This window comes from Schistocerca serialis, chromosome 7 (assembly GCF_023864345.2).
Source record: "Schistocerca serialis cubense isolate TAMUIC-IGC-003099 chromosome 7, iqSchSeri2.2, whole genome shotgun sequence".
Lineage (NCBI taxonomy): Eukaryota > Metazoa > Arthropoda > Insecta > Orthoptera > Acrididae > Schistocerca > Schistocerca serialis.
In genome coordinates this window covers 77,199,437-77,271,525 of record NC_064644.1, presented here as the reverse complement: position 1 = coordinate 77,271,525, position 72,089 = coordinate 77,199,437, and the positions used below count along the sequence as shown (strand labels likewise).

General features: G+C 44.3%; 1 pseudogene; it reads left to right on the top strand.

The window, feature by feature from the left end:
- Nucleotides 1-40,254: 40,254 nt before the first annotated feature.
- LOC126413569 (5S ribosomal RNA) lies at nucleotides 40,255-40,372 on the top strand (annotated as a pseudogene).
- The last annotated feature ends 31,717 nt before the right edge of the window (nucleotides 40,373-72,089 follow it).

Sequence of the window (72,089 nt, the reverse complement as noted above, 5' to 3'; positions counted from 1 at the left end):
ATACTGCAATATTAACTCGCTTTCGATTCTGGTGTGTCGCGGAGGGTACTTTGTTTTTCGGTTTGTCTGTCTGTCCATTCAGTACAAATTTGCAATTGATTTTGAACTAATTTTCCGATAAGTTCGCTACTTGAAACTTCCAAATTAGCTCCGAACTGGATGACGATGCAACATTAACTCGCTTTCTTTCCTGGTGTGTGAAGGGGAGTAGTTACTTGGCGTACCGCTGCTGTTTCCCTGTTTTCTTGCTCCAGTCGCGAATGTATCGCAGTAAAGAATAATTGACACTAAGCTTCCCTGTGAGCTAAATTCTCTCTCATTTACACCCTGCACGAAATAACAACAGAAATAAGTGTCTGACGTACAAAGAAACACAGAAGTGTCGCAAGCAAAGGACGACATGCACATAAGAAATCTCTTCAGTATATACAATTCCTAAGTCGCTCGTCGTGAAGTGCCTAATCTTGATGCTGCCGTAGAAGTGGGCCGCGACCAGTCCTCTTCGCACAGAGGCCGCTGCCGTCCCGTTGTAGTCATGGAGAGGGGTCTGCCAGCGTGCAGTTGGCTGACATCTTCTCCAGAGCCCTCTCTACTCTCTCGTTTTCGACCGGTGTGTCGCCGCTCCACCTTCCGTCGTAATTATATCGATTGGACGCTAGACACTGAAAAACCGTGGCGTGCTCGGAGGAATGTGGTTTCTGTTGGCAAGAGCTGATGGTAGGGTTAAAGCGTAGCGCAGATCCGACGAAGCCATGGATCCAAGTTGTCAACAAGACATTGTGCAAGCTTATGGTGGCTCCATAATGGTGTCGGCTGTATTTACATGCAATGGACTTGGCCTCTGCTCCATCTGAACCGATCATTGTCTAGAAATGGTCATGTTCGGCTACTTGGAGACAATCTGCAGCCATTCATGGGCTTCATATTCCAATGGCAATGGTCTATGTCACCGGGCCACAGTGGTTCGCGATTGGTTTGAAGAACATTCTGGACAGTTTCAGCGACTGATTTTGCCACCCAGACAACCCTACATGAAACCAATCGAATAATTATGGGAGATAATGGAGAGGTCATCTCGTGCAGAAAGTCCTGCACCAGCAACACTTTCGCAATTATGGACGGCTCCAGAGACAGTATGGCTCGGTATTTTTCAAAGGGCTCCCAGCGACTTGTTGAGTCCATGCCACGTCAAGTTGCTGCACTTCGTCCGGCAAAAGGAGGTCAGACACGATATTAGGAGGTATTCCTTACTTTTGTCTGCAATGTACTACACAGCAGCAGGGCTGTCTATGTGTGTAGGCTACCTAGCTCTTGTTTCAGTAAAATATAGAGACGTAATTAATTTGTATGGGTCTAGTCGACTGAACCTTTAGAGGGACATACGATACGAAGTAAATCAGCATTCACTTCTGATATCCCTTGCTCTCTCGTGTTAAATTCGTAGTGGCACCAGGTCAAACGTGTAACACTTCAATAGGAAAAATCGCCAAGTCTTAAAAAAAAAAACAGGTATGAAATTTTTGACGATTTGAGACGATTTCCATCTCTCAGGAAGCTAATTTCTTCCAAACCACATTTCATGTGACCAAGACCCATAAAAAGCGATTACTTCCTGTCGCCAGATGAGGACTGTTGAACTATTGAAGGTGGGAGAAACGCCAACATTAGATTTTCTGCGTGAATTATCATCTTTTCCACGTCGACCCTGTACTTTGTCGTTATTGGAATAGTTTTGTTACATACGTTCTGAGGGGGTTTCAAATGAGATCAGGGGCGATCGTAATGTCACTTAAAGACACAAGATTGTAGATAGTACACTACTGGCCATTAAAATTGCTACACCAAGAAGAAATGCAGATGATAAACGGGGATTCATTGGACAAATATATTATACTAGGACTGACATGTGATTACATTTTCACGCAATTTGGGTGCATAGATCCTGAGAAATCAGTACCCAGAACAACCACCTCTGGCCGTAATAACGGCCTTGATACTCCTGGGCATTGAGTCAAACAGAGCTTGGATGGCGTGTACAGGTACAGCTGCCCATGCAACTTCAATACGATAGCACAGTTCATCAAGAGTAGTGACTGGCGTATTGTGACGAGCCAGTTGCTCAGCCACCATTGACCAGACGTTTTAAATTGGTGAGAGATGTGGAGAATGTGCTGGCCAGGGCAGCAGTTTAACATTTTCTTATCCAGAAATGCCCGTACAGGACCTACAACATGCGGTCGTGCATTAACCTGCTGAAATTTAGGGTTTTGCAGGGATCGAATGAAGGGTAGAACCACGGCTCGTAACACATCTGAAATGTATCGTCAACTGTTCAAAGTGCCGTCAATGCGAACAAGAGGTGACCGAGACATGTACCCAGTGGCACCCCATACCATCACGCCGGGTTATACGCCAGTATGGCGATGACGAATACACGCTTCCAATGTGCGTTCACCGCGATATCGCCAAACAGGCTTGCGACCACCATGACGCTGTAAACAGACGCTGGATTCATCCGAAAAAATGACGTTTTGCCTTTCGTGCACCCAGATTCGTAGTTGAGTACACCATCGCAGGCGCTCCTGTCTGTGATGCAGCGTCAAGTGTAACCGCAGCCATGGTCTCCGAGCTGATAGTCCATGCTGCTGCAAACGTCGTCGAACTGTTCGTGCAGATCGTTGTTGTCTTGCAAACGTCCCTATATGTTGACTCAGGGATCGACGCGTGGCTGCACGATCCGTTACAGCCGTTGGGATCCAGCACAGCGTTCCGTATTACCCTCCTGAACCCACCGATTCCATATTCTGCTAACAGTCATTGGATCTCTACCAACGTGAGCAGCAATGTCGCGATACCATAAACCGCAATCGCGATAGGCTACAATCCGACCTTTATCAAAGTCGGAAATGTGATGGTACGCATTTCTCCTCCTTACACGAGGCATCACAGCAACGTTTCACCAGGCAACGCCGGTCAACTCCTGTAGGTGTCGCCACCGGCGCCCACCTTGTGTGAATGCTCTCAAAAGCTAATCATCCTGTCTGTTAAATTTCGAGTATGTAGCACGTCATCTTAGTGGTGTAGCAATTTTAATGGCCAGTAGTGTATTTGCTATGACGCAAAAAGCTTACATTTAGATGACAACAATGTTAAATTTGATTTCATAGAGGAGTGACAATATCGCTTACTGCATTTGAATGTTAATCTACGCTATAGTTTATTAAGTCTGATTAGAGTCAATTCATCATATGCAACCGACGTTAACAATTGTCAACATTTTACTATTTGGTTCGATGTAAATATCTTAACGAAACATCGAACGACTATTGGTCATCAGTAAATCATCTGTTCACTTACTCTTTATATAACAAAAAATGGTTCAAATGGCTCTGAGCACTATGGGAATTAACTTCTGAGGTCATCAGTTCCCTAGAACTTAAAACTACTTACACCTAACTAACCTAAGGACAACACACACATCCATGCCCGAGGCAGGATTCAAACCTGCGATCGTAGCGGTCGCGCGTTTCCAGACTGTAGAGCCCAGAACCGCTCGGCCACTCCGACCGGCGTTTATATAACAATTACACAAAGTATAAGTGAGTTACTTGTCCACATATCTGCCGTCAAACCAAACAGTGAAATATCAGTGGTACTCTACACCCGTATTGATTCTTTTGTAAGGATGAATGCGAGTGCGTGAGTATGTTAACACATCTTATTCAGTTTTGAGAGGAAAGATAGCCATGAGACAACTGCAGAGACCTATTCAGTTAGATTTCAGGTACCTTGTGTAACGTCGAAACTGTCAATGAGGCGTTGTACTTAGAGATGATTTCGGTCGGTAAGATGTAGTTGGGGCCCTGTTGTTCGTTAATGTGCTGAGTATTTGTTACAGTGTAGCGAACTCTTGTTATCAGAGCCTTACAGATAGTGAGGTGCACATGTCAAATACACACATACTTGTCTGGTGTTATCATAGATTACGTCAACGATTTACAAGCTTAACTAACTTACGTAAAACGTTCTGTTACTAATTACGTAGCTGCAGTTCAAGGATCAGTCTGTCACAGAAAGTAGAAGTAGTTGTAGCGTTTTAGTAGCAGCTCTATTACTTTCAGTATCTGAGATTCTACGTTATTAAGTTTTCATAAATATGCATTTTCGGCTCATCCGAGCGTACAAAACATTGTAGAAAGGGAGAAACTTACATAACATTGTAGAACGAAAGAAACTTTTGAACATAGCTTTCAGGAATCGTTAATCACAACCATTTATCTGCATTGTCCTAAAAACCACTGACAATGTTTGACATAGACATTCGAGATTACCAGTGAAGCGTTAATCACTATTTTAATTTCACTGGAAATAAGATTTCCTAACCGAATACTGAGTCATTCTCCGGTAGTATATGCCGTACTTTTCATTACACTTAGAATATAGGTTAATACATTATTCTATGATAATAATCACTCTTCGCTTTAGTTAACTTAAGTCGTCGTAATATTTTTGCACCATGATGTGTGCTGCATCTTTGATAAATTTCAAATAAATCAACTTTTCGTCAGAATAGTCATGCAACTATTATTCCTCCTTTAAAACTTGTCTTTTTTCAATCCTGGGAAAAATGCCTTTCATAATTCAGTTTACCAGTTTTTAACAAAACACGTGAACACTATTTAATCATTGCGCTTTGTACACTCACATCTACATCTTCATTAATACTCGGAAAGCCACTTGACAGTGTGCGGCGGAGGGTAATTCTGGTACCACAAAGTCGTCCCTCTTCCCTGGAGTGTAGGAAGAATTATTCCCCATTCTTTCGGCTAGAAAACCCTGTTTTTCAACATAATTTTCGTACAGTGCAACAGCCTTACACCACCTTACTCGGAGCGCATGCGTGCTCGCATGATACTACTCTACGTGTCGATGTCAGAGCGAGCGTCTTGTTGCGTCAATAACCCGTCCATCATCCACGTACTTCTTTCGCACGGGGTACATTCTTCATTGGGCCAAAGCAATGGGTGTCGAGAGTTGCGAGATCCCGGCGCGGGGGTGGATGAAGTTTTGTGACCTCCTCTCGAGTGCCCAGAAATGGGTGAGGTCTTATTTTGTCGTGCAAAAGAAGTTAGTTTGCATTTTTGTCGCGACGAATACGCTGAAATCGTTTATTCGATTTTCTGAGGGTAGCACAAAACACATCAGAACTGATCGTTGCACCACGAGGGATGACGTCAAACGGAATAGCCCCTTCAGAGTCCCAGAAGGCCTTCGCCATGACCCTTCCAGCTGACCCATCGACTTCGAACTTTTTCTTCGGAGGAAGAGTGGTGTGGCGCTGCTCCATTGGTTGCCGTTTTGTTTCTGGTTCGAAGTGGTGAATCCATGTTTCATCTCCTGTGATGAGGTTCGACAAGAAAATAATAACGATCAGCCTCGTAACGCGCAAGCAATTCCAATGGATGGTTCTTCGCTGCTGTTCATGGTTTTGTTAGGCTGCGAGCTACCCGGAGGGCACACACATTTGAATACTCGGAGTCATGGACGAGCGTGTCAGTACTACCCAGCAGAGACGTCGAACTGAGCCGCGAGTTGTTTGTGATCCGTCCATCACCTCGAATGAGAGTGTCCGCATGTTCCATCACCGCAGGAGACACGGCTGTGTGCGGGTGGCCGGCACATGGGAGATCGGCAATGTTTTTCGTGACATAGCGATGATTACAGACACCTCACCCAACGACTCACCTCGCTTTTGTTTACTGCCAGGTCTCCGTAGACATTCCGAAAGCGCCTATGAGTATCTACAATGCTCTGGTTTCCCCCCCAAAAGAACTCAGTGGCAGTTCTCTGCTTGGAACGCGACTCTACATCTACATACATACTCCGCAATCCACCATACGGTGTGTGGCGGAGGGTACCTCGTACCACAACTAGCATCTTCTCTCTCTGTTCCACTCCCAATCAGAACGAGGGAAAAATGACTGTCTATACGCCTCTGGACGAGCTCTAATCTCTCTGACCTTATCTTTGTGGTCTTTCCGCGAAATGTAAGTCGGCGGCAGTAAAATTGTACTGCAGTCAGCCTCAAATGCTGGTTCTCTAAATTTCCTCAGTAGCGATTCACGAAAAGAACGCCTCCTTTCCTCTAGAGACTCCCACCCGAGTTCCTGAAGTACACTCCTGGAAATTGAAATAAGAACACCGTGAATTCATTCTCCCAGGAAGGGGAAACTTTATTGACACATTCCTGGGGTCATATACTTCACATGATCACACTGACAGAACCACAGGCACATAGACACAGGCAACAGAGCATGCACAATGTCGGCACTAGTACAGTGTATATCCACCTTTCGCAGCAATGCAGGCTGCTATTCTCCCATGGAGACGATCGTAGAGATGCTGGATGTAGTCCTGTGGAACGGCTTGCCATGCCATTTCCACCTGGCGCCTCAGTTGGACCAGCGTTCGTGCTGGACGTGCAGACCGCGTGAGATGACGCTTCATCCAGTCCCAAACATGCTCAATGGGGGACAGATCCGAAGATCTTGCTGGCCAGGGTAGTTGACTTACACCTTCTAGAGCACGTTGGGTGGCACGGGATACATGCGGACGTGCATTGTCCTGTTGGAACAGCAAGTTCCCTTGCCGGTCTAGGAATGGTAGAACGATGGGTTCGATGACGGTTTGGATGTACCGTGCACTATTCAGCGTCCCTCGACGATCACCAGTGGTGTACGGCCAGTGTAGGAGATCGCTCCCCACACCATGATGCCGGGTGTTGGGCCTGTGTGCCTCGGTCGTATGCAGTCCTGATTGTGGCGCTCACCTGCACGGCGCCAAACACGCATACGACCATCATTGGCACCAACGCAGAAGCGACTCTCATCGCTGAAGACGACACGTCTCCATTCGTCCCTCCATTCACGCCTGTCGCGACACCACTGGAGGCGGGCTGCACGATGTTGGGGCGTGAGCGGAAGACGGCCTAACGGTGTGCGGGACCGTAGCCCTGCTTCATGGAGACGGTTGCGAATGGTCCTCGCCGATACCCCAGGAGCAACAGTGTCCCTAATTTGCTGGGAAGTGGTGGTGCGGTCCCCTACGGCACAGCGTAGGATCCTACGGTCTTGGCGTGCATCCGTGCGTCGCTGCGGTCCGGTCCCAGGTCGACGGGCACGTGCACCTTCCGCCGACCACTGGCGACAACATCGATGTACTGTGGAGACCTCACGCCCCACGTGTTGAGCAATTCGGCGGTACGTCCACCCCTGCCTCCCGCATGCCCACTATACGCCCTCGCTCAAAATCCGTCAACTGCACATACGGTTCACGTCCACGCTGTCGCGGCATTAAAGACTGCGATGGAGCTCCGTATGCCACGGCAAACTGGCTGACACTGACGGCGGCGGTGCACAAATGCTGCGCAGCTAGCGCCATTCGACGGCCAACACCGCGGTTCCTGGTGTGTCCGCTGTGCCGTGCGTGTGATCATTGCTTGTACAGCCCTCTCGCAGTGTCGGGAGCAAGTATGGTGGGTCTGACACACCGGTGTCAATGTGTTCTTTTTTCCATTTCCAGGAGTGTATTTCCGTAACACTCGCGTGATGATCAAACCTACCAGTAACAAATATAGCAGCCCGCCTCTGAATTGTTTCTATGTCCTCCCTCAATCCGACCTGATCGGGATCCCAAACGCTCGAGCAGTACTCAAGAATACGTCGTATTAGTGTTTTATAAGCGGTCTCCTTTACAGATGAACCACATATTCCCAAAATTCTACCAATGAACCGAAGACGACTATCCGGCTTCCCCACAACTTCCATTACATGCTTGTCCCACTTCATATCGCTTTGCAATGTTACGCCCAAATATTTAATCGACGTGACTGTGTCAAGAGCTGCACTACTAATGGAGTATTCAAACATTACAGGATTCTTTTTCCTATTCATCTGCAATAATTTACATTTATCTATATTTGGAGTTAGCTGCCATTCTTTACGCCAATCACAAATCCTGTCCAACTCATCTTGTATTCTCTTACAGTTAATCAACGACAGAACCTTCCCGTACACCACAACATCATCAGCAAACAGCCGATCATTGCTATCTACCCTATCCAAAAGGTCATTTATGTAGATAGAAAACAACAGCGGACCTACCACACTTCCCTGGGGCACTCCAGATGAAACCCTCACCTCCGATGAACACTCACCATCGAGGACAACGTACTGAGTTCTATTACTTAAGAAGTCTTCGAGCCACTCACATACTTGGGAACCAATCCCATATGCTCGTACCTTAGTGAGGAATCTGCAGTGGGGCTCCGAGTCAAACGCTTTCCAGAAGTCAAGGTATATGGCATGCGTCTGATACTCTTCATCCATGGTTCGCAAGATATCGTGTGAAAAAAGGGCGAGTTGCGTTCGAAGGAGCGATGCTTTCTAAAGCCGTGCTGATGCATGGACAGCAACTTCCCTGTCTCAAGGAAATTCATTATATTCCATCTGAGAATATGTTGGAGAATCATGCTACAAACTGATGTTAAGGATATTGGTCTGTAATTTTGAGGATCCGTCCTTCTACCATTCTTATACAGGATGTTACAAAAAGCTACGTCCAACCTTTGAGGAAACATTCCTCACACACAAAGAAAGAAAATATGTTATGTGGACATGTGTCCGGAAACGCTTACTTTCCATGTTAGAGCTGATTTTATTACTTCTCTTCAAATCACATTAATTATGGAATGGAAACACACAGCAACAGAACGTACCAGTGTGACTTCAAACACTTTGTTACAGGAAATGTTCAAAATGTCCTCCGTTAGTGAGGATACATGCATCCACCCTCCGTCCCATGGAATCCCTGATGCGCTGATGGAGGCCTGGAGAATGGCGTATTGTATCACAGCTGTCCACAATACGAGCACGAAGATTCTCTACATTTGGTACCGGGATTGCGTAGACAAGAGCTTTCAAACGCCCCCATAAATGAAAGTCAAGAGGGTTGAGGTAAGGAGAGCGTGGAGGCCATGGAATTGGTCCGCCTCCACCAATCCATCGGTCACCGAATCTTTTGTTGAGCAGCATACGAAGACTTCGACTGAAATGTGCAGGAGCTCCATCGTGCATGAACCACATGTTGCGTCGTACTTGTAAAGGCACATGTTCTAGCAGCACAGGTAGAGTATCTCGTATGAAATCATGGCGGTGAGCCGGCCGCGGTGGCCGTGCGGTTCTGGCGCTGCGGTCCGGAACCGCGGGACTGCTACGGTCCCAGTTTCGAATCCTGCCTCGGGCATGAGTGTGTGTGATGTCCTTAGGTTAGTTAGGTATAAGTAGTTCTAAGTTGTAGGGGACTTATGACCTAAGATGTTGAGTCCCATAGTGCTCAGAGCCATTTGAACCATGGCGGTGAATCGAGGAAGTACAGTACATACTGACGAAACTAAAATGAGCTCTAACATGGAAATTAAGCGTTTCCGGACACATCACCACGTAACATCTTTTCTTTAATTGTGTGTGAGGAATGTTTCCTGAAAGTTTGGCCGTACCTTTTTGTAACACCCTGTATACAGGCGTCACCTGCGCTTTTTTCCAGTCGCTCGGGACTTTATGTTGGGCAAGAGATTCCAGATAAATGCAAGCTAATGGAACTTTATGGAACTGCAGAGGCCAAAGCGGGAATATTCCACTACGCCCCACAAAAAACTCCGCATTTTTCATCCGAAACTGGCAGAGGAAAAAAAAATGTGTTGCAATACTTATTGAATGCCTCTCGTGACAATAACATCCTGTGGCATAGATCGCGAAGACGGACAAATCCTTGGAAATACTGTTTACGTCACTGCAATAGTCTTACGCCAACAACACTGGTAACTTGTAACGACAAAGCCGCGCGACAGTATTTTCTATAATCACTAAAGCCACCTTGCGGCGACCGGTGTAACGGCTGCAGACACATTTATTTTTCTTGTTTCCCGCTCTTTACTGGGCGTTTGCCTTTTTTTCCTGTTCTACGTTTCTTTTTGGGTCGGTGACTGTCTGTGCGCCCGCGGCCTGCCGTGGGAAGCCAGCCGTGTCGCACAAATTGGGCGCTGGGCGCGCCGATCGCGTATCTCATTAAGCGGCGCGGCCGCAACTGGTTCTCACACACACACACACACACACACGCACACACACACACACACACACACACACACGCACACGAGCGCGCGAGCGCTGCGATCGCAGGCCGAGTTTTTACGTTACTACAAGACGGCGCCCAGCTGATCCCGCACCCGCAGATGGTATCTGCCTCCGCGCGGGGAGTAGAAACAAGGATGGAACGACGCGGGGAAAAAAGACACCGTGGAGGGGAGACAAAAAGAGGAGGAACAGAAGTGGATGGCTCGCTAACTGTACCGGCCGTGTTGTGGTCCTGCAAGGACGTGGTCACGGCCGAACCTGGTCGTTAGGCCGGCCTGGGACCCGGATGTGTCTGCAAATTAGCTCCGGGCGCTAGCGACATCATTACTGGACCCGAACGTTTAATTTAAGCGGAACCGAGTGGCTTATCGTTTCGCCGTAATGGAGAAGAGTGCAAGTGCTAGAACATGTGACTAGACTAGAAGTGACGCAATATGTGACGCCCTGTAAGCCCACTTGGCTGTAATTTAGATGTACGCTAATAAGCATTTGGGATAAAGGGCAAGACTGATTTCAGTCGACTGCTGGGAAATGCTGTTTCGGTTTCGGAGGAATGTGGGAACACACGAGCTAATATTGACCCTGCGACATAAAGAACAGACTGAAGAGAGGCAAAGCATTTGCAGATACACTGACAACCAGGGGACCTTCGCGAAACATTCGTACTCTTACAGTTTTAAATAATGACAGTATTTGGAATAAGTCTAGTTGTTAAGATGTGGGTAGTTATATTAATGAACCGAACGGTGTGAAATAATCATCAAGAGTTTATGACCCATCCTTATATAGTCTGTCTGTAAATTCAAGAGCGAGCAGCGGTTTTGGTGGGGGAAGTGGTCTTTCCCGGAAGAATGCTGCCACCGGCCTACAGGGGCAACCAAAATCTGTTGCCCGTTATCTGTCTGGCAGTGTAGATTGGCGTGCAGTGATATACGTCGTTTCTGTTCGTGGGATCTTAGTTGCCAGTGTCAGTAAGTTAACTTTGTGTACTTACTGATGTTCTTCGATATCCGGAAGTGATGGATAATCGTCTAGCATTGCAAGAAAATGTGGAGAATACGAAGGAGGTATTTGGGGAGTAACGAGTGTTCGATCGTCTCTAATGTTATTACAGAGTGTATTAAAGAGACGACCCAAAAAGAACTGTTGGCTAATATTACCAGTCCCAATCAATGGGCTGCAATTTATACAAACGCCAGCCTCACCTAATAGGACGCGTAAGTAAGGAATGGAAAAATAAGCCGCATGGTTTACTGGAATCGCCACGAAGGAAAGCTAATAATTTTGGAAGGAAACCCATCGTTGTAGACTGTTTCAAAGTCACGTAAAACCTTTGATGCTTACGAAATCTCTTTCTCGGTCACTGTTCACCTGATTATAAGATATATTGCTTAAAACATGTGTGCAATAGCTATTCTAAACACTGCTGAAATATCCTTCGAAACATGTACACCGATTCTGGACTGCTAAGCAAAAAGCTTGACATACGAGGTGCATTCACATATTACTTTTTATGTTTTGGTAAGAACTTTATTTGTAAACGGACAGCAATGTTATCTTCTTCAAAATATTCCCCATTACATACTATGTATTTATGCCAGTGCTTTTACCAATTCCCGAAACACTTTAGGAACTGTTTCTTGGGGATAGTTTATAGGTCTCTTAACTGTGCATTTTTAATCTCATCCATGCTTGTAAAACCGCTGACCTTTAAGACCTGCTTTGAAATGTTTATACCCCTGGTCTACCCTTGGCTTACTCGTAACAGGTTCACCAAAAGCAATATTAACCATTTATAAAAGTTTCAAACACTCTATTTCTATACAAAATAAATAATGGTTGATGCTACCAAAACATATGTAACCTTTCTGACAGCTGAGAACAGAGTAAATGCCCAATATGTATAACATTGACCACATAGTTCTGAGGCATGTTTACGAAGACAGTGACAAAAAAGTGGTGCAAATCGGACTGATACAACACACAAAAATATAAATTTCTGCTTACTTTTTAAACACTCTTGGTGTTGCAATAATAGTTATGTTTCAATGCAACCCTTCAAAGAAAACTTCTACCTTTTAGTAGAAACACAAAATAAGATCAAGCCTTAAGTTCTACAGACTGATTGCATTATATGGGGTTCGTTTTACTAATACCAATCGAGGAACATACATTTACTTGAACAGGCATTTGGTTCTATGTTTGTAGTGGAATCCTGACTTCCGTTCTTATGTTAATATTATTTGCTCTATAATGTTGTGTTTCGGAAGAAGCTTCGTTTTCTGTGTTCCTTATGGTCTTAATGCATTTGTCTAAAAATAAACGCAGCTGAGGCGTATCTGTACACGGAGTCGCCACAGATTTGAGGCGCGCCGCGGCAGGGCGACTGTACGAGGTGCATTCAAGTTCTAAGGCCTCCGATTTTTTTTCTAATTAACTACTCACCCGAAATCTATGAAACTGGCGTTACTTCTCGACGTAATCGCCCTGCAGACGTACACATTTTTCACAACGCTGACGCCATGATTCCATGGCAGCGGCGAAGGCTTCTTTACGAGTCTGTTTTGACCACTGGAAAATCACTGAGGCAATAGCAGCACTGCTGGTGAATGTGCGGCCACGGAGAGTGTCTTTCATTGTTGGAAAAAGCCAAAAGTCCCTAGGAGCCAGGTCAGGTGAGTAGGGAGCATGAGGAATCACTTCAAAGTTGTTATCATGAAGAAACTGTTGCGTAACGTTAGCTCGATGTGCGGGTGCGTTGTCTTGGTGAAACAGCACACGCGCAGCCATTCCCGGACGTTTTTGTTGCAGTGCAGGAAGGAATTTGTTCTTCAAAACATTTTCGTAGGATGCACCTGTTACCGTAGTGCCCTTTGGAACACAATGGGTAAGGATTACGCCCTCGCTGTCCCAGAACATAGACACCATCATGTTTTCAGCACTGGCGGTTACCCGAATTTTTTTTGGTGGCTGTGAATCTGTGTGCTTCCATTGAGCTGACTGGCGCTTTGTTTCTGGATTGAAAAATGGCATCCACGTCTCATCCATTGTCACAACCGACGAAAAGAAAGTCCCATTCATGCTGTCGTTGCGCGTCAACATTGCTTGGCAACATGCCACACGGGCAGCCATGTGGTCGTCCGTCTGCATTCGTGGCACCCACCTGGATGACACTTTCCGCATTTTCAGGTCGTCATGCGGGATTGTGTGCACAGAACCCACAGAAATGCCAACTCTGGAGGCGATCTGTTCAACAGTCATTCGGCGATCCCTTAAAACAATTCTCTCCACTTTGTCGATCATGTCGTCAGACCGGCTAGTGCAAGCCCGAGGTTGTTTCGGTTTGTTGTCACACAGTGTTCTGCCTTCATTATACTGTCACACGCACGAACGCACTTTCGACACATCCATAACTCCATCACCACATGTCTCCTTCAACTGTCGATGAATTTCAATTGGTTTCACACCACGCAAATTCAGAAAACGAATGATTGCACACTGTTCAAGTAAGGAAGACGTCGCCATTTTAAGTATTTAAAACAGTTCTCATTCTCGACGCTGGCGGTAAAATTCCATCTGCCGTACGGTGCTGCCATCTCTGGGACGTATTGGCAATGAACACGGCCTGATTTTAAAACAATGTGCATGTTTCTATCTCTTTCCAGTCTGGAGAAAAAAAATCGGAGGCCTTAGAACTTGAATGCACCTCGTAGAAGCGCCTTGTGACGTAGCTGGTTTGACAGTGCGGGGACTCGCTCGCTCGCTCTTCAGTTTACCGACAGACTATATACACGTTTACATGCGCCCAGACGTGTGTTTTGCGTTCGGAATGTTTGTTCCGGCTTGTACGACGGGCAGAAATCAGGGACCATCAGCAGAGCCACATAATCTACAACTCTAAATCGACAAACATTTTCAATTACAGTAAGCACGTTAGAGCTTAGTAGTAAAAGGTGAATTTGTTGAATCTTGCCTAGTCGTCAAACGTGGGGTGGCTGGAAAACCTGCTTTCTCGGATCACTAGACAACACTCGACCATATCGTGTTAATGAGTTCTATTACAGAAGGAAAAGATACAATACTTAATTTTGTGTCAAACAACTGTGTCGCAAGCAAAAGGAGACAGACGAAATAAACAATCTTCTTCAATATAACAATTCCAAGATTGAGCTACATAGAATGTACGAGCAAAGTAGTGACCTTTGACGCTTCTACCAAGTTGCTAGTCTTGACGCGGCTGCAGAAGTGGGCCGCAACCCCTCCGAGCGCGGCGCTTATGTCGTCTTCGCATAGAGGAGAGGCTGCTGCTGTCGCGTTGTCGTCCTGGAGAGGGGTCAGTCAGCGTGCGATTTCCTGACGTCTCCTACACAGCCCTCTGTGCTGTGTCGTTCCCGACTGGCGTGCCGGCGCTTGATTTTACGCCGTAGCAGAATCACAGTTCAAGTCTACCGCAGCAAGTGTGTTTGTCGTCTTGGAAAGAGCATTCATGTTGAAAAATCGTACTACTACAGTAGTCACGGGTATTATCTATAACAATGCTTTATAAATATTATCTAGTTAATAAGTACTCTAAACTAAAAACTTATTTGTAATAAGATAATATGAAAAGAGAGTCTCGTATTCGCGTTTAATAAACTACCTCCGTAAAATATTGGTATCAAGCAGGGCATCCATGATGCCATTTCGGCTGCAATATTTAAGTATATATTATGCTAAAATTTTCCAAAAATAATAAGTTTCAGCGCAAAATGTGTATGATGATGTTTGAAGCCAGTTAAAACACTTTCTAACGGTACCTCTTTCATCCCTCTATGATTAGTGTGTGTTGAGAAAAAGGGATTTGGCTTGAGAAAATACATACTATGCCCAACTTTGTAAACTTTGTAGGTGGCACTACATTTTACCTCCTTCCACAGGCAACAGATAAACTGACAGTCCATTGTTCCACTTTCCATGAGTAGCTCCTCTATGAGACGATTTGAATGGTATGTCACACACACCATACTTTGGGTGTAATAGACTTAATTTATTATTATTTATTAAATGATACTAAAAATGTGCTTGGCTGATCGGAATGTGGTGTCTTTCCCACTCGTCTCTTATAGGTTGCCTAAAGGATGCTGCTTTCTCGGATATCTGCACAACAATTCACGCTAATTACATTAATGGTTTTTATTATAATAACGTAGATGCACAAAACTTTGGTTTAAAATGGTGCTGCAAGCGGTGAGCGACGTGCAAATAGTCAATGTCTTTCGATATATACCATGTCCGTGCAAGTAATGGATATGGATCACTAATAACAGGTCTTCTAGTGCTCTCCTCTAGTCCGGGTCTGCTACTGTCAGGCCGAGGCTGGCAGAAGCGGCGCTTATATTCTCTTCGGCTAGAGGGCGCTTCTGTCATTGTGCGGTCTTCTCAGCGTACTACTGGCTGACGTCGTCTCACGTCCTTCTCTGCTCTCGTGTTCTTCATCTCCGTGCCGGCGCTTGTTGTTGTTGTTACGCCGAAACATTCCTTCCCCCAAAGCGACGGACCGTCGTCGTGTGGGGGGTGCGACCGCGGCGGGGCAGGCAGGAGTGTGGGCGCATCGCTGGACCGGAAGCTGTGGCTGCAGGGGACGTCAAGCTTCCAGTCGTCCCCTGCCATCAGGCCATCGCTCTGGCGGAAACGGACCCTGGAAAACGACCAGAAGGGTACGCGTTCACCTCCTGATGCCACAAACCAGATGAGGAAAGGTGGCGACTGTTGAGGTGTGGACGGGTCCAGCTCCAGCGGTAGGAAGAGAGGTAGCGGAGGAGGCGAAGGCTCCGTCTCCATTGGGTCGTCCCGCGTTGTCGTGATGGCACCCTCTGGCGGCTGCCATGGCCGCGCTGTCCTCTCGATCCGCGATTCTGGGAGGAGAGGCACTGAAACATCACCGTGCACCTCACAATGGCGGAGCTGATATTGATGGTGGCGTTGCAAGCCATCTGGACCTGAAAGAAGATACATGCAAGCGCCAAGTCGACGGACGATCTCGCCTCGCGCGCACCGCCTGCGGCTGCTAAAAACCCTGTAAACAATATAATGCCCCGCGAAGCGATACTTGCGGCCTTCCTTCGGCGCCGGATGCTGAGGTCGGTGGAGCAGTTGCAGCAGATCAGTTAATCAAAAAAAGTCTTGATCGCATTATTATTATTATTTTTATTATACCGCCAACCGGTTTCAACCCGACGTAGGGGTAATCTTCTGGACGGTTACACCACTGGTCGACTTTTGGTGGTGTCACTCCTGTCTAGATAACGGCAGTTTTCCTGCCGTTATCTAGGCAGAAGTGACACCACCAGCAGTCGACCAATGGTGTAAACGTCCAGAAGATTACCCCTACGTCGGGTTGAAACCGGTTGGCGGTATAATAATAATCAATGTGATTAAGACTGTTTTTGAATAATTGATTAATCATACTAATCGCTGTTTCATCTCCACAACCATGTTGTCCAAAAGTTGGAGCAGAGTCCGACAGCGGCGGCCGGGAAGCAATTCCGCTTTCCCATGAGCCACCTCGTGGATGCGAACGATAGGAGGCGAGAAACAGTTGCAGAGCTTGGTCCCTGATTTTGTGTGTGTGTGTGGAGCGAGTTTTAGCCGTCTGCTGCTTGAAGGTTTCTGGAAAAAAGTTCCGCTTCGCCGTTGGACTGTGGATTGAACGGTGCGCTAGTTAGATGCAGAATGCCATTGCGTTCACAGAATGTTTCAAATTCATTTGACGTGAACTGAGGCACGTTGTCCGACACTACTACTTCAGATAAACCTTCCAGGCAAAAAATAGAGTACAACTCTGAATTGTGCTACGTGACGTTGTCGAGTTCATTGACACAACAAAAGGAAACTTGCTATACCAGTCAACCACAATCAACCAACGAGTGTTCCGAAAAGGTCCCGCAAAGTCTATGTGCACACGTTGCCATGGCGGTTGCAACTCAAACCAAGCAGAGAATTCTTGTGGCGGAACGGACTGATTTTCCTCACATGCGTGACCCTGTGACGTCATCTGTAGTATCTGGGTGTCGATGCCCTACCAAGTACAGTGTCGAAGCGCTGTTTGTTTCGTATGAACAACCTTCTAGTGTCCTTGGTGAAGTAAATGCAACACTTCTTTTTGCAAAGCTTCAGGGATAAATACACGTGACTGTCCGCTGTCTTTTGAACAGGAATCACTCCTTGCTGTATAGCGAGGCTATGCCGACGTGCAAAATATCGATGACAGAGTTCTTTATGCCGTGCAAGGAACAAGGCCAAGGTGTGCGAAATATATTAACAAAATGTTTAAATCTGTATCAGCTTCCGTGGCCTGAGCAATTTTCCTATAGTTCAGCGGATAAAATTGAAGCAGTTCAGAATACTAAGCATCGATGTGACAACAAGATGCAGCAGAAGCGTCAGTCTGTACCAGAGCCAATCGGAAGACCTGAAAATGTGTCCACATGTTTAGCTGTCGGACGATACTGGTATTGAGACAACAACAAAGCCCATCTTTGCAATTTTTGGGCACTTCGTACAGGAACCGGTTTCGTCAGATGAAACAAGGAATGCAAAGGTTAGTGATCCGTTAGTAAGTAAAATTTTCTGCCATACAAATAGTTGTGGAATTTGGTGACATCATACAAAATAGCCAAAGCCTCTTTTCCAGTTTGTGAATAGTTACACTGAGCTTTGGACACCACTTTTGATGCGAAGGCAATAAGCCTGTCTTTATCACCTATTCTGTGCGAAAGCACTGCACCCATTCCGTAAGAGGAAGCGTTAGGATCAAAGTGAACTAACCCGACCACTGAGCAATTCATCTTTAAGTTTTTGTAAAGCTACTTGGCACTCATCCGTCCAAACAAAGGGGACATCCTTCCGCCGCAAGCGATGCGCATGGAAGCGCGATTTGCACAGCATTTAGTTTGAACCGAATATAATAGTTCATATTCCCTAAGACTGACTGCAATTCTGTGATATTGCGGGGAACTAGCAAAGCTCATATGGTTAAAAAATGCTTCGGAAGAGGATGTACACTTTGACTTTTTATGACATGACCAAGATACTGCAACTCAGGTTTAAAAAAGCACACTTGTCCTATCTACACTTTAGTCATGCATCAGATAACATACGAAACAAAGCATGCAAATTTGCTGTATGCTCTTCAGGTGTACGACCTGCTACGACAATATCAACCAAATAGTTTGAACAGTTTGTCACTGGTGCAGTCAGCTGTTCCAAATATCGTTGGAAATGGGCGTGTGCGGAAGCACTGCCAAAAGGCAGACACAAATATTTAAACAAGCCCAAATGAGTATTTACTACACACACTTTTTGAGATTCTTCATCTAGCGGTATTTGAATATACGCGTAGCACAAATCAGTTTTTGAAAAGTAGGTCCACCGCCTAATTTGTCCATGAGATATTCAGGGCGTGGCAGTGGATAACTATGAATTAGAGTTTGTAGGTTGACTGTAGACTTAAAATCAACACAGAGGAGAATGCTACTTGAAGGTTTGGGGAGAAAAACCAGTGGACTTGACCACTGACCAGCTGATATGGGCCCAATAACTCAGCTATCTTGCAACTCTTTAAGCTCAGCTGCAACCTTGCCCCGTAATGCAATGGGAACAGTTCCGGCCCGGCAAAATTTCGGCTGAGAATTGTCTTTCAGCGAAATATGTGCAAACAATATTGTTTGCTTTGCCTAACCTTCAAAAAAGAGTTCTGGAATTCTTTTAACAACTGTGTTTTGTATTGAATTCAGACACTAACAACACAATGCCCTGAACGTTAAAGCCAATCATATCAAAAGAATCAAGCCCAAATATGTTCTCACAATCGCGTGATTGTAGCACTGTATGATTCAGTGTTCATGTATGCGACCAATACATGGCAGGCAAGGTACATGTTCCGAGAATGGGAATGTATTGTCCATTATACATCCTTAGTTGTGTGCTAGTTTTAGACAGGCGTGGGGGCTTAAGAGTTCATATGTGTGACGATTTAGCAAGGTGACGGAGGCTTGCAAGTCCAACTAAAATTTCACACGTTTCCCACAAATAAGTAAATGGACAAAAAGATTCTTACCTTGGCGTATCGCTGAAGAAACTGCACACCTGCTAGTTTTACCACTGCCTGTGACAGAATTTGAATATACTGCATTAATGACATGGACCTTGTGACGAGGTTTTTGTGAGTGGGCTGAATACTAATGTTTGATTCGTTGCAAACACACGGACTGTACATGTCCTTTCCAGCCAGAAGCATAACACTGAGCTTGTCGGGAGGGCAGTATTCGCGTTTGTGCCGTGAATAACACGGAGTGCAAGACTTAATTCTGTTCATCTGTGTAGCCGCCTGTTAGCGAACGGCTTACGTGGCGTGGAGAGTTGTTTACTCGGCGTGACTAGTGCAAACTGCCGCTGAATGTGCCGATTGCAAATAAGGGACTCAACCCGACAAATAGCTGACTGCTCAGATTTATGAGCCGACAAGGCACCGGCATGGTAGTGATCTAGTATTTGCACTACTTGCTGAAATGATGGATCGAATGATTCAAAATCTGTTCTCTGAGTTTGACGTCAGGGACATTGCACACGATCGCATCATGCAACATAAAATCTGAATATAAAGCAACACAATCACAGTGGATTGAGCATTCTCGCCGGCCGTGGTGGCCGAGCGGTTCTAGGCGCTACAGTCTGGAACCGCGTGACCGCTACGGCCGGAGGTTCGAATCCTGCCTCGGGCATGAATGTATGTGATGTCCGTAGGTTAGTTAGGTTTAAGTAGTTCTAACAAGGAAACCTCCCCATCGCACCCCCCTCAGATTTAGTTATAAGTTGGCACAGTGGATTGGCCTTGAAAAACTGAACGCAGATCAATTGAGAAAACAGGAAGAAGTTGTGTGGAACTATGAAAAAAGTAACTAAAAGATACAAACTGCGTAGTCCATGCCAACATAGGCAACATCAAGGACAGTGGGAGTTAAGGAGCGCCGTGGTCCCGTGGTTAGCGAGAGGAGCTACGGAACGAGAGGTCCTAGGATCAAGTCTTCCTTCGAGTGAAAAGCTTAATTTTTTATTTTCAGTTTATGTGACAAACTCTTATGTTTTCAACACTTTTTTGGGAGCGATTATCACATCCACAAGAAAACCTAAATCGGGCAAGGTAGAAGAATCTTTTTACCCATTTGCTAAGTGTACAAGTTAGGTGGGTCGACAACATATTCCTGGCATGAGCCGCACATGCCGTCACCAGTGTCGCATAGAATATATCAGACGTGTTTTCCTGTGGAGGAATCGGTTGACCTTTGACCTTGCGATCAAATGTTTTCGGTTCCGATTAGAGAGGCACGTCCTTTCGTCTACTAATCGCACGGTTTTGCGGTGCGGTCGCAAAACAGAGACACTAAACATATTACAGTGAACAGAGACGTCAATGAACGAACGGACGGATCATAACTTTGCGAAAATAAAATTTTCAGTTGAGGGAAGACTTGAACCAAAGACCTCTCGTTCCGCAGCTACTCACGCTAACCACGGGACCACGACGCTCCTGAACTCACATCCTCCTTGATGTTGCCTATTATGGGCATGGACTACTCAGTTTGTATATTTTGCTTATTTTTTTCATAGTTACATACAACTTCTTCCTGTTTTCTCGATTGATCTGTGTTCAGTTTTTCAAGGCCTATCCACTGTGCCAACTTGTAACTAAATCTGAGGGGGGTGCGATGGGGAGGTTCCCTTGTAAGTTCTAGGGGACTGATGACCACAGCAGTTAAGTCCCATAGTGCTCAGAGCCATTTGAACCATTTTTGAGCATTTCCTTCTCATAGCCTGCAAATCTGTTAACCACTCGCCATAACTTTGTTCTGGCCGTTTTTTGCAATTAAAGAATTGATATCTAGCTGCCACCACATTCACTTGTTGGTCATAATAGTTAGTGACTATAGAACTTGATCTAAGCACGTTCATTCGTAGTGGCGTTAGGAAAAGGAACAGTGGCTTTTCACAGTACCTGGTACGTTGTGAGCTAGTATGTGAGCCTCAGATTGGGACAACCACTCAAGCCATTCCCCTTCTTGGTTCAAATGGCTCTGAGCACTATGGGACTTAACATCTATGGTCATCAGTCCCCTAGAACTTAGAACTAATTAAACCTAACTAACCTAAGGACAGCACACAACACCCAGCCATCACGAGGCAGAGAAAATCCCTGACTCCGCCGGGAATCGAACCCGGTAACCCGGGCGTGGGAAGCGAGAACGCTACCGCACGACCACGAGATGCGGGCATTCCCCTTCTTGTTCAGGAAACTGTCGAAAAGATGGTATAGCAGCTGCGGTAGGTGGTGCTTTTTCCAGCGGGCATGCAGCATTGGCCAGTAGCTGCTGCACCGTGTTGATCAGGGTGGAGATTTGCTGCGCCTGGAACAGAAACATTTGCTTTAGCTGTGCAGCATCCAACGCTTGCAGCTGTAGCGTCTGAGCAGGGTGTGGGATAAGGGGGACAGGGGGCATGTTGGAAGAGACAAATGCAACAAACAGACAAGGCAAGCAAGCAAAGTACGGACAAAAGCAAAGAAAATTTCTGCAATGGCCATCTGAAATCAATAATTAGCAAAAACGACAAGATACTGTTAAAGCAAGTAAACGCCCCTGCAAAGAAAAGACAAGAGAGAATTAAGGCGCCTGCAAAAAAAGAAAAGTCCGTGGCCGGCAGGCGTTTGTTCGTAGCTCCTTGTCGCCACTGTGGTTCCTATCGAGCTGTCTCTTATACAGCGCCTAAAGGATACTGCTTTCTCGGATAGCTATACAACAATTCAAGCAAATCACATTAATGGGTTTTATTACAATAACGTAGATTGACAATACCGAACTTTGGTTTATAATGGTATCGCAAGCGATGGGTGACATGCAAATAGCCAATGTCTATTGATATGTACAATGCATATGCAAGTAATCGATATAGGTCACGAATAACAGCTCTTCTAGTGCTCTCTTCCAGTCTGGGACTACAGTGTCCATCTTCTACTGTCTGGCCGAGGCTGCTGCAGTGGCGCTATTCTGTTCGGCTAGAGGACGCTCCTCTCGTGGTGTGGTCCTAGTCAGCAAACTATTGGCTGACGTAGTCTCACAGCCTTCTCTGCTCTTGCGTTCTTCACCTTCGTGCGGGCGATTGTGGTTACGCTGGAACACGGAATACGATACTAATTCCTTTTCCCATTTGCATGTACATATGTTTCTGTACCAAAGCAGGCCTTGAATGGAGAGGAGGCGACGAGTCACGACTCAACATTTTTCTTCAAAAGCCATTTTGTAGACCCATGTCGAAGGACAGGGGTGGGTCAAAAATACCACAGCAGCACGGAACACAGCATCTGTCTGGACACCACGTAGACTGTTTCACCGCAGGAGGCCAAAGGCGAGTTTACTGCCTCATGTGTCCCAGGTGAGAGGCGAATGAGCTGTTCACACTAACTGAACGGGCTAAATTTTTGGAGGCAGAGAAGGAAATACATAGTTAAAGCAGCACGTGGCTCTCACTTGAACGGTCCATGTTAGATAGAGGATGCTCCACTGAACAATTTGAGTTAGGGATCCTGGATCGGAGAAGCCAGTTTTTTATTTACATTAGTTAACTACCATCACTGGGGGAAACAGCGTTGCCGCAGTGGATACACCGGTTCCCATGAGATCACCGAAGTTAATCGCTGTCGGTCGTGGTCGGCACTTGGATGGGTGACCATCCAGGCCGCCATGCGCTACTGCGATTTTTCGTGGTGCACTCAGCCTCGTGATGCCAATTGAGGAGCTACTCGACCGAATAGTAGCGGCTTCGGTCAAGAATACCATCATAACGACCGGGAGAGCGGTGTGCTGACCCCACGCCCCTCCTAACCGCATCCTCCACCGAGGATGACACGGCGGTCGGATGGTACCGGTAGACCACTCGTGGCCTGAAGGAGTGCTTTTCTTTTTTAACTACCATCGGTGACACAACGAATATACCATTTGTACTGTATCTTAAAAAATGTGCTGAAACTGAGAGCCATCAACTTCCAAGTAAGCATGACATTGGCGAACAAGATTCTGAAGCACACTGGCAAATACCCCTGCTGTGTTTCGAATCACATCATAGGCAGCTACAATTCCGGCAACTAATTCCATCTCCATATCATATATTTTAGATATCCCCATAGGAAATAATCAAGGAGATTCAGGTCTGGTCACCTCACATGTCATGAAAAGGACCTTCCAATCCAGCAACCAGGGAATGCAGCACTGAGATGTTTGCGGACATCCGCATTAAAGTGAGGCGGTGCACTGTCACATTCTCTCACGAACAGCCAAGGGGACAATGCAAATACGATATAACAGAGCCACCTTATGGAAAAGTAAAGTAAATAAAACCTGCGTCATAACATCACAGTAATCAGGCCCATCCTCCTTGTTTCTTTGCAGGAAATAAAGAATGTACGTGTAAATAAATGTAACAGTATATGTAAACTTGCATGCATGTTAGTTGTAAATAAGCTGGAAAACAGTAGTGCTGGACAAAGCGGTAGACCACTTTCGTATCTCATCAAGCTGGCTTCTCCGACAACAGATTTCCTACCTCAAGTTGTTCAGTGGAGCATTCTCTGTGTCCTGTTACATTTTCCACGCTCTTACGGAAACACCCTGTGTACATGCTAGTAAAGGCTTGGACCTCTCGGAGAACGCTCTTTCATTGCAGAACAGTCTGAAAATTCCGAGGGAAGGGAGATTGCAGCCTTTGCGTAATTCCTTTGCAGAGCTGGAGTTAGCGGATAGGACGACTGAAAATAATGTTTTTAGAGTGTGAGAAATAATTCCTGTACGTAGCAGTTTGGTTGGGAGACTCCAAATTTAGATGGAGGTAATGTTCTTCACAGAGAGGGGAGAGATAGCTTGATATATGCAACTTACAGGTAAGAAAAGTGTCACTCTCTCCAAATCGTTGTGTTGATACAGAGAGTGCTTAACGCTCCATGGGGTATGGAAAGAGATTTATTCTGTCGTCACTTTGATCAGTATTAAATAAGCTGAGAGTCTCTTCTATTCTCCAACTGGACAGATCGAGAAGAGTCGTGTCAGTTAGTACATTCTTCCGAGAACTGTGAGGGCGTCAGTGTGCACGTCGCCCCACCAACCAGGTGAGTGTACACAGACGCTATAGACAGACTGTGGACAGTCTTCTGCTTTACAGAAGAACTCGGTAAGAGTATATGACTGACACTTCAGTCAAGAATAAGCAGTTTTGTACGTTGACTAGCAGCGCCTAGTAGATGCAGTCGTCTCGCATCCCGCACAAGCAACGTCACACTGTGCAGCAAAGGAAATTGCCGCCTTGGAGTCGCACAGGGAGTACGTTACATGTTGTGTTGTCAGAAGCGTATCTTTTCGTCTAATTCAGCGTTTAATTTGTAGTTCAAACACTCAAATGTGTGTGAATACCTAAGGGACCAAAATGCTGAGAGCATCGGTCTCTAGATTTACACACTAATTAAACTACTTACGCCAAGGACAACACACATACACAGCCATGCTATAGGGAGGACTCTAACTTCAGGCGGGAGGGGCCGCGCGATTCGTGACACTGCCTCTCTAACTACGCGGCCACTCCGCGCGGCTTAGTATATTGAACACTCCTTCGGGTTGTATTCAGCCAAGCAAGATCGTAATGTTGAACATCAGTTAAGAATAGGTGTCCAACTACATTAATTAACGTTGTTTAAGTATGGTATATTGCAGAATCTATTTTTGTAGAGTTTACTTCCGTTCTTATCTGTTTGTTGTAGCTTATGAGGTAGGAGAGCATTTTCATTTATACCTATTTGATGCTTGTATCAAGATTAGCGTGTCTCCTTCTAAATTTAACTATAAGTAAACCATTTCTACCCTGAATCATTTTGTAAAAAACACGATATTAAAAACAGCATAATAACCAGGCTACCTTCTCTCATTAAATACAATTACTTGGAAGATTAACTCTTTCAGGAATCAACAAATAACCGTTCTTGTGATGTCTAAGAAGTTCCGGGATTCATGCTCCCTACTTAGCAGGGCTACAACACAAACACTTCTAAACACACTCAGAGCGATTCTTCCGTGCGAAGTGGTAGGGAGCATGCTGTAAGAATTGCGGACGCGTTAGAACACAATCTCTGAAACATTGAGCGTGTCAGGGCTAAAATGCACTGGAAGGCTATACAGACTTTTTTTGAAAGCCAGACTGTGGTTGCAAAAGTCAGAGAACCTGAAAATCAGGCAGTAGTTCAGAAGGGAGTAAGGCGTGGTTGTTGCCTATCTCCCATGTTAATCAGTCTGAAGACTGATGAGAGAAGGAACAGAAATTCGAAAAATACATTAAATCTCACGGAGAAGGAACAAAAATTTCAATATTTGCCGACGCCATTGTAATTCAACCGGAGACGGTAAAGAACATGGATCAGTTGAATGGAATGGGCAGTGTCCCAAAAATCAGATGTAACGTGAGCAGAAGAGAAGGTATATAATGTTGCCATTCATTTGATTGCTGGGGTAGCCAAGTGACGCTCAGGGTATAAATTAGGAAATGAGATAGTAAGAGTAGTAGATGAATTGTGTTATTTGGGCAGGAGCCCACAAGACGACGGCCAAAGTGATGAGAATAGAAGATGCAGACTGGCAATAGCAAGTAAAGAATTTCTGAAAAAGAGAAATCATCAACATCTAATTTAAATCTAAGTGCTAGAAAAGTTTCTCTCCAGTATTTGTGAGGAGTGGAAGATTAAGTGATAGGGAAATGTATACCATACGGAGTTGAGACACGAAGAGAATGGAAGGTTTTGAAATGTGGAGCTACAGAATAATACTGACGATTAAATGACTACATTGGGTAACTAATGGCTAGGTACTGAATCGAACTTGGAAGACGAGAAATTTGTGGTAAAAACTGACTTAAGTGAAGTACAGATCGATAACATACTTTCTAAAGCATCAAGGAATAGTCAGTTTGGTAATGGAGGGAAATTTGTGGAGTAAAAATTGTACAAAATGGTATAGGCTTGATTGCCATAAGCAGGTTCAATTTCTTTCCCGAGGTCCAACTGGTGCGCAGGCACCATATGCCATCACTCACTGGGGCGAGTTCCACCAACGGAGGCCGACGTTCACTGTGAGTAAATTGTGAGAATGCAGTGCTGCTGGCTACATCAGCGAGAGTCCATTTCCACTAACTGGGCCACACGCTGCTACGTAAGCTACAGAAGCTGACATCACTGTGTGGCAGGCATCAGCTTATCAAAGCCACGAATCATCCTCACGACGCGCTACGATCGGGCATGGGCGCCGCCTTCACTGAGCAATCAAATGAGTGGCAATATAATACACTGATTTTTTTATAGTATGTGTAAGCTACCTACGGCCTGCTCCCATGGTCACTCGACCACACGCGGATATTGTCCTACGCCCCTAGCCTAGTCCTTATCTATCATATTAATGACGGAACTGGCAGAGGATTCAATACATGGACATTCAATAAGTAATGCAGCTCATTTTTTTGCCCTGGTTCAAATGGTTCAAATGGTTCAAATGGCTCTGAGCACTATGGGTCTTAACATCTATGGTCATCAGTCCCCTAGAACTTAGAACTACTTAAACCTAACTAACCCAAGGACATCACACAACACCCAGTCATCACGAGGCAGAGAAAATCCCTGACCCCTCCGGGAATCGAACCCGGAAACCCGGGCGTGGGAAGCTAGAACGCTACCGCACGACCACGAGCTGCGGACTTTTTGCCCTGGAAGGAGGCTGGTTTTATTCATAATTCCAGTAGACCATACTATCCCCCACTCTATTGGCTACAAAAACCATACTTTATTTGTAATCTCTGTTCAATGAGACAGCCTTACGCCAACTTCCTGGGACGGCATGTATGCCCACATGGTAACACTCAAATGGTCGACGTCGGAGCTCATGCCGATATTCTACAAAAAACTGTCACGATCAGCCTCGTAACGTGCAAGGAATTCCGTGCGCATAGCCTTCCGTTGTTCTTTACGGTCTTCTGTTAGGCAGAGAGTAACCCGGCGGACACACACCTTTGAGAAACCGAATTGACGGACGATTGTGGCGGCAATACCAACAGAGATGTCCAGTTGAGCAGTGAGGTGTTCGGTTACGATCGGCTAATCACCTCGAGTGAGGGTCTCCACACGTTCCAACTCTGTAGCAGCCTCAGCCTTGTGCAGCTGACCGGCACGAGAGAGGTGGGACAGGTTTCTGCGATCTCTCCTTGCGATGATGACAGGCGCCTTGCCCAGTGCTTTCGTTCACTGCCAGGTCTCCGTACAAATTCTGCAAACGCCTGCGAATATCTGTCACCTTGTTTTCCGCCAGGAGAAATTCAGTTACAGGTCTCTGCTTGGATTGCACCTCCGTTACAGACGCTACTTTGAAGGCAATGTACAACGCTGACATCAACTGTAACCTCATGAAACTATAGCGGATGAAGTGGGAATATTCCACGATTTCCCGTAGCAAATTCTGCATTTTTCAACCGAAATTTGGCGAGAAAAAAAGTTATGCATTACTTATTGAAAGCCCCTCCTAGTTCTCAACAGCAACTGGGGCGGTTTTTAGTTAATTAAACAAATAACTGCGGTATTAACACATGAAGAAATCACGTAGACGAGTTAGGAAGTTGAATGATTGAATAAATTAGTGAACAGCGGGTAGTCAGTAACTGTGTGAGGCATGTTAACTGATGCAGAATTCAGTGTAAGATAACACTACACCAAACGTGGTCGCAGCACACGAAAAAAAAAAAAAAAAAAAAAAAATTTCAAGCTGGAGGAAATTGCATTTTGGCCCAGATCTGCAATGGAAAATAAGAGAAATGCCAATACAAAATATAACTAAAAGTACGCGTGTGCTGGTGTAAGTTTAGTACACACACAAGTCAGGCCATATTTTCTGTTGACTGAGAATTAAATAATCGAAAACAAAATATAACTTCACAACAGTGGCGTGAAGTGCCTATATTGTTTTGACGCAAGTGCTACAATTTACTAAAAGTAGCCCTGGCGCTTCAGTGCACAATTATTTCTGCTTACATTTCCTCTATTTGGCCTTAAGAGATTCCACGTTAACATGTATCTAATATATGATTGGTCGATTTAATGAACGTTTGAGATAAATACGACTAAAGAGGCGTCAGCGGCTCATATAACCAGCGTGAAACAAAGAGAAATAAGCTTAGCGTGTATGCTCTCTGCGCACCTCCACCAGAAAATGCACCACTGCATGTGTGTCGCTTGATGTGTACTCGGCAGACTCCTGCAAGACGAATATCAAAGCATGCTGCTTGTCCATTCAGATGCAACCGAACGACGGGAGTCAAAGAGAACACTTGCACGACTCACTCGTTAAAATAACTAGAACGAACCAGCGACCAACACAGGTCAGCAACGAAGAAACCAATCAAGCAGCAATACACTTATACTGCGAAAAGATGTTGAAACAGGTGAAAAATAGTCTAGGCTGCGTTCAGTTGTCGTGTTTTATAATACATTATGTGTTTCCAGAGATACACTGGATGTATACTTGGGTAAAATCTTAAACCGAGGATACATGTAGACAGCACACAACCATTTCTTTGCTTTTTAAGCTCTCAAACCAGCCTCCAATTCACGTGATGAAGCGCAAAAATCAGAGTTTTGCCATTACTCACTGCCGGCCGCGGTGGCCGTGCGGTTCTGGCGCTGCAGTCCGGAACCGCGGGACTGCTACGGTCGCAGGTTCGAATCCTGCCTTGGGAATGGGTGTGTGTGATGTCCTTAGGTTACTTAGGTTTAAGTAGTTCTAAGTTCTAGGGGACTTATGACCTAAGATGTTGAGTCCAATACTGCTCAGAGCCATTTGAACCAACCTTTACTCACTACGCGAGGTGTAGGTGACAGTTACCGTCTTCCTTCTTTATGTGTGAAACCAAGCACTGATTTTAGCCATTCAAAGAATTCTTGTATTGGTGTTACATATGTAGAGAGGATATAAAATGTAGACTGGCAATGGAAAGGAAAGCGTTTCTGAAGAAGAGAAATTTGTTAACATCGAGTATAGATCTAAGTGTCAGGAAATCGTTTCTGAAAGTATTTGTTTGGAGTGTAGCCATGTACGGAAGTGAAACGTGAACGATAAATAGTTTAGACAAGAAAAGAATAGAAGCTTTCGAAATGTGGTGTTACAGGAGAATGCTGAAGATTAGATGGGTAGCTCACATAACTAATGAGGAGGTATTGAATAGAATTGAAGAGAAGAGAAATTTGTGGCACAACTTGACTAGGAGAAGGGATCGGTTGGTGGGGCATATTCTGAGGTATCAAGGGATCACCAATGTAGCATTGGAGGACAGCGTGGAGGGTAAAAATTGTAGGGGCAGACCAAGAGATGCATACACGAAACAGATTCAGAAGGATGTAGGTTGCAGTAGGTACTGGGAGATGAAGAATCTTGCACAGGATAGAGTAGCATGGAGAGCTGCATCAAACCAGTGTCAGAACTGAAGACCACAACAACAACAGCATGTAGTCACACTAACCTAATTTCATGTTATCGTCAGTGGAGAAGATGGAGGTACCTGCTACATAGACAGACCTTTTACCCTACAAATATGGTGCTCTACTGGCTTTGTGGTTGACAGATATGGCCATAAGGTTTCCATCTGCAATTACGAGGGTTATTCCAAAAGTAAGGTCCGATTGATTGCCAAATTGAAACCACAGTGAACATCAGAAATGTTTTACTTGTAACAATTAGCTACACCTTTCAGCTACTTCTCTATGTAGTCGCCGTTCTGACTAAGACTTTTGTCATAGCGTTGTACCAACTTTTCAATAGCCTCATCATAGAAGGCAGCCGCCAGTGCTTTCCGCCAATTCTCCACGCTGGCCTACACCTCGTTGTCTACCGAGCGAGGTGGCGCAGTGGTTAGCACACTGGACTCGCATTCGGGAGGACGACGGTTCAATCCCGTCTCCAGCCATCCTGATTTAGGTTTTTCGTGATTTCCCTAAATCGTTTCAGCCAAATGCCGGGATGGTTCCTTTGAAAGGGCGCGGCCGATTTCCTTAACAATCCTTCCCTAACCCGAGCTTGCGCTCCGTCTCTAATGACCTCGTTGTCGACGGGACGTTAAACACTAACCACCCCCCCCCCCCCCCACCTCGTTGTCTGTGTCAAAATGTTGTCGTCAAAGACAGCGGTTCATGTGACCAGAGATGAAACTCAGGGGGAGACAATTGCGGACTGTATTGTGGGTAATCTAACATTTCCATTTGAAAACGATGCAGGAGCATCTTCATTGCCCCTGCAGAATGCGGCTGAGAATTGTCGTGAAGACGAAACAGCACGACAGTTATGTAATGTTGGCTGCATAGCTTCAGGCGAAATTTCTCACCAGGCCCTCGTACTTGGCGGCAGACACTATTTTCTAGACATCTTTACGCACTCACTGCGAGCTCAGAAATGAGAAGAGCGACGTGATGCTAACTGGGGTTATACTAGAGACACTACCCAACACATCTGTGCAAAGCTTTATCGGATTTTCATAGTCGTTTCCATTTCGCGACCGATCGGACCTTACTTTTGGAATAACCCTCGTATTTTTCTCCCGTATACAGTGGAGATTTTCGAGGGTTTCAGCAGAAAAGTAGACTGCAGTTGGAAACTCATGTCCAAAACCGTCATCCAAAACAGAGCATTGCTTTCTCAGGAGGCTGGGCTAGCTCCATCTTCTCCACTGGCAGTCGTGGCAATTAGTCTCGATCATTTAATGACAAACAACAGAGCGAGATGTTCCGCCTACGCTCCATCAAGGTCAAAGGTCACTGTTGCTGCAGTAGGGCTCGCCTAGTGACAGGCGCCAGCACCTACAAACTCAACGCTCTGAAGCGTCGTTGAATGACGTTTCCAGACAGGAGTTCGTATCTTCGATTTGTTCTTAAAGGCACGCTCTACGCAACATCGCTGGGAGAACCTAATACAATTTTTAGTATTTAGACAAAACAACTAGTCTCGAGAAGAAGACTAGTTGCTGCTACTTGGCAAAACTGTCACTCCTTAGCTTTAGCCTATATATTCACTGATATAATTTGGAAAACTGTGTACCCAAATATTTTACATACAAATTTACCTGTAAACAAAATATTACTTTGTTTCACATATATTTCGGTGCAACCAAAAGCAGCAGACGATTTCTCCACTGCACCGATTATAAAGAAACCTTTACTGAAAGTATTGCAGTTAAAATAAATCGAACATGATGCTGTTTTCAATACAATCATATCATGCGCGGTCTATATCTTCTATGATGTAAAGGTAAAACGCACGTAAGGGTTTTGGCCAAAGAACAATAGAGTAAAAAAATTAAAACATTGTAATGCATAGGAACTGAACCTGCTGATGACTGTTTTGCATAATCCGGAACCCCTGTGATATGTTGGCTCATGAAATGTCCTATGTTGTGCTATCTCGGTGCTGAAGTGTCCGATGTCCTCCATTTGCCTGTGACCAAATGCTTGTAATCGGGTGCTGCGAAAGATAACTTTGTAAATTGTGTTACATAACGCTTATCAAAGTACAGAACATACAGTAACACTAAAACAAGTATTACTGGGAATTGGTGGTGTGTTTTAGATTATATTTTCACCTTTATTACTATATTAATTCATTTACAAGTCATGTTACGATTTTCATCACTGTCAGTACTTTTATACAGTTATAAACCATCACAGATTATACTTTCCTCACACTCTTCACAAGGTATAAATCAAAAGTAGCGTATGATGAAGTTTGGCGCTCTTATTGGCAGATCTGCAGCCTGCAATAGGTGCAGTTGATAAATGTAACACGTAGCAATCAATAAAACTTAGGTATGTTCTCACTGAGCAAGTGTTTTAAGAAGTCAATGGTTTCATTTTTACTTCACCAATACGGATACGAACACCAATTGTGCTGCGATACACACCTATAATGTTCTCTCTCTATGAAACTTCCTGGCAGATTAAAACTGTGTGCTGGATCGAGACTCGAACTCGGGACTTGCCTTTCGCGGGCAAGTGCTCTATCAACTGAGCTACCCAAGCACGAATCACGCCCCGTCCTCACAGCTTTAATTCCGCCAGTACCTCGTCTCCTACTTTCCCGAGTTCGAGTCTCGGTCCGGCACACAGTTTTAATCTGCCAGGAAGTTTCATATCAGCGCACACTCCGCTGTAGAGTGAAAATTTCATTCTCTCTCTATGTTTCCTTTGAGTTTATCACGTCATGTGTGACAGTAGGAAAAGCTTCCGTGGCCTATCATTCAAAAGGGTAGAATCATGAACTGCTGATTTTTACATAGCAAACTACAACCTACATTTGGTACCTATCGAATTCACTTGACATTATCTACCGTAGCACCTGATCTTCCAATCCATTTACGTCCTCGGACTACAGTAGTGTTCTGAAGCCTACGAAACGACAACTACTCGATTTGCGGGTTCACGCTGTTCTTTAAACATGCACAGAACAGCAACAAAGAAATTAAACATAGCAAGCCACTCCAGGCTTTCTCTAAAGCAGAAAACATGGTAAAATGTAACTACCTAAGAAGAAACAGCCACTATGCAGGCACCCAATACACACTTCTCTGGCGGCTGGTCCCGGCAGAGGTTCGAGTCCTCCCTCGGGCATGGGTGTGTGGGTTTGTCCTTAGGATAATTTAGGATAAGTAGTGTGTAAGCTTAGGGACTGATGACCCTAGCAGTTATGTCCCATAAGCTTTCACACACATTTTGAACATACTTCCTGGCACCTGTGGACTAGACAGTTTTTACTGTGCCAACTATTGAATTCCTTTTTTTTTTTTGGAAATGTAGTAAAATAAAAACAGGTAATTTACGTTCCACCCTTTCCTAAAATATTGTTTCTCCGACAGTTAGTATCCACAAGTAACCATTCACCTAGCTGAAGGAAAAACGGAGACTTTCCATCTCGCCCCATTCTTGTTCGTTTACGAATGATATCTCACAATGTGTTTCCTCGGATTACGGATAAATACGAAGTATAAGGACTCTAGGGCGTATTTTACAATGTCATTGAAATTGTTGAAGTGCATCCATCGGGATTTTCAAAATGACTCCAATGACGTTACAACTGAGCAGCTTAATGTGTTTCCGCAGTATGGCCACGCACCGAGACTTCAAAGGTGATGTAAAATCCAGACCTGTCGCCGCACTCCTTTCATTCTTACGACGACGTTACGAAATGAATTCTTCGACGCCGATTACAAAGTGTCGATAGTAGGTCCACTACGACCTTTGACAGCTGCAGAACAATATTTCACTATCCTTTGCATCCACTCCTCTCCGTAATACCCCGAATACTACTACGTGGAGCTGCTGCGCAAACAACGTCTATCGGTTGTCAATCAATGGCAGGCTTATTCTGGAAGACTTCAGTACCACATCTACTAAATTTATATTCCACAAGCTACTTTTCGGCGTCTGGCATAGGGTACTTCTGAGACATCGTCATTTCACCATTTTACAATTCTATTCTCAAGTGAAGCGTGGAGTGAACAATTGTCGAAAGACTCAGTAACGAACCATATTTCTGTTATAATGTTCTGGTGATTTCGAGACATGTATGCTTGAGGCTTTTAATATGAGGGTCGTTCAATAAGTAATACAACCTACTATTTCGGAAAGCAGGCTGTTTATTTTCAGGATTCCTGTTCACCTTATTATTCCCCACTCTTTCGGCTACAGAAACCTATTTTGCAACATAACCTCCGTTCACTGCGACGGCCTTACGTTACTTTACTGAAATGGCCTTCATGCCAGCATGGTACCTTTCTACCGGTCGGAGTAATAATCTCCCCATCATCCACCTACTGCTTCCCTCAGAATGCATCCTTTATCCTTCATTGAGAGTGTTCGGACATTCCAACTTGGTATATGTTTGAGTTTGTTTAGACTGCACCCCCCCCCCCCCCCCCCCCCCCGCTATTGGACGGACACAAAGACGGGTGATATTGATTAACGGTGATAAAAAGAAGACTCAAACCTTTTTCTTTTACTGGCACTTTCAGAAAATGCTCTGTTTACAAGTAGATGGAAGTCAACACATGTACTCGGAGTGTTTCCCTGTCCACCTAACCGAAGTGTACATGTTACCTATACGGACAGCAGTTGCGCTGCACCGATGATCCGCTTGGTGGGATGTTGGCCGCTGTGAAGGCGACGCACGTGGCGTAACTGCCGATCTCTGCCTACGTAGTTGACACACTATGCCGACCGAAAACTCCTAGGGTTGAAACTACCTCAATGCAAGTCAAAAGATGAGTCAAGGCTTCTGTTTCACCCGCTTCGACCCCAGTATTCCGCCGTAAAGAAGCACTTCCGTGTATGTTAGACACCAGAGAGAGCTAAAGACTCGTCACTTGAGTAAACAGAATAACAATTCCGCATTAAGGTGGAACATCTACAGCTGTCCTTTCGATGTTATTTATCAAATAGTTACCAGTTTCGGTGAGTCAATTCACCATATACAGGCCTTAACTAACTGCCACAGAGAAAAATCTTTACTCATTCTCAGTATTGAAAGCAACACTATTCGAATTCTAGCAGCCAGATTCTCCACTGCGGCTCTCGCCAGCGAAATCTCTAGTCCGATACCCAAAGGGAACCTGTCTTCGATCGATCCCGGCACTGAAGTGTAATTCTCCACGCAACACCCTGCTCCCTCCTGGACATGCGGCGTTTACGGTGCGGTCAGGCGACGAATCCCACCGGCCGTAGCAAAACCATTGCCTCCCTCTACATGGGTCATAAATAGGTCACCTGAAGTTCATATTCCCTTCAGAAGATTTTCTGGAGGTTTCCATTTTACCTTCTACAATCCTCAGCGCTCCGCCAATCGAACAAGCGTCTTCACTTCTCGGCGGGTTTGTGCCCTGGCGCTTTCTGTAGGAAAATTCCTCAGAGGTCAACTCGCAACCATCATTTTTGACGCCGGACATTCCTTAACACTAAAAGTACGTCTTTTCCCCTTTTTCCATCCCGAGAACAACCTTCTGATCACTCTGTCTGCGCTACAGTGGTTCTGCGGCCTCCAGCATTGTAAACCGCCCTGCTTTCTTTCTCGTGGTAGTAAATGTCTGCCCTGCAGGACGCGGCAAGTCTTTTCCTACCCGCTCTTCAGCCGATAACGGCATGTGAGGAACTCGTGGCCAACTTCGCCCTTCCTGTCAGTGCTCAGTTCTAATTGACTCCCAGACTTCTAGTACTACAGAAACTGTTAGTACGTAGTGCTAGCCAGTATCAGCCAATGAAATGGTAAATAATTCAATTGTGCATCGTATATAGTGATGTAATGCATGTACAAATCTAAAAGAATATTAAACGTATGGTTGCAAAATCTGTCAATCTACTATGATCATTGCAAAAATGAAGCTAGACCCATCGCAATGCAATTCGTTGCGTAGATTAGTGACATTAAAATACATAAGTGATTTAGGTTACAGAACTGTACATGGTGTGTGTGTCTTGTCTATCAAGACGGTTGCGAAGAAATCATGCAGTACGCTGAGGGCATTTAAACTTTCTAACATGGTATCAGAGACAGTCTATGTGGGTTGTAGACCAGTTGACAGCCCTAACTTGTAGACAGCATTAAAAGAATAAGAGTAGCCCAGTCGGAAGAGGGATTCCTTCTGCAACCATAAACTGAACCGCTCAGTGTGCCACCGAGAGTGGTCACAGTACCATTACAGTATAAGTTAAAGCGATTTTTCTTTTTCTGGCTTTATCCCGTGTCTTCGGGGGTCGATATCTGATTCTGCATTCACGCACGCCCCCCCCCCCCCAATCTCGCCCCCCCCTCGCCACGTCAAGATGATATTTCTTTATTCTCTATCGCAACTTAAAAAATACTATTAGTAGCAGAGGAGTTGTAAAAACCTGTACGAAGCGAGCAGAGAGATGACACAGCGCAGAGGGCGCATATGCAATCTAATGCCAGCAGGGTAAAGTAAGGCAGCTCGCCACTGTAAGGTGCTGGAACCACCCTGCGAAGTACGCAGCCGTAGCCAATAGTCTGTAACTGTGTTATAAATGTATAGCCGTAAACAATGTTTTCTTTTTTTGTAATAATCTCTATATATTGTTAAGTAGACCTTAGTTTTAAAAGTATTATGAACCTTTGTAATTAAAGCTGTAACAAGTAATGGCCTTAGGTTTACGTTAAAATATAAAGGGACTTACCCGTGGAAGGGTAAGACTGGAGAAACGCGACAGAAGGTTCCAGAACAGTTCTCTTCGTGAGGCGGAAGGGATGTAAAGTAGCTTGTCGTGCGGTGTCCACGTACTGTATTATGTGGTGATTAAAATGAGCACAACTACAGTTAAACGGCCTCGGATGTACGGGAAAGTATTGTTACACATAAGTGTACCGTGTTAAACAGCTATTTGTGAACCAAGCAGAAGTGGCAATGTTATTACGAGGGCCAGAGGAAAGTCGTTTGCTGCGAAGGAGGCAGACATTACGTTGCAGCATTACCCACTGTACTGGCCAAATGCTACGATGGGAATTACGACTTGGAAGCCAGTGTGTAAAAGTTGCTTTAGCATCATCCATCAGCAGCAAAATCTCGACAGAGGCTGCAACACGTTGCTCAACTGCACAAAAGGCCTGAAGTATTTATTTTTATGGTCAAGTTCAGTATATTCTATTTTTCATAAAAACGGACATATTGTAAAAGTCGTGACTCGTCGTCGACTTGTACAAGTTAAGTAATACAAATTGTTTGAAAGCAACAAGCTTTATCACAGTGTCGTTACTTCAGTAGATGTTGAGTGTGTCCTTTTCACATACTGTGATATTTAATCAGCAACATTTTCAGACCATATAAAGCCTATGTAAAGCGCTTAAAATTATTGTTGCCATATTAAGCAAAGTATGAAATTGTGTACACAGTATCAGCTATTTTATTACTTTTACAAGCATAATAAAAGCAGATGCAGAAGAATGCAAAAAAAGGTATTCTGCACATTTCCATTACTACAAAGAAGATTATTATTGTAGTTTTCAGAACATACAATTTTACTGATTCATGGGGTGTAGCAAACTAAATTTATGTTTCAACAAAAGAGCAAGAAAGTGTTTTTGGTACGTTGCACTGAAGTATTATCAATTCCAAAATTCTTCAAGTTGAAAATTATCGGGAAACATCAGTGTAAGAACTCATTCTCAGTGAATGGTCAATTCTGTATAAAGATAATGTTAGAGAAAAATGTTTATTAATAACAAAAATTACGAATAACGCCATCACAGTAACTATGCATCTTCACCGTTTGGCAGGGTCTTTCCGCTCAACATTTCAGCGTTATACATAAAAGTGTTTCAAGTTAAAAGCAGATTTATTCTGTGCTGATGAAAGTGCCTTTTACTGCGGTAACGAAAGTAATACATTTGTAGGATCCATATCGTCTGTATGCAGTCTATGTCGCTATTTCAAAGTGGTTATGACTTACATTGTGTGCTCTCCTCCTCCTTGTTTGTTTGTCAACTTACTATATCGGTGTTACTATATCGGTCCCAATCATTCAAAATTAAAGATTGTGTGCTACGAGCTTAGTTCTGCAGTGCTTAGACCGACTAGTGAAATCAACGCTACGATCTTACTGCACGCGGGTGTCCGCCCATTATAATTACGAGTCCGATCGGCTACCACGGTCATTTGTAGGCGAAAACTAATCCGTATAAGGGTAGAACTGGGTGGGGCATCGCAACCTTTGTACTCCACCTATTTGCGTGCAGCGCTTCATCAAGTGAAACTGTGCGAACGTTTTCTAATTATTTGCGAATCGTGTAGCCGAGGTGGGAAGCCTTGTTGTCTTATGTAGGAAATCGCCAAAAAACCAGTCTCGCCAACAGAATGGCCAATCTCGTTAATCCGCCATGTGGATTCTGTCCATGGCCGGCGCGTCACCCCGAATCACGGAAACGGCGTGCTAATGAACGTGGCTGTATGGACAAGTTACAACACGATGCTATTGCTGGACAAAAGATGGACTGGCAATGGGGAAACAGGCTGGAAAGTTATTTCCCGTCACCAACGCTTATCATTGTTTTTGCAGAGAAACTAAGTAATAGTAAGAGAGGAAAGGATAAGCACAGTACACAGATCATCGAGCAGTGTGGGCTGTGTCAGAGGAAGAGCTACAATTTTTCATGGAAAAGAGTAAGGACCAAAGATAAATATAGGAAGGATGAACGACTGGGGACACAGCAAACATGAGGATTCCGTCAAAATATTGCTGATAAAATACTTCAGCACAAGTAAAATATTTTATGTACCTAGGATGTTAGGTGGTAGGAAATTAAAACTTTGTTGAGGAAATAATAATATCTAAGGATAAAATAGCTCTTGAGAAGGTAAAATATTTGTTGTGAACAATATGAATTCTGACAGAGCTAAGACAGAATATCGCCAAGTGTTCTGAATGGAATGTGTCTACAAACCATGTAACATGAGGATTCCGTCAAAATATTGCTGATAAAATACTTCAGCACAAGTAAAATATTTTATGTACCTAGGATGTTAGGTGGTAGGAAATTAAAACTTTGTTGAGGAAATAATAATATCTAAGGATAAAATAGCTCTTGAGAAGGTAAAATATTTGTTGTGAACAATATGAATTCTGACAGAGCTAAGACAGAATATCGCCAAGTGTTCTGAATGGAATGTGTCTACAAACCATGTACTGTTCAAACGAAAGTAGATAAATGTCATTAAGAGGTGTCTGGTATCAAACCCAGCCACGTCACTGCAGGCATGTACTTCAATATGGATGAACAGCTCTAGACACATAACAATTATGGTCATAATCCTTTTTCTTTCATAGTTACATCCTTAATGCTGTTTTCTGAAATCTGATTAATTATGAAACAGTTTCCGTTAATTTAAGTTCTGACTTGCCCCTTTTTGTTGTAATTTTCATAATTTTACTCTTGCTTTATAAAACTGTACTCTCTTTAAATTACAAAATCTCGTGAAAAGAGCAATCAATGAAAATAGAATGGCATTGTTACTAATTTTCTTTAGAGCAATAAAAAGAACCATTCCACCATAAAAAATCAAGAAGAACATCAGAAAACTGAAGAGAATACAAAATAGGATTTCTCTCTTTAAAAGTTTGTAGTTCATGTATATCTTGAACACAACGAAAAGAAAATCGTGAACAAATACTCAAATACGTTAACAGAATCATTATTAGGATACACATTGTTCACACATAGTCATTAAAATCGTCGATTTAAATGTTCAATTTGCCCTCATTTATGTTAAAATATCAACCATTTCACATGGATATTTGACGCAGATTTCGGAGAGTGTGTTGGAACTCTTATTTCCAGTGCAAGCTGTTTCATTAGCTAATGTTATGGTTTTATGAAACTGCAATAACTGAAGATCTCCTCACGTCGTGGCAAAGTATTTTTGCAAGAGATTTTTTTATGTGTTTTCGATCTACAAAGTGTAACGCCTTGGGCAGTGTGGGAGACGATATTCGTCTTTTACAGAGACTTTGGTACTTTTCAGTGTCATGAAATATTACACCTATTCACATGGTGACACTGTTACATTCCCTAACAACACAAGATTCCAGAAAAAAAATGCTGCGACGTGAAGACAATTCCTCATGAGTTGGCGTCTCCGGTTATGGATCGACTGCCTGCAAATCTTGCCCCATTCTGTTGTACGACCAAGAATTCAGCGTGTAACGATTCCACCGATCACCTTACAACGGCAATACCTCTGGATTTTGGAGATGTGACCGTGAGACAACCTAATGGAAACATAACAATACAACTAGGATTCGTTTCCGAAACACTCCAGTAAAGCATAACCAACAGTAAGCGGTGGGTCAGGAACAGACGTTCTTCCAGCACAAAAGCAGGTTGTAACATTACATATTAAAACCGGTCGCCAGCCTAATTAAGGCAACGGCCTTGCCGCAGTGGATACACGGGTTCCCGTGAGATCACCGAAGTTAAGCGCTGTCGGGTGGGGTCGGCACTTGGATGGGTGACCATCCAAGCCACCATGCGCTGTTGCCATTTTTCGGGATGCATTCAGCCTCGTGGTGCCAATTGAGGAGCTACTCGACCGAATAGTAGCGGCTTCGGTCAAGAATAACATCATAACGACCGGGAGAGTGGTGTGCTGACCCCACGCCCCTCCTATCCGCATCCTCCACTGGGGATGACACGGCGGTCGGATGGTCCCGGTAGGCCACTCGTGGCCTGACGACGGAGTACCAGACTAGTTGGGCATTTCTTGTGTCCAGGAAAATGATACAGCAGAAGGCAGTGCAAATGCTGGCGTAACCTTCCTTGACACACACACACACACACACATACACACACACACACACTAAACTCTTTGCTTGCAGACAAATGTGCTACTAACAAACAAATGGTCAGTGAGATAATGAACAGTAACATATGCCTCTCAACAACACATACCTTAAATGAACTAGGTGAATCAGTTTACCACCGACACACACGAAACTAGTGACAATACTGAACAGGGAAAAGCTCGAAATGATTCTGAATTTAAATGAGTTTGTCTGCTAATGATCATAATCTGTAACTTCATTACTTAGTACAGGGAATCTATGCCTGTTCATTAACCAATCTGCATTAGAATAGATAACAAAGTAAATAGTTCTTCCTTAAACTCGGTTTGGAGCAACTAAACAGAATGCCCTGATGGAACCTCTGCATTGCTCCATTAAGTAATTAGCCTAGCACATGAGGGTCCTTAAACTTTGCCGGCCGTGGTGGCCGAGCGGTTCTAGGCGCTACAGTTTCGAACCGCGAGGACACTACGGTCGCAGGTTCAAATCCTGCCTCGGGCATGGATGTGTGTGATGTCCTTACGTTAGTTGGGTTTAAGTAGTTCTAAGTTCTAGGGGACTGATGACCAAAGATGTTAAGTCCTATAGTGCTCAGAGCCATTTGAACCATATTAATTAAGTAAAGTACGAAAAACTATAACTCTTTAAATAACAAATTTGCTCTGATGAGCAGTCTTTCGACCTATTCAAAAGTATAATTGGCTGTGTAAATGGCAACACAACATTAAATCCAATTTCAACCACATACTCATCATAAATTAGGATACTCGGAACTAACTTCACTAAGATAGGATTCTTATCCAGGTTTGTGATTTGAGATAGACACAGGTGTAAGATAAGAGTTTTTAGCAACACCACAATAATTATTATAAAACCAACCAAATTTTATAAATACCTGGTCCATTTACGGAGTGCCAAATATGAACAATTTAGTGGACGGCTGGCGGTACTGGTGGGGTAATTTGCAGTAGCTATTAACCCGGCGGCGATGCAGTCATAGCAATACTGTTGGCCTCTTGGCGTCGGAATTATATGGCCATAAACCGTGCCATGATAATGATATCACCAAATGGAGCATCCGAGGCTCATAAATACTGCCCCATAAGTTCTTCTGGCCTCAAAACTTCAATAATATGAGCCACAATGATCCACTACTGCTAGCGAGGTTTTAACCATAGCACTGCTCAGCCCAGACTCGTTACCTGTCACAAAGGATAAGTTGCCACTTGCGAGTCAACCACAACTTGTCCACTGCGCCAGGCTACGTCCGTAGCTGCGGGACTTCCCCACGTCTTTTACATTCAACCCTACGTTCCCTAACTATGCACCAAGTCATTTACAGTACATTACATAACAATCATTCCATTAGTTATTTAAATCCACAAACATAATTTAAACAACATCTTTCAAAGTTTCACATATTTGAAACATGTATGCAGAGACAAAGAATTTCCATGACAGATACATTCCACGTAAGCAATACTACAAATTGACATAGGAATACCGATACAGACAGAAAATAGGTCAAAAATACGTGTTACATGTGCACTGTAAGACAAATACAGGCCGATTTTGTATTCTTATTTCACCTTATTGTGATATTGTATGGTATTGTATTGTATTGAACTGGGGACCTAGAAACGACGGAGAGGCTTCGTCTCCGCCGTAGCCCTCAGTGGTTCACAACACCACAATAGGCTACAGCAGTACAGTCACTCCAACGCCGCCCCACACCGAACCGAGGGTTATTGTGCGGTTCGGCCCCCAGTGGACACCCATCCCGCCCCCCCCCCCTCACCACCCTCGAGAACGTCTCACACCAGACGAGTGTAACACCTAATGTCTGTGTGGTAGAGTAATTAGCCGGCCGCGGTAGTCTAGCGGTTCAGGCGCTCAGTCCGGAACAGCGGGACTGCTACGGTCGCAGATTCGAATCCTGCCTCGGGCATGGATGTGTGTGATGTCCTTAGGTTAGTTAGGTTTAAGTAGTTCTAAGTTCTAGGGGACTGATGACCACAGATATTAAGTCCCATAGTGCTCAGAGCCGTTTGAACCATTTTTTTTTGTAGAGTAATTATGGTGTACGCTTACGTGGAGACAGTGTTTGAGCAGCAATCCCTGACATAGTATAACTGAGGCGGAATAAGGGTAACGAGCCCGCATTCGCCGTGGCAGATGGAAAACCGCCTTAAAAACCATCCACAGACTGGCCGGCACACCGGACCTCGACACTAATCAGCCGGGCGTATTTGTGCTGGGGACCGGCACGCCTACAAATGGTTCAAATGGCTCTGAGCACTATGGGACTCAACTGCTGAGGTCATTAGTCCCCTAGAACTTAGAACTAGTTAAACCTAACTAACCTAAGGACATCACAAACATCCATGCCCGAGTCAGGATTCGAACCTGCGACCGTAGCGGTCTTGCGGTTCCAGACTGCAGCGCCTTTAACCGCACGGCCACTTCGGCCGGTCCGGCACGCCTTCCCACCCGGAAATATAGTGATATATTTCTACTTTAAATCCTTAACTTCAACTGTTTGTGAATTGGCCAGTTTTCGTACTAAACGCCTGTGTGTGAATTGTGGCTGTGTTGAGGCCAAGTAGTATGCCTATATGATCACCTCTCTCGTGGCGCGACCTTGGCTGGACAATCTGGTGTACACAGCATGCTTCGTCACATGCACTCACTGCTCGCCAAGCTCTTGGCAGGTGGTCGGCAGAATGTTTATTAGATCACCGTTTACATATTTTGCATCTAAAGTTACAAGCGACAACCAGTCCTCTAAAATCATGATACTGGCACAATTCAGTCAGGATTTAATACTGTTGGCTAAAAGTAGTTGTATTGGTTGCGGGTTAATCATTAATATTGCTGTTTTACGGCAGTTCCTGTTTCTAGTGATTTTGTCACCAACAGTACAATTCCCGCACAGAAAGGACGAAAGTCACCATGTATGGACGAATAAGTGTCGATATGGTGAAGGCAGCAGGTTTCGAAACAATATCTGCATCGTGTGATAAGGGTGGTTTGGAAGGGGAAGAAGACTCCAGAATATTGGAAGAGGGCGCTGGTTGTCCCTACGTTCAAGAAATGGAGTAGGAACGATTTAGGAACTACAGGGGATCACACTGATACCACACTGTGGCGAAGTAAATGAAAACATGCTGGAGAGCAGAATCCAAACAAGGGCCGAGAACAAATTAAGAGAGGAACAGCATGGTTTCAGACCTTGGGAGGTCAACTGTTGACTTAATGTTTGCTGTTACGTAGCTCTAGAAGCATTTGCGGAAGTCATGGTGATGGTCTTTCTCGATACAGAAAAGCCATCTGATATCGTTTGTACAAAAAATCTCTGGGAAGGACTAGAAAAGAAAGGAATGTAAAAAGACACAACACGTAGGTTGAAGGACATGCACATTGTAAGTCTGAGTTGTTAAAAGTAGGTAATGGAAGGACGTATTGGTTCCAGCATGCAAACGGTGTGGACCAGGGCAGTGCATTGTCAGCTCTCCTCTTCGTTGTGGTCTCTGATGAGATAATGACCAAGGTGGCAGGAAAAAAGAGAACACAAGATGAAAGAAACACTGTTCACAGATGACTATGATCTGGGGGAACAGGGAGGAGGAGATTCAGGAACAGCTGGATGTATGGGAATAAAATGTGGGACAGTGTGGAATGAAATTTAACGAAAACAAACGTGAGATCCTGATTACAGCTAGAAAGAGAGATAGACCAATTAGCGGAATAAGGATTGGAGGTGGACAGTTGAAGGTGGAAAGTATCAGGTATTTGAGAAGTATGACAGAGGAAAATGGAGGAATAGGGAAAGAGGTCACTGAACACGGCAGACAGGCAGAAGCATTCCTGTGAAGTAATATGAGGTTGGTTTGAAACAAATATGTACCATAAAAAAGCAAGAATGTAATGTATAGAAGTTGCTACGTCCCAACACTGACGTATGCATCTCAAACATGAGTAATTAAGGAAAGAGATATATGCAGATTATAGGCACGTGCAATGAAGTTTCTCGAAAGTGGGATAGGAGTAACAAGGAATACGATGAGAAATGAAAGGGTAAGGGAAATAGTGAAAGATGAAACCTTGCAGAGCAGGATGGATACGTCAAGGCTAAGATCACATGAACACTTAAAGAGAATGGAAATCAAGAGGATTCGCAGGAAGGTATAGGAAATGGAGATTTGAAGGAAACGACCAAGAGGAAGACCAATGGATAGATGGCTGAAAGGTGTTGAGGAGAGTGTTAAAAAAAGAGCCGGGGCCTGGACCACAGCGAACACAGAGAGATGGAGTGGAAACAAGAGAGATGGTGAGGCTTACCTTCCAAACAGACGCAGTTTGAGGTTTGAAACTGTTCAAGATGACGATGATGATGACGAGTGTAATAGCACGGTAATGGATTACGTGTACCTGATGTCTGAATCAACAGACTTCGATCCAGACAACCTTCAGTCCGAACAGCTACAACATGCTTGATTGTAACTTGCATCTAAGGATGCAACAGTGGTAAAACAACACTTCAATCCAATTACAAACAATAGGAACTCTATCTGCCCCAAAGGAGGTGCAATACATTCAACAGTATCCACTATAACAATGGAAAATGCGGTGGCCTACTTTGCGGATGGGGAAAGACAACCACTGCAGAATGCATCTATGGATTTCCAACGCAGCATGGACACTACAGCAAACGTTATCTGTTATGTAAATAATGTATCTGCAAATTTGTAAGTTATGTACGTATTTTATCTGTATTTCGAAAGTAATGTGCAATTGCCATACCTTTAATAATAATATTAATTATAATGGTAATACGCTGCTGTTGGTAAAAAGTGAAACACTCAAAGCAATGATCTGCAACAAGCCACGATAAGAGGACGTGTAGAACAGCGGAACCACAACAAATTATTTAAATGGCAGACAGATGGTGTGCACATAGGCTCAACACTGCCGTCTTTTGTGTGACCTGATAGGTCTGTGTTAAGCAACGCTCAGTCGGTGCGGAGTGCAGTCATACGAAGTGGGAACGTGTAACCAAGTGCCACAACGCCTCGACGACGCCAGCGGATGGAATATCACCATGGGATTGCGTTTGAACGGGGCGGAACGATTGGTCTCAAGGGAAAAGGTCTGTCGTTCTCGTACAGGACACGCTGCTTCAACAGTGAGGCGTATGTGGAAGCAGTGCAGAGTAGAGGACCGTGCACAGTGGCGTTAGGGTTCTGGATGGCACGATGTGACCAAAGCCGTTAGATGGCCGCCATATTCTCCACTTGGCCACAACGCACAGAACGGCGCACTGCAATGGGTGTGGACATGTCTGTGTCCATGGGCCGATGCCGTCTCATACAGGCTTGACTTGTGACACGCATGCCATTACGTTGGCTGAGTGGCAAAATGTAGTGCGTCGGGAGGAGTCTGCTTCAGTAATAGCCACGCCAGCTGGTGTGGCCGAGCGGCTCCAGGCGCTACGGTCTGGAACCGCGCGACCACTACGGTCGCAGGTTTGAATCCTGCCTCAGGCGTGGATGTGAGTGATTTCCTTAGGTTAGTTAGGTGTAAGTAGTTCTAAGTTCTAGGAGAGAGATGACCTCAGGTGTTAAGTCCCATAGTGCTCAGAGCCATGTGAACCATTTTAGTAATGGCCACATACACGTTCGACGCCACCGTGGTGAAATGTATTGTCCAGCAGCATCGCCGACAAATGCCACGTGCGAGGCGCCGTGGCTTATAGCGCGCGATCTCGTCTCCTACGCCTTGAGGGCAATCTCAACAGCTCTTGGTACATTACCCAATGTTACAGCCCGAGTCACTACCCACCCTCCAGGCCGTTCCAGATACCACATTTCTGTAGGATGAATCCAGACGCCACTGGCGAAGAACGACAGGTAGCACTACTTCGCTGGCCTACCCTTTCACCTGACATGTCACCCATCTAACAAGCTGTTGTGGTCTTCGGTCCAGAGACTGGTGTGATGCAGCTCTCCATGCTACTCTATCCTGTGCAAGCTTCTTCATCTCCCAGTACCTACTGCAAAGTACATCCTTCTGAATCTGCTTAGTGTATTCATCTGTTGGTCTCCCTCTACGATTTTTACCCTCCACGGTGCCCTCCAGTACTAAATTGGTTATCCCTTGATGCCTCAGAATATGTCCTACCAACCGATCCTTTCTTCTAGTCAAGTTGTGCAACAAATTTCTCTTCTCCCCAATTCTATTCAATACTTCCTCATTAGTTATGTGATCTACCCATCTAACCTTCAGCATTCTTCTGTAGCACCACATTTAGAAAGCTTCTATTCTCTTTTTGTCTAAACTATTTATCGTCCACGTTTCACTTCCATACATGGCTACACTTCATACAAATACTTTCAGAAACAATTTCCTGACACTTAAATCTACACTCGATGTTAACAAATTTCTCTTCTTCAGAAACGATTTCCTTGCCATTGCCAGTCCACATTTTATATCCTCTCTACTTCGACCATCATCAGTTATTTTGCTCCCCAAATAGCATAACTCCTTTACTACTTTAAGTGTCTCATTTCCTAATCTAATTCCTTCAGCATCACCCGACTTAATTCGACTACATTCCATTATCCTCGTTTTGCTTTTGTTGATGTTCATATCATATCCTCCATTCGAGACACTGTCCATTCCGTTCAGTTGCTCTTCCAGATCCTTAGCTGTCTCTGAAAGAACTACAATGTCATCGGTGAAACTCGAAGTTTTAATTCCTTCTCCATGGATTTTAATTCCTACTCCGAATTTTTCATTTGTTTCCTTTACTGCTTGCTCAATATACAGATTGAATAACATGGGAGATCGGCTACAACCCTGTCTCACTCCCTTTCCAACCACTGCTTCCCTTTCATGCCCCTCGACTCATAACTGCCATCTGGTTTCTGTACAAATTGTAAATTGCCTTTTGCTTCCTGTAGTTTACCCCTGCCACCTTCAGAATTTGAAAGAGAGTATTCCAGTCAACATTGTCAAAAGCTTTCTCTAAGTCTACAAATGCTAGAAACGTAGGTTTGCTTTTCCTTAACATATTTTCTAAGTTAAGTCGTAGGGTCATTATTGCCTCACGTGTTCCAAAATTTCTACGGAATCCGAACTGAGCTTCCGCGAGGTCGGCTTCAACCAGTTTTTCCATTCGTCTGTAAAGAATTCGTGTTAATATTTCGCAGCCGCGGCTTATTAATCTGATAGTTCGGTAATTTTTGCATCTGTCAATACCTGCTTTCTTTGGGATTGGAATTATTATATCCTTCTAGGAGTCTGAGGGCTCAAAATGGCTCTGAGCACTATGGGACTTAACGTCTGAGGTCATCAGTCCCATAGAACTTAGAACTAATGAAACCTAACTAACCTAAAGACATCACACACATCCATGCCCGAGGCAGGATTCGAACCTGCGACCGTAGCAGTCACGCGGTTCCGAACTGAATCGCCTAGAACCGGTCGGTCACCGTGGCTGGCAGCAGTCTATTTCCCCTGTCTCATACATCTTGCTCACCAGATGGTAGAGTTTGGTCAGGGCTGGCTCTCCCAAGGGTATCAGTAGTAGTAATGGAATGCTGTCTGCTCCCAGGGCCCCAACGAACATACCTCGACATAGTCGATCGTCCACTTTCTCATTCATGTCCTTCCGCAACCACGGGTGACGCTTTGTGGGTGCAAACTACGTGGTAGAGTTTTCTCCAGCAGCATATTCAGGCACTCGTTGATTACATGCAACGACGTCTAGCGGCTCTGACTGCAGCACACGGCTTCACTACTGTGCACTGAATTACGAGTGACACGGTGCTTCCTGTCTGTAATTCTAATCATTTTTGTAGTGTCATGCCCATAACAAATGGAATAAATTGCGACCACGTCTCTCGGTCTTGGTGTTTCAATTTCTCCAATTAGTAGTGTAATGATATACTGAAGGGCCAAAGGAACGGTATAGGCATGTGTTCTGAAATACAGAGATGTGTAAACGGGCACAATACGACGCTTGGATCGGCAACGCCTATATAAGACAACAAATGTCTGGCGCAGTTGTTATATCGCTGACTGCTCCTGCAATGGCAGGTTATCAAGATTTAAGTGATACTTGAATGTGGCGTTATAGTCGACGCACTAGCGATAGGACATAGCATCTCCGAGGTAACGATGAAGTGGGGACTTTACCGTGCGAAAATTTCACTAGTGTACCGTGAATATCAGCAGTCCGGTAAAACATCAAATCTCCGACATCGCTGTGGCAGGATAAAGATCCTGCAAGAACGGAACCAACGACGACTGAAGAGAATCGTTCAACGTAACAGAAGTGCATCCCTTCCGCAAATTGCTGCAGATTTCAATGCTGAGCCATCAACAAGTGTCAGCGTTTGAACCATGCAACGAAACGCCATCGATATGGCTGCACGACACAAAGCTTTTCACTTCGCCTGGACCCCTCAGCACAGACATTGGACTATTGATGACTGGAAACATGTTTCCAGAATGAGATTTTCACTCTGCAGCGGAGTGTGCGCTGATATGAAACTTCCTGGCAGGTTAAAACTGTGTGCCGGACCGAGACTCGAACTCGGGACCTTTGCCTTTCGCGGGCAAGTGCACTGCCATGAAGTTTCATATCAGCGCACACTCCACTGCAGAGTGAAAATCTTATTCTGGAAACATCCCCCAGGCTGTGGCTAAGCCATGTCTCCGCAATATTCTTTCTTTCAGGAGTGCTAGTTCTGCAAGGTTCGCAGGAGAGCTTCTGTTAAGTTTGGAAGGTAGAAGACGAGGTACTGGCAGAAGTAAAGCTGTGAGGACGGGGCGTGAGTCGTGCTTGGGTAGCTCAGTTGGTAGAGCACTTGCCCGCGAAAGGCAATGATCCCGAATTCGAGTCTCGGTCCGGCACACAGTTTTAATTTGCCAGGAAGTTTGGAAACATGTTGCCTGGTCGGACGAGTCTCACTTCCAATGTATCGAGCGGATGGACGTGTACGGGTATGGAGACAACCTCATGGATCCATGGACCCTGCATGTCAACAGGTGATTGTTGAAGCTAGTGGAGGCTGTGTAATGGTGCGGGGTGTATGCAGTTGGAGTGGCATGGGACCCCTTGTATGTCCTGATACGACTCTGAAAGGTGACACGTACGTAAGCTTTCTGTCTGATCGTCTGCATTCATTCATGTCCACTGTGAGTTCCGACGAACTTGGGCAATTCCAGCAGGACAACGCGACACACCACACGTCCAGAACTGCTACAGGGTGGCTCGAGGAACACTCTACCGCTGACCAAAAAACTTCTCAGAGATTAATATTATTGAGCATATCTGTGATGCCTTGCAAGAGATCTCCACCCTCTTGTACTCTCATGGACTTATGGACAGCCCTGCAGGATTCATGGTGTCAGTTCCATCCAGCACTACTTTAGACGTTATTCGTGTCCATGCCATGTTGCGACATTTCTGCTTGCTCGACTGGGCCTTGCGCGATATTAGCAGATATACCAATTTCTTTGGCTTTTCAGTGTAGCTGATGTCTTCACGTTACTTATGCGCATTGCGTTCTCATTCAGAGCCCACTGTCAGTCTTTGCACCAACCTTCGGTCTGCAAAGGCGTCCCTTTCTGCATAGCCTTCTGACACTGCTACCGTCCTGTAGAGGACACTCAACACGACGAAGGTCTTTCGACTACGTGAACGTAAGGAATATTTGAAGTGTCTTTGGATACGATCTATGATCAAGGTTCTCGCAGTGCTGTTGGCCGATGTGACATGGCTCACCTTTTAATTGCCGCCTAGAGCTACACACTGTCCGATCAGTGCCGTGATCAACTGTTTGATCGTAATGTGCAACCGAAGTCCCACGCTGTCTCTCGAGAAATTAGGAGAGCGTTACTCTTCGACTGTCGGAGACGTACCTGGCGATGAAGCCAGACAACGCCTGCGCTCCTCGGACGGTAATAAGCCGGCCTCCGGCGCCAGGACTGCGGTGCCGGGTGACCACGGCGGACGAGATTGGTGCAGGCGGGCAACCGGCGGCGGCTTCGGAAATTACGGGCGCTGGGAGCAACCGAGCGGCGGCGGCTATCGTGTAATGAGGTCTGCTGCGTCGCGGACCGGCGCTGCGACAGTGGCGGCCGACCGCAGCCATTACCGCGCTTCGACAAGTACGCCAATCAGCGCGCGCTACGTGACGCCGGGCCCCATTGTGCGCGCCGGGTCAGCCTAAATCACCGCGCCGCCATCAGCCGCTGCTCTACCATTACGGCGGTCGTCCTCTATCCGCTGCGACCGCAGCGCCGGGACATCACGCGCCAGCGCAGTCGTTTTCGGCGGCAGGACAACCCCCTTCCCCCCCCCCCCCCCCTCACCAATTCCAGATCTCTCACTGCGCTACGTGTTCCCATCGGTAAGGATGGATGAGGATGTACAGGTTTCCAGTGAATCAGTGAATAAAGCGTTATACACAATTATGATGTATTAGTTTCTCCGTAGAAATGTCGGAACACGTGAGGCAATATTGACCTTACGACTTATCTTAGAGGAAAGATTAAGGAAAGGCAAACCTATGTTTCTAGCATTTGTAGACTTAGAGAAAGCTTTTGACAATGTTGACAGGAATACTCTCTATTAAATTCTGAAGGTGACAGGGGTAAAATACGGGGAGCGAAAGGCTATTTACAATTTTTACAGAAACCAGATGGCAGTTATAAGAGTCGAGGGGCATGAAAGGGAAGCAGTGGTTGGGAAGGAAGTGAGACAGGGTTGTAGCCTCTCCCCGATGCTATTCAATCCGTATATTGAGCAAGCAGTGAAGGAAACGAAAGAAAAGTTCGGAGTAGGTATAAAAATCCATGGAGAAGAAATAAAAACTTTGAGGTTCGCCGATGACATTGTAATTCTGTCAGAAACAGCAAAGGACTTGGAAGAGCAGTTGAACGGAATGGACAGTGTCTTGAAAGGCGGGTATAAGATGAGCATCAACAAACGCTAAACGAGGATAATGGAATGTAGTCGAATTAAGACGGGTGATGCTGCGGAAATTAGATTAGGAAATGATACACTTAAATTAGTAAAGGAGTTTGGCTATTTGGGGAGCAAAATAACTGATGATGGTCGTAGTAAAGAGGATATGAAATGTAGACTGGCAATGGTAAGGAATGCGTTTCTGAAGAAGAGAAATTTGTTAACATCGAGTATAGATTTAAGTGTCGGGAAGTCGTTTCTGAAAGTGTTTGTATGGAGTGTAGTAATGTATGGAAGTGAAACATGGACGATAAATAGTTTAGACAAAAAGAGAGTAGAAGCTTTTGAAATGTGGTGCAACAGAAGAATGCTGAAGATCAGATGGGTAGATCACGTAACTAATTAGGTATTGAATAGAATTGGGGAGAAGAGAAGTTTGTGGCACAACTTGACTAGAAGAAGCGATCGGTTGGTAGGACATGTTCTGAGGCATCAAGGAATCATCAATTTAGTACTGGAGGGCAGCATGGAGGGAAAAATCGTAGATGGAGATCGAGAGATCAATACACCAAGCAGATTCAGAAGGACATAGGCTGCAGTAGGTACTGGGGATGAAGAGGCTTGCACAGGATAGAGTGGCATGGAGAGCTGCATCAAACCAGTCTCAGGACTCCGGAACCGCGCGACTGCGACGGTCGCAGGTTCGAATCCTGCCTCGGGCATGGATGTGTGTGATGTCCTTAGGTTAGATAGGTTTAAGTAGTTCTAAGTTCTAGGGGACTGATGACCACAGATGTTAAGTCCCATAGTGCTCAGAGCCATTTGAACCATTTTTTAGTCTCAGGACTGAAGACAACAACAACAACAACAACAACAATAGTTTCTCCATGTGCTCCGCATCAGCTGGTTCAATTAATGTGAAATCGCTCCACTTGCTCTGTAGAATTTTATTTAGTCTACCACCGGTTGACATTTCTATTACGCCATTTTAAAGTGGTTCTGAAAAGTACCATAGATATACGGGGGTGACGGGTGTACGTGCAGACATTTTTATATGTGGTACCTTGATATGTACACACATCAGTGTGTTGGCTGTTTGCCTCTGTGTCGAACATTCTTCCCACAAACATGTCACAAACTTTACGATCTGATGTTTTCTGCATGGTAGTAACTGCTCCAGGAAGGTTCAAATGGCTCTGAGCACTAAGGGACTTAACTTACGAGGTCATCAGTCCCCTACAACTTAGAATTACTTAAACGTAACTAACCTAAGGACATCACACACACCCATGCCCGAGGCGGGATTCGAATCTGCGACCGTAGCGCCTAGAAGCGCTCGGCCACCTCAGCCGGCGCTCCAGGAAGGGGACAACTTTGCCAGTATAGATTAACCGTTTTCCATCCGCGCATCCACTCTTCAACATCTGACCTGTTTTGCAGGGGAAAATAAGCATTAATGGCTTGCTCTTGCCGCATACATTTTGGAGCAACTAACCAACCTAAAAATATTCAACCGTTAATAGATGTAATTATTAGTCTGCGAAAGAAGTAGGTGGTGCTAATGTTTTCCTCTTTCTTGAAGGCATAGCTCAACAAATTTAAATTTATCAGTGTTTCACGTGTAATCGAATGCACTAACCAACTATCGCTGTCTTTAGTTCATCTAATTTGATTTCCCGAAGGCTTTCGACACCGTTCCTCACAAGCGTCTTCTAATCAAACTGCGAGCTTACGGAGTATCACCACAGTTGTGCGACTGGATTCGTTATTTCCTGTCAGAAAGGTCACAGTTTGTAGTAATAGACGGAAAGTCATAGAGTAAAACAGAAGTAATATCCGGCGTTCCCCAAGGAAGTGTTACAGGCCCTCTATTGTCCCTGATCTACATTAAAGACATAGGAGACAATGTGAGTAACCGTTTTAGGTTGTTTGCTGATCATGCTGTCATTTACCGTCTTGTAAAGTTATCAGATGATCAAAACGACTTGCAAAATGATGTAGGTAAGATGTCTGTATGGTGCGAAAAGTGGCAATTGACCCTGAATAAAGAAAAGTGCAAAGTTATTCATATGAGTACTAAAAGGAATCAGCCAAACTTCGATTACGCGATAATTCACACAAATCTGAGGGCTGTAAATTCAACTAAATACTTAGGGATTACAATTACAAATAACCTAAATTGGAACGATCACATAGAAAATATTGTGGGTACAGCAAATCAAAGACTGCGAGTCGTTGGCAGAACACTTAGAAGGTGCAACAGGTCTACGAAAGAGACTGCTTACACTACGCTTTTCCGCCCTATTCTGGAGTACTGCTGTGCGGTGTGGGATCCGCATCAGGTGTGACTGACGGATGACATCGAAAAAGTACAGAGAAGAGCAGCTCGTTTTGTATTATCGTGAAATAGGGGAGATAGTGTCACAGACATGATACGTGAATTGGAGTGGCAATCATTAAAACAAAGGCTCTTTTCGTTGTGACGGGATCTTCTCATGAAATTTCAATCACCAGTTTTCTCATCCGATTGCGAAAATATTCTGTTGGCACCCACCTACATAGGGAGAAATAATCATCACGTTAAAATAAGAGAAATTAGGGGTCGCACGGAAAAATTTTAGTGCTCACTTTTTCCGCGTGCCTTTGGAGAGTGGAATGGTAGAGAGACAGCATGAAGGTGGTTCATTGAACCCTCTGCCAGGCACTTTATTGTGAATAGCAGAGTAATCACGTAGATGTAGACGTAGATGTAGATGTAATATTTTTGGGTTACTTTCATACATAAGTGTTTTAGCTGCCTCCCAAAGGAAACAGTCGGGAGAAGACAGATCTGGAGAGTGCGGGAACCAGAGACATTTCGTAATTACTGTCGCTCCAAAGATTTCATCTATAGGTCGAATGGACTCGTGGGCCGTATCAGAAGTAGTGTTGTATTGTTGGAAAAATTGATGACTGATCTCATCTTCATTCAGCAGGGCAATAAATGGATAAATTACCTGGGAACAATAGTTACCGGAAGTGACGGTGGGACCGAAAAAGATCGGCCCTATAATTCGCGCTCGTATTACGGAAACCCATACGACGATTTTCTTTACGTACAATGGTGTTTCTCTTAAGGCGTGTGGATTTTCAGATAACCAGATTCGTGAATTTTGGGTGTTAATGTAGTCAAACAGCTGAAACCAAGCCTCATCAGTGAAACAGTTTCGATCGAAAACACCGACTCCCTGTCGCTTAATAAATCGCTGTAACCGTTCACAATAAACTATTCACTTCGCATGGCCCATACGAAAAAACTATTTCACAGCAATAATACTATACAGATACTTCCCCATTTCTTTAGTCACGGCCTTAGGTGTTGCCGTACGAGAAACTTCAGGCTCTTGTGATGATCTCTTCACTAATTCTGTTGGACTCCGTACCATGATGTCCGACATGCCGTTAAGCTTAACCAACTGTCAAAATTATGAATCTGTCAGGTCGTACTGCATCACAAACTGAACCTGTTGTCTGGAATTTGCAAATTACCTCACGTACAGTGTCACGATGTGGACACCTCGAAGTAGGAAAACGCAGTCTAAACTGCCGTCTCACATGCTCCGTAATGTTCCCTCCTGCACGGGAAACCTCTTTCACTAAAAACTGTATTTCTACAATAGTAAGCACCTCGCTACACTCAGCTGACACAAAAAACTAGGCAATAACACGGCTAACAGCTGCAGCCGACACACAACGCTACTACCCCCACCGTACCACTACAGGTCCACGGAACACGTGCAGGCGAGACTTCAACGTGCTGCCAATCTTAAGTGCCCCACAAGGCAAAACACGCAAGGCTCTCGCTGCGGAGGGACTTTACACTCGCATGGTATATAAAAGAAAATGAAAAAGTAAGATTTAAATTCGTATAAGTACAGATAGAGTACAAAATTTACATTACGCTATGGAGAAGCAACGAATAAATGATAATCGTGCAATTAAGGTGAATTTAAATTCAACGTGCTCGATGATATCTTAAGAAATATGTACGTGTCATGATCTATATTTCCATATTTACTCTGCAAACCAAAGTGAGGTACATGGCAGCGGGTATGTCAAATTGTACCTGTTATTAGGGTATCTTCCTGTTCCATTCACGTATGGAACGCGGGAAGAACGATTGTTTGAATGACTCTGTGCGTGCAGTAATTATTCTAGTCTTATCCTCACGATTTCTTTGTGAGCGGTACGTAGAGGGTTGTAGTACATACATAAAAAAATTTTGCCTCACATCGGTTCCGAGAGTTTCGGAACCTGTACAGAAAATAGGAATAGAGATCAACATAAACATCGCAGGAGAGCTTCTGTAAAGTTTGGAAGGTAGGAGACGAGGTACTGGCAGAAGTAAAGCTGTGAGTACCGGTCGTGAGTCGTGCTTCGGTAGCTCAGTGGTAGAGCACTTGCCCGCGAAAGGCAAAGGTCCCGAGTTCGAGTCTCGGTCGGGCACACAGTTTTAATCTGCCAGGAAGTTTCATATCAGCGCACACTCCGCTGCAGAGTGAAAATCTCATTCTGGAAACATAAACATCATTTCCGCCTTTTTTATTGCTCATGAGAACCACACATTGCATTTTGTACCACCATAAAGCGAGACCTTCAGAAGTGGTGGTCCTGATTGCTGTACATACCGATACCTCTAATACCAAGTAGCACGTCCTCTTGCATTGATGCATGCCTGTATTCGTCGTGGCATACTATGCACAAGTTCATCAAGGTACTGTTGGTCCAGATTGTCCCACACCTCAACGGTGATTCGGAGTAGATTCCTCAGAGTGGCTGGTGTGTCACGTCGTCCATAAACAGCCCTTTTCAGGCTCTATGGGGTTCATGTATGGAAAACATGCTGGCCACTCTAGTCCAGCGATGTCGTTATTCTGAAGGAAGATGTGCACGATGGGGGCGCGAATTGTCGTCCATGAAGACGAATGCCTCGCCAGTATGCTGCCGATTTGGTTCCACTATCAGTCGGAGGATGGCATTCACGTATCGTACTGCCGTTACGGCGGCTTTCCTGACCGCTAACGGAGAATGTTGGCCCCACATAATGCCACCCCAAAACATCAGGGAACCTACACCTCGCTGCACTCGCTGGACAATGTGTCTAAGGAGTTCAGCCTGACTGGGTTGCCTCCAAACACCTCTTCGACGATTGTCACGTTGAAGGCATATGCAATAGTCAGTGGTGAAGAGAACGTGATGCCAATCCTGAGCGGTCCATTTGGTATGTTGTTGGGCCCATCTGTAACGCGCAGCATGGTGTGGTTGTTGCGAAGATTGACCTCGGCGTGGACGTCGGGAGCGAAGTTGCGCATCATGCAGTCTATTGCGCAGAGTTCGAGTCGTGACACGACGTCGTGTGGTTGCACGAAATCATTATTCAACATGGTGGCGTTGCTGTCAGAGTTCCTCCGAGCTATAATCCGTATTTAGCGGTCATCCACTGCATTAGTAGTCCATGGGCGGCCTCAGCGGGGCATTCATCGACAGTTCCAGTATCTCCTCCATGTCAGAACAAATCGCTTTGGTTCACTCCGAGACGCCTGGACATTTCCCTTGTTGAGAGCCCTTCCTGTCACAAAGTAACAATGCGGAATCGATCGAACAGCGGCATTGACCGTCTAGGCGTGGTTGAACTACGGACAACACGAGCCGTGTACCTCCATCCTGTTGGAATGACTGGAACTAATCGGCTGTCGGACCCCCTTCGTCTACTAGTTTGAGCGAGTTTAGTGACATGTCTGAACAGTCAAAGGGACTGCGTATCTGCTCCATTATTCACAGTCAACGTTTATCTTCAGGAGTTCTGGGAACAGGGGTGATGCAAAAGTTTTTTTAGATATGTATATATTCCTTGAGTGATATTTAAAGCTGGTTGTTGAAAATTTGTTAATAGATTTTCTCGGATTAGTTTACGTCAGTCTCCAAGAGTCTGACAGTTCAGTTTATTCAGTTCCTCTGTGTCACTTTCTCATGGATTAAACATACCTGTGACCTTTCGTGCTGCCCTTTTCTGTATTCGTTCAACATCCTATAAAGGCACATTTGCATGCCGAGCGTGAGTTTCCTCGGAAACGCGAGATATTAATTAAATAAATAATCAGTGACAAATAAATAAAGCCTATGGCACACAACTGCAGCGCTGTGTCGCTGATAAAACAAAAGTACATTTTCGTTAGTCGTATGTTTGATTAAAAAAAAAAAGGAAGAGCTCTCGTTGATGTGGTGCGAGAAGCACGTATTTTAGTTTATTGTCTGGCACACCGCCATATTTCATGTTATAGAAAATTACTGCGAGTTGCAACCATACTAGGCACTCGATTCTGTAAAGAATTTATATTTATAAAAGTAAGTAGGATTATGAACTGTAGGCTTATTCATTGAATATATCTGATTTAACTAACTGTGTAATTTTTTGTTTAGTAGACAATCACCTCTGTACGACGTTTTGGCATGGCTGGCAAATTATTGTAATATTGAGATTTAGTTTATGAGTCCGCACCTACCGCAGCAGTCTTTGGAATCGATTTAATTACGAAGTCCGATTATTTCAGTTTTATTTCACGGTCAACTACGAGTAACATTGCCTTTACGAAAAAGCCATTGTCAAGCGTCTGATACCGAATAATCAAAACCTGACGACTCATAGGAGAGCCAATCATACAGATAAAAAATAATTAATATTTTATTTTATTTTATTTATTTTATATTGGCGACTGCGTGTCGGACTTGTTATTTTGTCATTTGTTACATTGTTTTCTTTGTTTCATGTGAAAAATCAACCTTCTGGTCCTGGACTTGACTATATGAGAAATAAAAAAAATCAGAAGATATTTGCCAATTATAAAATTTTGCGGGAAGACGCAAAGAAGCTTCCAGCAAAATAAGGTAAGACGCAGCATCTTTGCATTGGCAGGCTTGACCAGACGTATAATTCAGTGTATTAGCTTTTCAGTAAAATTCTGTAGTGTTTCTTTTCCGCATAACAGTTTCAGTGATAAATTCCATTCTCAGTATTTTTCCTTAAACAATAACGTATGCAACAATACCAATACACGAGTGTACAATATGGCCGACTTCTGTACGATATCATGTAACATGGCCAGCAGCCATTACCAATAATCTCAAATTCAGTTTATATTTTTAAATTAACAGACAGCCATTGTTGCTACGACCGATTCATACTCAACTGTATTTTATTTTAAAATCAGTGTCAAATATTTTCTTGAAATATATAGCACGTGTGGCATGGTAATAACTAGAAAACAATACGCAAAAATGGAACAGCAAAGACGTACTATTCAGACGCAATCCGACTCGGACGAGAGACAAATGTTAGAAAATGACTTTACGACAGCAACCGGTAGTGACGATACATCAAATATTGACGCAAGTGTCAACGGAAATTTTGACAATAGGCCGTCCACCACAAAAATTTCAAAGTCTCAGTCAGAGCCCATGTTAATACATGACGTCACGTCTAATGACGCGGCGGGGGCAGAGACCTTGCAAACAGTAAACATTGCCAACATGTTACAAATGCTAATGAAACAAAACGCAGAAAATATGGCAACCTTAAGGATGCAGAACGCGGAAAACATGGCAACCTTAAAGACACAAAATGAACAGTTAAAGACACAAAATGACGAAATTAAATCTGATCTCATAGCAATCAAGGCATGTAATGACACTTTGTGTAAACGTGTGGAACTTATAGACGCCACACTGACCGAACAGATGACTGAACTCAGTACGAAATTTTCCAAGCTTAATACGAGACAAGAAAAGACTACAAATGACGTAGCACTTTTACAGAAACAATTAAAAAACCTTGATGTCACGTGTGAAGCTCTTACTGAACAAATTCAAACATATCCTTCAGTACACGACAACCTTGAAAAACGAATTACTGACGTGCAGAATAAATTTGACGATGTTGAACAACACCTGACTGACATCTTACAATCTGATGCCACAGCTCATTTTCAAAATATTAATAAAGAATTTCATGATTGGGTAGAGAACAAAGACAAACATTTTGATAGATGCATACGTGAAAATTTACCAACAATTGTGCACGACTCCGTAGCGGAATACATCACTAATAACAAACAGCTGATTAGTGACGCAGTACAATCCGTCACTGCACCCATGAGACAAGTCACCGATCAACCACAGTCTGAATGTAACCAAAATATCAGTCAAAATGTACAGTTCAGAAACCAATATACATTCGAGTATGACGCACACATACCGCACACCACAAACACACAAGAACAAAACACACCACGACTACAACACATACCACGACGTGCAACCACAAACACAAGCTATTATCATGGTAAACCACAGCAACATTATCGTAATTACTCGCCAGCTGAGCATTGCAGTAATTACAGTGGAACAAATCCATATCATAATGCAAAGGAAGACGAAAGCTTAATAAAACACAGGCAATTTCAGGCTTTTATCCCAGAGAAACGAACCATTCATCCGGTGATTTTTCTTAAATCTTTTAGTAACGCATTTCCACGCACTTGGAGTGACCGGAAAAAGATTTCATATATTGTCGGTTACATCCAAGGCGATGCAGCTGTCTGGGCATACAGTCAAGCTGACGTATGTACCACGTACAGTGAGTTTGAGCGTGCCTTTCTGAACAAATTCTGGTCGCAATCCGTCCAGGAGCGACTCAGGAGACAAATTTTAGAACCTGAAACTTTTAACAGTAAAAATGGTAACTTACGCAGATATTTTGAAAAATACTTGAACATGGGACATTTTTTAGACGAACCAGTCGCAACACGTGATATACTCCGAGCGTTGAAGGCCAAATTGCCTTTCAACATTAAGGAAAAACTTCTACATATCCCGGATGACGATTCAGATTATTTTTTAACAGCTTTAGATTCGGTTGACATGTTACTTGAAGATCAGCGCTTCGCGCGGCAAAACAGCAGCCACAATGTTTACACTAGTGGTATGCAAAACATGCAGGCTTGCCAACACAATTCTGGCGCGCCCACAGTTGGATACGCGGTACAACAAAAACAGCAAACTCACATGCCGTCTCAGTACGGAAATCAAAATCAACACGCGTATTCCAATACGAACAATAGTTACAACAGTAATAACATTTCATGCGGCAATCCATACAAAAGGCACCGCGGTAATAACTGCAACGGTAACAACGGATACAAAGGTAATAACAAAAACACAAACAGAAATAGAAATAATAATAACTACGAGCCAAGACAGCATCAAGGTTGGACTCGTAACGATCAGTACTTTCATTCAAACTCTGCTTTACCACAGCAGCCACCAGGTCAAAATTGGAGCATACCTTACGACCGACAGGTAAGTTATAATGCGCAACAGCAACAACAACCGCAAAAGTTTGGAGATCATAATAGGCAATATCCGAATGTGAATATAATAGAAATGACACCTGATGCACAACCTCAATCTGTGTCAGTACCTAGTACAAATGATAATCCAACAAACTAGAAACAGTCACTACTTTGCCCCAGGTCGTGGCTGAAGAATCCTTGGGGGGCGGCTTCAATGTTAATCAGTTATTTGACACCACACTTGAACAACAGAATAATGATATGCCGAGTAATTCTAAACAAAAACTACCTGTTTTATTTATAAGATACAACCACAATAACAATATATCAGATGAACTTTTACAAGACAGTACACAATGTCGTTTAAACACAAATGAAATTGTTTTAGCATCTACTACTGGTGTAGTAGGTGGGATTCCAACTACTATTATCCTAGATACAGGTGCAGCTGTGAGCGTTTTGTCTTTTAATTTCTATAAAAAGATGTGTGAATTGGAACCTGTGCCTGAGTTTCCTGCCCAAAACTGTAAAATAACTACTGCACTAGGTAATAAGTCATGTAGGGTTACGAAGCAAGTTTTTTTAAACGTTAAAATAGGTAATGGAACCGTACAATGGCCATTCCTGGTTGTACAAAACCTTGTGACAAATTGCATATTAGGAATAGATATTATGAGCGAGAAGGACTGCATTATAGACTTCTCCAAAGGTAAATGTATTTTAAATGATAAAGGCAGTGTAATTATTATTGATTTGGACAGGAGAACTCTAAAGCATGACAAACACTGTACAGGGTACAAGGTACAGTTAGTACTTGACAAAGACATTCAAGACATGCAAACACACTCATCTGACAGAGAGCTAATGGACTTGAAAACATTGCTTGATCATAAGATAAGTGAAGCTACAGCTCTCAGTGTACATGAACGTATAAAACTACAGGAAGTGTTATCCAAATATTTACAAGTTTTTACCAAACGATTAGGTGTTATCAACACGTATGTGTACAAGATTGAAGTTAAGCCTCACAAGATCTTCTACCATAAGACATATAACGTACCGTTATCTCAACGACCTGCTGTGTGGCAAGAACTAAAACAAATTACAACATAGATTATAAGTAGTATAGAAATTTTCATTTCAGCGTTCCAGAGTCGCAGTTGAAGACAGAAGAACTTTTCTTTCAACGCCGCGGCTCCACCGAGAAGACTGAATATTAAAGTAAAATTTATGATTACGTAGCAGTGAATGACATATTAATTTTTCACGGAACATTTGTTATTGTAGGTACCACTGACTTGCTATGACACCTGACGAACCGACAGACGTCATCTGTGAAGCGATCTTTTACTTCGAGAAATAGATTAGACGCACATCTTTCAGCAAGAAAAGCATCTACCAGTAGTCAAGGCCACACAGACACTCTACACACACGCACAAAACGCGAGGAATCGAACATTTTCTCTCTCTTACTATTTTGAATATTTATTGAGTAGTGAAAACGCCTGGTCTTGCCTACTGATGTAATGAATGTTGTGTCTAACCTATCTTAATTTCAGATGACATCACAAAAAACATCGATAATATCCCAGCAAAACAGCTAAAGAGGATGTAAATATCTGCAATTCATGTAATCAAATATGACACAATGTAATAACCTATAGCTATGTAATGATGATGTAAACATGTTTATGTGCAACTGTATTATGTTTATGCTAAGAAAATATGTGACGTGTGTATGTATTATTACTTATGTTTTTTTTAAACTGATGTATAATGTAACTGTTACTGTGTGAAAATTTGAACGATAACGAGTGCCAAAATGTGAAAAACTTTTTTAAAAAAAAAAAAAAAATTGCGTAGTGAACCACTATTCACGGACATTAACGTACATTACTAAGCCTGCAACTACGCAGAAACCTATGTGAAAGAAACTGTTAATGACATTCATGATGCATCGTACCTTTGTTAACGCGATGAACGATTTCTTCGATGAGTAACCACGAACATTTAGGTGAGCTATATTTAAAAAAAAAAACCTGAATATGTGAAGTGCATAATTCGTGCATCGTCTAGCGACATTACTACAGTACCCAACTTCAAGATGTTAACTGGATTAAATGGACACAAAGTGCCTGTCCAGAAAACAACACGACGGGTGGAAGAATTTTGGTTGGAACTTCAGGGAATGAAATGTTCTCGAAATGTGACGGACACGCTTACCTGGACTGTCCAAGGATCGACGCCAGCTATGTGCCGTCCGAGGTTCTGCAACCAAGCTTCCACGGAATATCGAAAACGAACTGCATATGGACTAATTACTCGACGGGTCACGTCTGATCTGTAATAAACAATGCTTTTTGTCACAACGAACTGCATCACAACGACTATAATGGAAATAGGAAATGGACATGCTTATGTATCAATCACGTTGTTATACAACGATGTTACTGTGATCAAAAAAACTTTACCACGACGATACTAACCTGTAAAAAATTATTGTGCAGCAGATGAATATGAACTGTGATAACGACACCATGTGTATAGGTCAACGCACCTGAAAAATACGGACATTTTTCTTTGAAGCATTTCATTGCAATGCTATGTAACTAAGAACATTCAACAATCTAAAGTTGTATTGTATTATAACAAATATTGTAATTTTAAAACTAAGTTACCTGTCATAGAATGTAGTCTTCATATGTAATCTTGGTGGAATATTTTCTTTGTGCAACGACTAAGAAATGCGCGCGCACACGAACAATATGAACTGCAATACTGTGCCGCGTGATCTAAATTTACGAAATAACGGCAGTGCCGTAGTTACACAGACGCTTCTGCGCATGCGCGCACTCTGTTTTGCCAACATAAGAACTTTTTCGGCGCACGCGCGTCATTCAAATTTTGTGTATAATATACAGTATAATGTAAGTCATGTAAATAGTTGTAGATAACTTAGATTTTCTTGTGCCTTTAGGTGAATTGCTCGCCTGCAGGTGTGTCCTTTCGCCTCGCAATTCAGGGGGCAATATAAAGGCACATTTGCATGCCGAGCGTGAGTTTCCTCGGAAACGCGAGATATTAATTAAATAAATAATCAGTGACAAATAAATAAAGCCTATGGCACACAACTGCAGCGCTGTGTCGCTGATAAAACAAAAGTACATTTTCGTTAGTCGTATGTTTGATTAAAAAAAAAAAGGAAGAGCTCTCGTTGATGTGGTGCGAGAAGCACGTATTTTAGTTTATTGTCTGGCACACCGCCATATTTCATGTTATAGAAAATTACTGCGAGTTGCAACCATACTAGGCACTCGATTCTGTAAAGAATTTATATTTATAAAAGTAAGTAGGATTATGAACTGTAGGCTTATTCATTGAATATATCTGATTTAACTAACTGTGTAATTTTTTGTTTAGTAGACAATCACCTCTGTACGACGTTTTGGCATGGCTGGCAAATTATTGTAATATTGAGATTTAGTTTATGAGTCCGCACCTACCGCAGCAGTCTTTGGAATCGATTTAATTACGAAGTCCGATTATTTCAGTTTTATTTCACGGTCAACTACGAGTAACATTGCCTTTACGAAAAAGCCATTGTCAAGCGTCTGATACCGAATAATCAAAACCTGACGACTCATAGGAGAGCCAATCATACAGATAAAAAATAATTAATATTTTATTTTATTTTATTTTATTTTATTTATTTTATAATCCCCTGCCAGTCCTATCTGATTCGAGGCTCACACACGTGAGCAACATTTGAGAACCGGTCGCAAGAGTGATTTCTAAGCGATATCCTTTGTAGACTGATTGCACTTCGCTAGTATTCTGCCAGTAAACCGAATTCTACCACCTGATTTAGACACGACTGAACCTATGTCACCATTTCATTCCATTTCCCTACAAAACGATACAAAGGTACACTATGTCATCAAAAGTATGCGAACACCCCGAAAACATACGATTTTCATATTAGGTGCATTGTGCTGCCACCTACTGGCAGGTACTCCGTATCAGCGACCTCAGTAATCATTCGACATCGTGAGAGAGCAGAACGGGGCAGTCTGCAGAACTCAAGGACTTCGAACGTGGTCAGGTGATTGGGTGTCTGGGTTCCCGGGTTCGATTCCCGGTGGGGTCAGGGATTTTCTCTGCCTCGTGATGGCTGGGTGTTGTGTGATGTCCTTAGGTTAGTTAGGTTTAAGTAGTTCTAAGTTCTAGGGGACTGATGACCTCAGAAGTTAAGTCCCATAGTGCTCAGAGTCATTTTTTTGATTGGTTGTCACTTGTGTCATACCTCTGTACGCGTGATTTTCTAAACGTCCCTAGGTCCACTGTTTCCGATGTTATGGTGAAGTGGAAACGCGAAGGGACACGTACAGCACAAAAGCATACAGGCCGACCTCGTCCACTGACTGACAGAGACAGCCGACAGTTGACGAGGCTCGTAATGTGTAATAGGCAGACATCTATCCAGACCATCAGACAGGAGTTCCAAACTGCATCAGGATCCACGTTAAGTACTATGACAGGCAGTAGGTGAGGAAACTTGCATTTCATGGTCGAGCGGCTGCTCATAAACCACACATCACGCTGGTAAATGTCAAATGACGCCTCGCTTGTTTCAAATGGCTCTGAACAGTATGGGACTTAACGTCTGAGGTCATCAGTCCCCTAGAACTTAGATTTAATTAAACCTAACTAACCTAAGGACATCACACACATCCGTGCCCGAGGCAGGACTCGTGCCTGCGACCGTAGCGGTCGCGCGGTTCCAGGCAGAAGCGCCTAGAACCGCTCGGCCACAACGACCGGTGCCTCGCTTGGCGTAAGGAGCGTCATGTCGCTTCTTCTTGTCAATGTTCACAGCTCGTGGTCAAGCGGTTATCACTGCCAACCTCTGCTGAAGCGTGAGACGTCAGACAGCAACAGGCAGCACACTGGCGATGCCGCATTCTCAATTCCTCTCTGCGCAGAACACTTCACACTGCCAACTACTTATTTGGACACCACTATAGTCGTCGCAGCTAGCATATCATGACTGACACTCATTTTCGTATTCGCGCTATCACTTTTACTGCTGCTTGAGCGATGCAGGAATTTGTTAAGTACAGTATCCTGAGACATTTTCCTTTTCCATGATATTGTCAGTTATCGTCCGCCTTTCACGTTTTCTTAGTAGCTCGCATATTAATAAATTTGTCTCCTTAGGATGCCCAATTCCTTGATGGAGGTCGCAGTTAAAATAAGTTTCTACACTTACCGACCACATCAGCAGAACTTTGCGGAGAAATAATAAAGAAACCACATTTTCAGTCAGAACAAAACAAAAGACTTTTTTCGATACTAAATGGATGCACTCGATTACCCCCACACTGCGAGAATCTACGAGGTGACGTGTAGCTGTGGCAGAGTGTATATAGCCGGAACGGCAAGAACTGTAAAAGAACGTATGAAAGAATACGAATGCGCCACCCCGTTGAAACAAAGCGTGAAATCTACAGTACCGAAAGATCAGGAGAATTGATGTCAAAACATTCACATTACAATTTACGTGTGCTGGCCGAGGGAACCAACATTTATAGAAGGAAAGTTCAAGAAGTGATTGAGATTTTCAAGAATGTAACGGCAGTATAGGACACGGCTGCAGACTTCCAGCTTTGTGGCTTCCCACTATCAAGAAAGTGAATACGTGCGCGAGGAATACAAACACCTCTGCAACACGACAATAATATTTTGATAAACATTCTTCTGCCCTGGCTTTGCCTGTTTTGCTTTCTGTCCGACGACGATGGCCGCCCAGTAACAGCCGGTAGACGGTCTGTCAAAATAGTAATCAGTTACTATTAATCAACAGACATAAGCGCAAGAACATTCCCTTTTGCGGCACTGGTCTTTTTGTCAGTGTTCAGCTAAATGTGAACACCAGAAGTTCCTGAAGAAGATCCCAGCAGAGTGATCGAAATGTCTATCGTATAGGAGAAATTGAAAAGGACATGACGTGGACAAACAGCCTAGAAGATTTCACTTGCAAGACGATGTGATAGGATTTTCTCGTGTGACAGCATTGACAAATATCATACTACACCCTGCTGAAGGTAATCTGAATATGGGTCAAGGCCCGTTAATGATTGTGCCGTTTCCTTTCTCGTGTTTGTATCGGCAGCGGCTATGCATTGGAGTATGTTAAGGAAAACATCTTGTACCATTCGGCCCGTATCGATGTTCTCCCAATCGTTATGCCATGAACTAACCCCCTATTTTGGAACAAACCTTGGTTGTTATTGTTTATTCCGTGTTCCTGGAATTTAAAAAAAAAAATGGCTCTGAGCACTATGGGACTCAACATCTTAGGTCATAAGTCCCCTAGAACTTAGAACTACTTAAACCTAACTAACCTAAGGACATCACACACACCCATGCCCGAGGCAGGATTCGAACCTGCGACCGTAGCAGCCCCGCGGTTCCGTACTGCAGCGCCAGAACCGCACGGCCACCGCGGCCGGCGACTGGAATTTTCAACACGTCCCATTTACGGAGGCCACACGTCATCTTACCATAATGTCTGCTTGATAGATACGATCACCAGCGAAGCATCAGTTGATATGGTGCCAAAAGTACCTATGTGTCTCAGGAGCACACTTGTTTGTAGATATTGCAGCGTTTGCCTATTCTGCACTTACAGACGTCTGTGCGACCAGACACTTCCGGATAATCGTATGATGATCGTGACAGTTTGTCATCTCCACGTAGTGTTGTAGTTTATATTTAGCTGTGGAGTCGCAGTCAAATTTCTGTATCATGTTGCAATCTTCGTGTGCGACTTTTAGTGTATCTCAAAGCTACGCTTTTTCTCGGACTTGTATTTTGCGACTGTTGTCTGCCGAAGAAGAGGTTTTATAATTTGTGTTTGAGATTTCAATGTAAGGAAAGTTGATCTTTAAGAATATAAAACGCGCCGATTTCTGGCTGTCAAGTTCTCAGTCCTGTCGCAAACTCTACTGTATATCGAATACCGCCATTGTCTTCAATAGGGGCTAGCGAGATACGGAATAGTTAGCGATTCAGAAATGTTGCTTGCTGCGCTTGCGGGATGTCATCACGTAGCAGTTTGAGCACAAACTCTTCCTGGTTTGTTGCACGCGCTGTCGAACTGTGATAGGTCACTTCAGACCCGTACTTTGCACGCCGGGCGATGTGACGGCTGGGTCAGCGCATCGCTCGAGGCTGAGAGCGTCAGGGCACTTGAAGCGAGAACTCGCCAGTGACAGGCGGAAGTCACGCCACGGATTTCGTCGCCCTTGGCTGCGGAGTGCTATTGCTCGCCTTTCCCAGCCAGGAGGCAGCGTAAACTGCAGCATCACTTTCAGTAGTACGGCTAATGAGAGAGCACGAAACGTGATGTAACATGACAGACGCTCCAGTCGTCAGTACCTCTTACTTCATTGTTCTTCTCAACTAGATTGCACCTGGAAGTAGTTCATAACTGATTTACGAATATTATACGGACTCCTTTCACCCATCAGTATCTGACGATTCATAATCATCGTCATCATAAGGAATCAGTCACTAATGAGTATGATATTTTCTATTGGGACTTCAGAAACTCACCGGGTCTGTGTTCACTGATCGTTACACGGACCAATTATCGAGACTTAACCTCTCAGACGTTTATAGCAGCCATAGCTTGCTGAAGGTTGTTTATTCAAGCAGTCGTACATTTCTCCTTGTGTGCCACTTCACGCCACAACGTTTGACTTTTTTGTTAGAAGTGGCCTGGGCGTTCACGAACTAGTCCGTGCTTAGCTTGTTGGTTAGACGCTCTTGCCTCCCACTTTTTGATGCATACAGCGTTTCTAAAAATCTTCATATGTTTCACACTTCCTTTCAAGCATATGCTTTCCTCCTGGAAGTTGAGCGTAGATAATTTTACCAAGGAAGATGAGGGTATGATCAGTCCACCGAAGTTGAAGTTTGATTATTGTTGCCTCAACGCTGGTACCCTTTGAATGTTCGAGGCCACTATTTCAGTTTTATTTTAAGAATTTCTCCACAGTCAGCGCTGATCAACGTAACTTTGTACGAGTGCACGCTATCTGCGTATATTTGATTTGAGTGAAATTATTTGTGACACGTAGAACGGCCACCAGAGTGCATCATTGATGTTCGTGTTGGTGTTGCTATCAGGTCTGACAGAGCAAAAGGGTGTAAACAGTCAGCCGCTCAGCAATCACCTTGAAGGAGATTTCGTGTACTCGTGTGAGTGAGTGTTATCAGCACCTGACAGAGTTTGTAAGTAGCCCCATTGTGAGTCTCCATTTGGCTGGGTGGTCGAATCGCGCAGTATATTCACGTTTGTGGGACGTTTGGATATGACAGTGATGAGATGTGGGACTCCTTCGGAATGTGAGGGTAGGCATGCTCGTCGTCAAGGTTCCAATCGACTACCTGTGACCACCACAAGGGAAGACCGCCACATTGTGCACCAAGTGCAGGGTCACAGTTACTGAACTATATGAAATAAGTCATAACTTCTGAACGGTTTGCCTTACGGCATTCAAGGTGCACGGTTGGCAGCGGGTCTTGATAGTAATTAGTATGTGCATGCGTGGTTTGGTCTAGCGACGAAGCCCATTTTCATTTGGCTTGGTTTGTCAGTAAGCAAAACTGGCTAATTCTGGGGTTTGAGAATCCGCATTTCGCGATCGAGAAGTCTCTTCACCCTAAGTGGGTGACTGTGTGGTGTGCAGTGTCCAGTCACGGAATAATCGGTCTGATATTCCTTGATGGCACGGTGACTATCGAACGGTACGTGAATGTTGTCCAAGACAATTTCATACCCGTTATCTAGTGTCCCTGATTCCGACACAATATGGTTGATTCAAGACGGTGTGCTCCAAACCATCGAAGCAGGATAATGTTTGACGTCATGGAGGACCACTTCGGGGACCGTATTCTGGCTGTAGGGTGCCCAGAGGCCACTGGCAAGAGCATATTCTCCGGATCTGAAAACATGCCACTCCTTTTTGTGGGGCTATATAAAAGACAAGGTGTACAGCAATAGCCCCAAAACCACTTCTGAGCTGAAAACAGCCATTCAGGAAGTCATCGACAGCATCGATGCTCCGACACATTGGCGGGCCATGAAGAATTTCGCTATTGGTCTGCGGCACATCATCGCCAATGATGGCAGGCGTATCGACATGTCATAACCTAGATCCGAATATCTGTAGTGACGTTTACATGTTGAATAAAGCGTGTGCATGCCGTATTTTGTAAAAAAAATTTCACATACTTCAATAATTGCCACCCTGTACATCTGATAACCCATTTGCACAAGAAGGAAGGATAAGGAAGCGTGAGAGGGCAACCCACAGCAGTAATGTCATTTGCCGTTTCATTACTTTCATTCAAATAACAGCAAATAATATTAAACACAGTAATGATCAGACTACCTCTTAACGCCGGCCGAAGTGGCCGTGCGGTTAAAGGTGCTGCAGCCTGGAACCGCAAGACCGCTACGGTCGCAGGTTCGAATCCTGCCTCGGGCATGGATGTTTGTGATGTCCTTAGGTTAGTTAGGTTTAACTAGTTCTAAGTTCTAGGGGACTAATGACCGCAGCAGTTGAGTCCCATAGTGCTCAGAGCCATTTGAACCATTTGAACCAAAACCATCCTCAGAGACTCACTGAAGGGCACAAATACACAATCAATAAAAACAAACGAATAAATAAAAAAGGGGGCTCAATCATTAATCATCAGTATTCAGATCATTGAGGTTCATTTCCAACACTTGTCGACCAGCTTGCCCCAATAGATTCAAGGGCTTTATCACATTCTTGGAAATCAAATCAGTACACGCATCCAGGCCAGAGTGGGGGCAACGCCATACTGGTAAATGTGCTCATACAGCCAAGGTCATTGTAAATTTGATTCTATCTTGTAATAATTGAAACATCATCTTACACCCTCTCGACCAAGGAGGTTTCATTTTGCACCTTGTTCCCCTTCTGCATGGTTCAGGAATTTTTCTTTTCAGGCAGAATATATCAGTGTCTGTCTCCGTAGGTGGGTGGTTAGCTTATATGGGAGCCCTGCAGAGGACACAAGTTCGATTTCCATAACTTCCAAGGATTTTCTCTAGTGTATGTGTGGGAGGGGATTGGTATGGGATGCACTCAGCAACTGAGGAGCTACTCGCCCGAATAGTAGCGGGTCCATGGTCTGGGAAGTCTGGAAAATGGCAGGGAGAGCGGTGTGTTGACCACATGACCCTCCATAACGCATTCGCAGGACGCCGCACGGCAGAGGACGATACGGGGCCGGTAAACATCCCTTGTGCCTTCACGGCGAGCAAGTAGAGCTCTTGTAAATAATACCCCTGAAGCCGAGGATTTCTCTTAGCTGAATATTTGGTGCTATAATTTGTATACCATTATGTGTGTATATACCGAACCGGGGACCTAGAAACGACGAATAGCCTCTATGCCGCCGTAGCCCACAGTGGTCCACAACCCCACAACAGGCCACTGCAATCCACTCACCCAGCCACCGCCCCACAACGAACCCAGGGTTATTGTGCGGTTCGGCCCTCAGTGGAGCCCCCGGGAACGTCTCATACCAGACGAGTGTACCCCGAATGTTTGCGTGGTAGAGTAATTATGGTGTATGTATACGTGGAGACACATGTTTGTGTAGCAATCGCCGGCATATCGTAACTGAGGTGGAATATGGGGAATCAGTCAGCATTCGTCCAGCCAGATGGTAAACCGCTTTAAAAACCATCCACAGGCTGGCCGGCACACCGGACCTCGACACTAATCCGCCGGGTGGATTCGTGCTGGGGACGGCACGCTTTCCCACTCTGGAAGCAGCGCATTAGACCGCGCGGCTAGCCGGGCGGGCATTTGTGTACCGTACTTCTACTATTATAAACAGGTAAACAACACTGATTTCACTATATAAAAATTGTTCCTATTTATACATAATATATCATGCCGTTATCTACTACCGATAGTGTATTCAGCTATGTAGAGGTACCGATC